The 72,089-nt window shown below is 35.4% G+C and overlaps 2 protein-coding genes across 2 annotated transcripts; both read left to right on the top strand.

The window, feature by feature from the left end:
- The first annotated feature begins 55,858 nt into the window (after positions 1–55,858).
- Positions 55,859–57,197, top strand: LOC116413319 (uncharacterized). The gene has a single exon (XM_031911753.2). The coding sequence runs from the start codon at positions 56,166–56,168 to the stop codon at positions 57,195–57,197; it is 1,032 nt and encodes a 343-aa protein (XP_031767613.2). The 5' UTR covers positions 55,859–56,165.
- Positions 57,198–57,309: 112 nt separating this feature from the next.
- On the top strand, positions 57,310–65,855 carry LOC128200839 (uncharacterized). Its single transcript, XM_052895545.1, has 3 exons — positions 57,310–58,744; positions 59,198–59,397; positions 65,739–65,855. Exons 1-3 carry the CDS (start codon positions 57,310–57,312, stop codon positions 65,853–65,855), a joined length of 1,752 nt encoding a protein of 583 aa, XP_052751505.1.
- The last annotated feature ends 6,234 nt before the right edge of the window (positions 65,856–72,089 follow it).

The following is a 72,089-nucleotide window of genomic DNA, read 5'->3' as shown; positions in this document are numbered from 1 at the left end:
GCTTGTAGCTACAAATGAACAGAATTCTATATTTATTATTCACAATTTTCCATACGGATCTTCTTCAGACAAGAATAGGCATGTTATATAAATAGTCTCTAAAACTGTTCCTATCAATATTCGCTTGCTGCTAGTAAACACTTCTATAATAAAGTGTACTTCTTTTATATTCCAAAGGGGGAAAAAATCAAGCATACAGCCCGTTTGATGGTAAGCGGTCACTGTAGTCTATGGATGCCTGCAATAATTTAATGCCACATTCTGATTGTGAAAAACTTTTGTCTATTTCGTTTTGCTTATTTTGGACAAACGAAGTCCTACCACTCTTCTAATTTCATTAGGTCATTTTCTATACCATCTGTGGTATAGTATGGTGGAGTATGTTTGTGTAAAGAAAAACCTTTAATCGAACTTTTTGAAAAAACTCATACATATAGTTTAGAAAGGGAAAACCAATTTGGAGTAAATTCTATTAATTTTAAAAACAATTATCGAATTCTGTTTAAAAATGGGATGTAATTAAGTGACATGCAGAAAATACAATAGAGAAATCTTACCTTTTGTAAATAATTTTATTTGTCTCTTTACGATGGACAGAAATAGATTAATGAATATACACAAAACAAAAATTGAAAAGAAACAAGCAAGGTCAAAAAATTTCAAAGCACAACCACGCTTTCAAATCAACCTCCAGCAGCAGTATTTCCGAACCGATACGACATCGTAACCTTCAAGAGAAGAGCATATTCCTTTATAAAAGGCTGGCAGCACACTTGCAATGTTTCTGGTGTTGCAGGTGATTATGAGCGGCGGTAGTTACTTACCATCAGGCGAGCTGCATGCTTATTTGCCCCCTGTGTTATAAAAAAACTCCTATAATTTCAATTTTTTTTTTAAGTAATATATATAATATATAATAAAATTCGTCAAAAGGAATACATAAATTTTATGTCTATAGTAAAAGTATACAGTAGTTACGGAACGCAAACATACAGACGACTCTCAGCGTGCTCCACGTACACGCATAATAATAAATCTGAATTGCAGTCATACATCACTGCCTCATACGAATTGTATGGGGGCGAACAACTCGTTTACACCATAAAAACACGTTCAAACTTATCCCATGTCATGGATGGTGAAGGTTATATTTGTTATTTATACATGTATATATATATATATATATATATATATATATATATATATATATATATATATATATATATATATATATATATATATATATATATATATATACAAAGTAAAAAGTTATGCACACACCTGACATCTATGTACTATAAATATCAAAAACAAGACCTTATAAAATTACGTAAACATCGACATCACGTAAAAACTTTTTTATTATTTATTTTTTTATACAACTTAGAATGGCAAACAAGCTAACAGCCCACCTGATGGAAAGTGGTAACCAACGCCTGTAGACATGAGCAGTACCATTGACATAACAGAGTATACTGTTTTGCCCATGACACCCCCCAAGCGTTGCCATTCCTGAGGACTCAGGTGTTATTCCTCTGTACCCTGTAAATTCACGCCATATCCTACCCTTCAAACTGAAACACTGCCATGTAAACACAGCTGTTTCACGGTAGAAACACGAATGGGACAGAGGTGCCCAAGCAAACATAGTAGTGATAGTAAAATTACTATGTTACATAGTAGTGATTACCTTGTCCCTTTTACACTTTTTAATTTAATTTATTATTAAATTTAATTAAATTTCTATTTTATTTATATGTCTTTATCTACTTACAATAAAAGTTAATCTTCTTCTTAAAAAAATGTATTAGCAGTTGTAAGTTTGGGAATTATTGTAATAATTTTGTTGAAAATTTGGCGCGAGAAGACTATAAAACTGTTTCTTCTTGATTTATTTTTGTTGCAGTGAAATATATCGCCCAGTTTTCCCGCTTTTTACGTGTACCTTATCGCAATGGATTAAAGTCGAAAATTGTATATTATATATGTTACAATGATGTCGTCCGACCCAGTTTAAAAGGTAACGACCAGAAGATATCCATATGAGGACTCTCAACTTAAAAGCTCATGAAATAAATTATTTTATGACCACATTTTGCTCCGGAAAAAAGAAACAAATCTGACTTCAATTGTAGCAAAAGACACTCATGAATTATATGATATTTCATAGAAAAATATATTTACAAATGTTAGAATTTAGAATGTGAAATTGTATTTACAAGATTTCGCAAAAAGTAGCTTTCTGTTCTGTAAAAACGACAGCTTTAATACACACATACGCACGCTCACAGACACACACACACACACACACACACGCGCGCGCGCATACGCACGCACGCACGCACGCACGCACGCACTCACTCACACACACAAAGACACACACACACGCACGCACCCATACACACATACAAAAATAAAATGAAACTAATATGGGAGTATAGTCTATCGTTTTAAAAAATATTTATAAAAATCTGTTCAGAATTGGTTATGTAATCGCGTAATACAGACGCGAGAAAGAAAATTATTAAATACCTCCTTATTTAGAAAGTCGTTTAAAAATGGCTATGTACTTTATTAGATGTTATTCCGATATAAACTATCATCGATAAAAATACATTATCACAGCCGTTCGCAACATCGCCTGCAAAACATCTTATTTCCGAGCAAAACAATGTAAGTCAACGCTGACATTTAATTTCAGTGCGCAAACAATCCTCGTGTTCCGCTATGAATCACTCCGTCGCACCAATCACTACTGTTATAAAATTCTCTCGGCTTTATGATTTCCTAGTAACAGGAAATTTGTACTAAAATTTATCTATTTAATCATTCTTATTAATTTCAATATGGAATCATCGTCATTAACATACCAGTCATTAACAGTCCACTGTCGAACATGGCCTATGTTCTCTTCATTATAATATTGATTGCCACTCATGATTATAATGATTATAAATAATAATAATATATGAATGTACAAATTACCAGAGGGAGACTTTGTACAAAAGTCGATTGCTTGGGTACCTCTGTCCCATTTGTGTTTCAACCGTGAAGCAGTTGTGTTTGCATGGTTGTGTTTCGGTTTGAAGGGTGGGATATGGCGTGAATTTACTGGGTACAGAATATAACATCTGAGTCCTCAGAAATGGCAACGAATGGAGGATATCATGTGCGAAACAGTATACTCTGTTATGTCCATGGTACTGCTCATGTCTATAGGCGACGGTTACCACTTTCTATCAGATGGGCCGTCAGATTGTTTACCATTCTAAGTTGAATAAAAAAGAAGTACAATGACATTGATCGTAAATCGGATATTGACATATTCTATCAGAAATGTTCATCGTATCGAAGCACTTTACATACATTGATAACCTAATAGTTTATAAGCATAGTTTGGTAGTTTTGTTTTTGATCCTTATTTTGTATGTAGTTTTTATCATTCATTTTTTTTTTTGTATTAAAAATCAACCTATTCTGTTTCACCTCTGTGAATGTTGAGTACAACTATAATTGGACTGCAAACTTATAATGCTATTGTTGTATTCTATTGTTAAAAGTTTTATTTGTAACCTGTTGTTGTAACACAAAAATAAATAAATTAATTAATTAAAAAAATACTTATTATTATAATTTTTTATCACTTTTCCTCCTTCCATTATCGTATTTGTGTAAATAAAAAAATACAAAACTCAGCGGTTACACATAATGACTTCGTCTCTTCGTATAAAACTCAGCTCAGTTAAATAGGTCAGGAGGTTGACAAATTGCAGTGTCGCGCCGCCGTTACGCAGTAATGGCTGTTGGCGGCCTTTATACGACACTACTTGTATGATTTTTTATTAATATTTATTTTGCCACACTGTTTCTTAACGTATATAGATAATTTAATTTATTTTTTTCTCTTAAAATATGACTATATTAATGTTAGATCAATTTTTTTTTATACAACTTATTGAATGGCAAAGTTTAACAACTTGTTAATGGCCCATCTCTGAAAAAGTCTCTTCCAACCGTCGCCTATAGAGAGAGAAAATAATGGACATAACAGAGTAAAAATAATGTTTCGCCCATGAAACCCAATGCGAATAAATTAAATAAGGACGCAGGTGTTAATATATATATATATATATATATATATATATATATATATATATATATATATATATATATATATATATATATATATATATATATATATATATATATATGTATAATGGGACGGAATTATCATGTACAACACCAACACAAGAGTTTTGTACAAAGTCTCCCTCTGGTTTTGGTTCTTTTCTTGAGTAATGGAAGTAATCCCGTATGTCAGCAGGTAGTGAATATGGAAGTAGACACTATTGATTTATAGCAAAAGCAATTGACGGGTAGATTTTAAGAAGTAATTTTCATCTTCGTCATTTCTCATCGTTTTAGAATAAACATACCATGTAATATAATAAAAATACAAAATATATTACCGTGTGGTCCGAGCATAGAATCTCTTCCTTTCCTGCATGTGTCGTAAGAGGCGACTAAACGAGGGCAAGAGATAGGCAGCAGTTTCCCTCTTAGAATATCTCCAAAGCCTACATTGGTAACTACGGCAAAACCCCCCAAGAGAGAGGCTTGTTCAGCAGTATACAGTTAAAGGCTGATATTATGAATTTAAAAAAAGAAATTATAAAAAAAATGTCTTATAGTTTTACGACTGGCTGCCGGACTAACGTCAAACCACTTTGAGAATCTAAAGAATTTTGGTTTGACAATCAGTAAAACCAAAACTATACACATGTTCTGCTATTTCGGCGATCTCTCTAGTTCTACAGTTATAAAGTTTGACGGTACTACTATACCAGTCTGCTCCAATTTTCGGTACTTCGGTTCACTCCAAAAAAGCGATGGTGAATTAGACCGAACAGTAAAGCACCGTATTAATTCAGTATGGATGAAATAGCGGCTGGTTACTACAATCAGCCATGACTCGCGAAGTCCTCTTAAACTGAAGGGGAAAATTTACAAGTGTATAATGCAGTCTGCTGTTTTGTACGGATTGGAGTTTTGCCCAGAAAAAGTAATGGATGAAAGGCCACAGTATGTAGCTGAGATGCGAATGTTGGATATTGATGTACTAGTATGGTGAGTGACAAAATTAAGAATGAGTATATTCGAGGAAATATGAAAGCAACGTCAATGATAGAAAAGTTGAGGAGTAATCGTCCGTCTTGGTATGGGCATGTGATGCGAAGGGATGAGAAGCATGTTTTAAGAAATATATTAAATATAAATGTGGATGGATATAAGGGCAGAGGAAAATCTAAAAAGACTGGGTGAAAGATGATCTGGTCAGAATGGAAGTGATTACGGAAATGACTGCGAATAGAGAAGAATGGAAAAGAAAAATATGTTACGCCGTTCTGAAAGAAATAAGGGTAGAAAGACAATTAATTTTAAAAAGTAAGTGACCTTCAAACTTCTTAAGGTGTGTGCTCCATCAAAAATAAATACAGGATATATATCATCAATTTTTTTTCAAATCCAGTCCGTGTCCTCACTAGTCTAGCTGAAGATAAAATAGTCGCGATATGATGTTACACGAGTTGGAAATAACTTGTTGGAGGATTCTAATTAACCAGATTTAATCATTAAAGGAGATCTGGTGCTCATTTTAAATAAGTTTCTAAGGTTTTTATAAACCTTAAGTTAGATCATTGGCTAGCCGATCCAGATAGCGATGAAATGGATTGGATTTCAATAACTTTTGATGATTTAAGTCCTAAATAAACTAATGGGTTGAAACTAGTAACAGGTGCAGCAAAAAAAATAAATTACCATAATACAGGAACAAAAAAGAATAAGCAAATAAATAAGTACATAGAAAAATACTGTTATAAATTAAACGGTACTCCTACACGAAGTAAATTAATAGAGCAGAAATACTGGTTACACTTAAGATACTATTATTATCTATTCAAATGAACATTTAATGAATTTAACCGGTATGAATTGCTCACAGTCCAATTATACTATCCATTCATGGCGCTCATTCAGTTCACTTATAAAATATAAAACAGAAATATTATTTAAAGGAAACGATGACACAAATCTCATTCGTGCCTTGTGCAAGTACTTACTATTAATTACAGGAACGAGCCGCGTCCCGGCCCATGAGTATGTATCCGTACAGAATGTTAACTACACACAAGTAGTTTCTTCTACTCGCTTTTTTTTGTATATGTATGTTGTAATTTGTGTGCTGTAAGTAGTGAAAATAAATTATCTATCTATCTATCTAAGTAAGTGAGCTCCCTGCTGAGGTTTTCCAAAGAGACTACAGCATGGGGTTCCTCAAAAGGGGGGTGAAGAGGTTTCTTCAGGGTCGGCAACGCGCATAATACCCCTATTATTGCAGATGTTCATAGGCTACGGTGACTGCTTGCCTTCAGGTGGGCTGTTTGCCGTTTACCACCTCAGCGGTATAAAAAAAAAGGAAAAATAAATATTCTAATAATAAGACTGCAAATAAAATAAGCCAAAAATGGCCGCATCTTCTATTCTATACCATAGTTAGTGCTCTTGTCAGTTGTATGACTGCCTATTTTTATTTTTAAAATAACTCAATTTACATGAAAAGGTTTTGCTGGAAGAAATCTCTTATTAGAGATAAGCTCGTTTTTGTACATTATGTTTATAATGAATTGTGATTAACAGTATGTTTTGTGTACATTAAAGAATAAATAAAAAAATAAAATAAAATACAATACGAGTAATTATTACAATATTATTATCATATTTTGATAGTATTTATGTAACAAATGTAATTAGGAAATTGACAGATGTCCAGTTTTAAATAAAATCATCGTTTGTAAAAAGAAAGCACCATCATAGAACAAGTTTTTTGTTATTTAAAAAGTATATATATGATCATTTTAATAATGTAAAGTACATTGTAGTTGTCCAATATGTCATCGGCCTGTGTGTGACTTGCACAAAATAACAGCGTAGTGGTCACATTTTTATGTAAATGCATTTGCTTAAGCTCTAAGAACCCTTCATGCATTGCCATTTTTATATCTAGTCCATATCCTCTTATCTGCCATCCTTGATCTTGAACTGTAGTGTAAACTAATGAAAACTAATAACTACTTAATGTCAGATAATACAGAAAGAGAGAGAAATTTAGAATCTACACAGATGACTTTTGCAATATTTTTCTAATAGGCAAATCTGTAATTTATTACTCAATACGTACCTTAGGTTCTGTAGGCACACTTACTCATGTAACTCTGTACTCGTGAAATGTAACGAATTGGAGCGAGTTTTTTTAATTAATGCGCCGAGCTTGTCTCTATGCAGTTTTTATGAATTGCAATTTATTACTATTATTCCATATTTAATATAAATACCGTGGCCTTATACTCGACTCTTGAGAGCTGATAGTCTTTGAAGTAATCGCAGTTCATCATCAATCATAATAGAAAAATGACGCAGGAAAAAGTATCCGAGTAAAAATTACAAGGCATTTCAAAAGACGTTCTTTAAAGAACCTCGCATTAGGAAAACTAAAAAGTCTTTTTTTCAAACTTTGTATTGTTATTAAACAAGTTTAAAGGCTAATCCTTACTTATATCATAAATGTGAAAGTGAGTTTGTTTATTTGTTACCTTGTAGCGCCTTAACGGCTTAGCTATTATCATCATCATTATTATTTCAGCCATTATCCGTCCACTGCTGGACATGAGCCTCTTCTATAGACTGCCATAAAGAACGGTCCTGAGCTACCTGCATCCACTAGCTCCCTGCAATTTATTTCAGATCGTCACTCCATCTAGTGGAGGGGGGGAGGGGTCGTCCTACATTGCGTTTGCCCATACACGGTAGCTACTCAAGAACCTTTCTTCCCCATCGGTTGTTGGTTCTTTGAGCTATGTGACCAGCCCATTAACGGCTTAACCAATCACTGTAAAATTTGGTATACTCGTACTGTATGAAATGGCGGACGAGTCGTGGATAAAAGCTAGTTATTCAGCTATTTATAATTATATAAAGTATTAACTTGAACGATCAGGCAACAAGAACGACGAATAATTCATGCTCTAGAGATGTGGTGCTGGCGACGGCTGCTGAAAATACCTTGGACTGCCTTCCAAAATAATGTTTCCATTCTGAACAAACTGAAAATCTGAAAGAGATTATCGTCGACTATTCGTATAGGAATTCTCAAGTACTTCGGCCATATCATCCGTAATGAAAACTGTATGGAACGTCTAATTGTCCAAGGAGGGGTACAAGGTAAACGTTCTTGCGGCAGATCACCAACGCGATGGACTGACCTCATCAAAACGGCCACGCAGCAGTCTATTGCGGAATGATCTCGCTCGGCTGTGAGCAGAAGTAGATGGAGACGCATTGCGAGGACCTCAGTCGCGAAAAAGTGGCTCATCGACGGTCCACTATCATTACAAAAATCACGACCACTCTGTCAAGAGTGTACGACTGAAGAGAGAGATAATATTATTAAATATTATATAATTAATAACTAGCTACTTATTAGTTCTATAATTTCAATTTTAATATTATATTAACCAAAATAGATGAAAATTAATTTATAACTTGATACATGGCCTAATTAGTTTGTACCGGCATTCGCCCTAAGGTTACCTCGAAAATGTTGCCGTCAGCAATAAGGCTGTTTTAGTGTATATATACAAATTTATCTATGGGTTACTTTATATTCTACTGGGTTTTTGCTCGCTCCTTCGTGTATATAGATTTCAGAAGTAGGAAAATTAATAGAAAGTACTATTTTTAGATGACGTATCAAAATGGATTTAAGTTAAATCAGATTTTGAATTAAACCTTTAGAAATAAAAATCGTATTTAATTTCGAGCAGTAGTTTTTGCGTGATGCAGGAACAAACATACAGATAGATAGACAAATAAATAGAGAACTTATTTAGATTTACCAGAGGGAGACTTTGTACAAAAGTCGTTTGTTTTAGCACCTCTGTCCAATTCGTGTTTCTACCGTGAAGCAGCTGTGTTTGCATGGCTGTGTTTCGATTTGAAGGATGGGATATGGCAGTGAATTTACAAAGTACAGAGGAATAGCAAATGAGTCCTCAGGAATGGCAACGCATGGGGGGTATCATGGGCGAAACAGTATACTCTGTTATGTCCATGGTACTGCTCATGTCTACAGGCGACGATTACTACTTTCTATCAAGTGGGCCGTCAGTTTGTATGCCATTCTGAGTTGTATAAAAAAAGACAAATTAAAAAAAAATAATTATATTTTATTATTTTTTTTTGATGGAAGCGTACAGCTATAATAACTTAATAATTAAATATAAATAACAATACTAACCCTATGTTTTAGCTTTAGTTCTAGGAACCACATGTTTCAGTTTCTATTGCCCTTATTATTATTTATTCTCAAATATTTCCCATGCACAGTCATCGTCCAGTTTTAATTTAATGATGTTTATTTATTTATCTTTTTTTTTTTTTGATGGGTGAAAATGGTATGGTAACCCCGCCTGCGCTAACGGGATACGCTGGCGGAGCACCAGTGAAGGGTGATAGGTGAGAATGAAAACAGGCCAGTTAGCCCATCATGATGAATTCATCAGGAATTAATCATGATAGTTTCCAGGGAGAACCGCGAGGAGGTCGACCTGGCTGGGTATATTGCTAGCAATGGGATTCTCAGTTTTCATTACTAACAATCCCTTTCCCCCCGATATCACAATCTTAGATTCACACTTGTGATCACCAAAATTATTTGTGTAGTATTTCTAAGTGACTTTCAGAAGGTCGAAGCTTCGTTTGAATTTTTTTTTGTGTAAAACATTTGACAAACAATTTCACATTCCATGAAACAAAGTTTCGAAGTTCTGGATCCAAATTTCATGTGTCATATAGGTTTATACAGAAATCGACTTCAAAAAATGGAGAGTGACGGTTCGTTCGTCATAAAATCTGCAGTTTTTGAAAATGAAATTACAATTATTTTGAGTATATTTCTATCCAAATACATAGTTTATTTAGCTCTGAAATCTCAAACTTCGTGGTAGGTAATCAGCTCGGAATATAAAAAGGAAAAATCGACGTGCCCATGTGAATGAATTTGTAAAATATCTTACTCTAATGTAATGACAATTATTGCAATGAGTGTGGTAAGTTGAGATAGTATTATATATTTTTGGATATCGGTATATTAAATTCAGGCAGTTTGACATGCAACATTTTACATGTATTATTATTGCTAAATATGAATTATAACTTATATTCATGCATCTTCTACCGAATTTATCATGAGGAGTGTTCTGAGGAATTATTCCGATTCATACCTGCTGCTGATTTTCACCACCGTACAATCCGCCACAAACTAAAGTTTCATCCCAATCATCTGGACGAGTGGCGGTCTTCCACTGTGCGTTTTTCAAAGCACTATCTTCCACGCACAACCATTCTTTGGAATTAACTTCCAGCAGCAGTATTTCCGAACCGATACGACATCATAACCTTTAAGAAAAGAGCATATTCCTTTTTAAAAGGCTGGCAGGACACCTGCAATGCCGCTGGTATTGTGGGTGATCATGGGCGGCGGTAGTCACTTACCATCAGGTGAGCCGCATGCTCGTTTGCCCCCTGTGTTGTAAAAAAAAAAACTAAAGTAACATTGATATTAAAATTGTTATTGTAAATTTACAAATGCATTTTGTTATTTTTCAGTCAGATGAAAAATATTATTTGATAAATAAATCTGGAAATCCTTGGTGACCAGAAATAATGGTACCTAATAATAAAACTTTAACACAGATTTCCCTTTTAAAATAACACAGAAAAGTTGACAAGAAATGGTGGATAAGTTAATAATCATAAACTATTAAAAGTCGTAAGAGCTATTCAAATGAATATCATCTTTTATTCATCCCTTTGTAGCAAAACTTGGTAAGAAGAATCTCTGTTGCGAAGTGTTTCAACGGTAAGTCTTAAACCTCCACTTCCCTCGTTGCGTTGCTCCACTGCGAATGCATCCTATAATCTTAGAACTTCAGTTTAAGACGAGAATCTCTTAAATATTTACCCAAGTCTACATTGCCGAGTGTAATATTAACATATTAATATATTTTAATGGTATTTCAGAATGTTCGTTTAGCTGTTTTTTTTTTAATATTAAGAAGTTATGGGGGGTATCATGGGCGAAACAGTATACTCTGTTATATCCATGGTACTGCTGACGGTTACCACTTTCCATCAGGTGGGCCGTCAGCTTGTTAGCCATTCTAAGTTGTATAAATAAAAATAGTTAGATTGTTTGGATGTTTTGTATTCAAAAGGGTATTTACCGATATTTGTTGTTCTACCTAAGACCGTAAAGCAGAAACAAGTCTGATGATTAGCAATACATAGTATTATAAACTCACTCCCTTCCGTAAAAGTTAAAATGTATTTTAATGATTCGCATATTGTCACTTTTTTATATATTGTAATTGAATAAACAATGTAAACGTATTTATAGCTATAAGTAAATTATATCAAATATTTGAAATCTTGCTCCATCTATAAATATATATTTCTTTTTTTTATGAAACATAGAATGTTATTACACCACCACCCTTCGAACCGAAACACTGCCATGCAATCACAACTGCTTCTCGGTAGAAACACGAATAAGATAGAGATGCCCAAACAAACGATTTTTGTACAAAGTTTCATAATTGTCGTCTATAGATATGAGCAGTACCATGGATATCATAGAATATACTGTTTCACCCATGATACCTCCTATGCATTGTCATTCCTGAGGACTGAGGTGTTATGTTTCTGTACTCTGTAAAATCATGGCCATATTCCACCCTTCAAATCGAAACACAGCCATGCAAACACAACTGCTTCACGGTGGAAACACAAATAGGACAGAGGTGCCCAAGCAAACGACTTTTGTAAAAAGTCTCTCTCTGGTAAATCTTTATTCTATGTTGAAAACACAGGCGGTTTTATTACACTACAACGCTTACAAATTACAATAAGGGAGCTTGGACACAAAAATAATCCTCGCTTCCTGCTTACATTTCGAGTGCTGTATCGTCGATCTGCTCTGGCGTGTGGTGACAAAAACTGTCGGTGTGTATCCCATTTGTCTTCCCAATCATAACTTGCACTAACGTTGCTCAGGTCTGGTAGACTCTTGGATTATAGACTTAGAAGTAAAGAAAATGAAAGAGCTAAATATCTCACATTAAACATCTCGTTAGAATTTGTTACCTGAATTATTTAAACGTATAAAGTTAAATTTAGAACAAGTTTATACTCGTATTCTGTGAATGCTTACAATCTAGAAGGTATTTATTCGCGTTTGCAGTCTCGTGACATGACAATTTTAAGTTATAAAAATAGTACTTGGAAATTTCATTGCCAACTTTAATTTGGAAGGGTTTTTTAATAAGTGATAACGAAATGCTAACCCAGCGCTATTGGTATATACCGGCGAGGCACCAATGAGGGACGATACGTTACGAAATTCATAAGAACTAACCACGATGGTTTCCAAGGTGAACAGCGTGGAGGTCAACCTGATAGGGTATACTGCTAGCAGTGGAGATGTCAAATCCTCAATCTTGACAATCTCTTTCCTCCTAAATTTGGAAAAGTTAGATATAGTTGTGAAATTACAGGGTACAGAGGGAGAAGACCATAATCCTCCGGATTGACAATGCATGAGTGGTATCATGGGCATCACCATGCAATCTTTGATGGCGGTGTCCATATTTATAAGCGACAGTTACCACTTTTCAACAGGTGGACCGTTGTTTTATTTGCTATTCCATTCTAATAAAACAAATACAGACGACATTTTGCCAAGTCTTCTCTTTATGATGCTGTATTAAATTAATCTTGATGCAAATCAACTTAATTGTCTTAAATTTAGTTAAAAAACGTATTTAGAAATCTCTTTCAATCAGTGTATGCATATGGTAACCTCATCATCAAAACGACCATGCAGCAGTCTATTGTGGAATGCTCCCGCTCGGCTGTGAGCAGAAATAGATGGAGACGCATTGCGAGGACCTCAGTCGCGAAGGAGGGCCTCATCGACGATCCACTGTCATTGTAAAATCCACGACCACTCTGTCAAGAGTGTACGACTGAAGAGAGACATGGTTAACTGGTGTGTATTCCGAAATTTCATTGGATAATATAATGACGGTAGTTGAAGAAAATAGTGACTACGAATTTACCAATAATTTTATTTAATACGCGCTAAACAATGAGTTGAAAGGGCTTTTTAATTTACCATTTTCCAGCTCTTTGTCTTTCTATGTGTATTAGCTATTCCACCTATTTTATTTCTGGAACACATCGCGGCACCATCGCGCCCTCTATCAAAGTTACGTTTTGTCACTGTCAGCCGTGAACGGGAGCCGGCGCAAAAACTGTAAGTTCGGAGGAGTGTGGCCGACGACCGTCATTTCATAAATCTCACGCAGATGCGTAGGTAACCGCTATAAATTCGGTAAGAGCCGCCCTGGGTGTTACCAGCGTGTGGTATATGAGATAGGCGATGGCGATTTTAGTTATTATTGTCTTTTTTTTATGCAATTTGTGTCTATTGTCTATTGTCTTTGTGTGTATTGTCTTTTTTTATGCAAGTTGTATAAAAAAAAAAAAAAACTTAGAATGGCAAACAAACTGACAGCCCACCTGACGGAAAGTGGTAACCGTCGCCTATAGATATGAGCAGTACTATGGAGATAACAGAGTATACTGCTTCGCTCGTGATACCCCCCATGCGTTGCCATTCCTGAGGACTCAGGTGTTATTCCTGTATACCCTGTAAATTTACTGCTATATTCCACCCTTCAAACCGAAACACAGCCATGCGAACACAACTGCTTTACGGTTGAAACATGAATAGGACAGAGGTATACAAGCAATCGACTTTTATACAGTCTCCCTCTGGTAGCTACGGGCAAAATCTCTTTTATAGAGGAGGCCTATGCATTGTAGATAATTAACGGCTGATACGATGATGCTGATAAAAATTTTAGCAAAATTACAGCCAGTTTTCAATATAAATAAGAATGATTATTTTTTCGCATAGTTGTTAATTTGAGTTTTTGTAAATATTTCTATTATGCTAAAGTATCGCGGAGGTAGCATATTTAATTTTTGTTATGATATTTAAAATGATCAATAAGTTAACGTCCCGCCCGATGGTAAGTGGTAGCCGCCGCCGATAAACATGTACATATAAATCAATCAACGGTATTTTTCAAGTGGGAGCCTAGAGGTGGACCAATTTACCCTAATATCAACTCCGGAGTCAACTACGCCCAGGTCACTAAGTCTAGCTCTCTCCATATAGTGAAGCGTGGTCTTCTTTCTTGAATGTGTAGTGTATAGATCCCTATGTCTTCTCTTGCTAATTTTTTTTAATAAATAATTATCTATGCTGGGCTACTATATTGTGAAAGTGGATATATATATACTACTTGATTCACCAATCGCTTAAGACTTACACCAGAGGGCGCTCGCCGCGTGGGCCCGGCGCCGAATAAAAGATAACGATTGAAAGATTCGCAGCGAAACTCCGATAGGCCGTTTCCAGGACATGTGTTTTTGATAGCCAAACCTTTAGCTTCAGTTTGCATTGGGCACGAAAATGTATTCAAGGGAGACCATTATGTATAATATCGGAGTTAAATCATAGAATCTGACGTGACTTGTTTTGTTTGATACTATAAATATTATAAACTATATTTCGTCCGTGAGTTCTATGCATGGATTTTATATATTATATATTTAATATATCTTGAGTGGCGACCACGTATGGGTAAACGCAGTGTAGGACGACCCCCCACTAGATGGAGTGCAACCTGAAATGCGTTGCAGAAAGTCAGTGGATGCAGGTGGCTCAGGACCGTTCTTTATGCAGTCTATGGGGGAGGTTTATCTCCAGCAGTGGACGGATAATGGCTGAAATGATGAAATGGTGCATCAAGGTACACCATACAACAGAATTCAAGTTTGACCTTTAGGAATACATTGAGGATATATGATATAGGGTATTTGTTTTTTATTACATAGGATGATTGTATTCAATTTAGTGCGGTAGTTTTTATGATATGTTGGAACAAACAGATTGACAGAGATTAATTCTTTATAATTCATCTAAAAAAAGTTATTCAAAATTTTAATCTTTAAATTACAAGTCCAAAAATTGTTTTTTTTTATATAGAATAAGTTACTATATTTACTCTCTCTGTTTAACGTAACGGTTGACTGTTTTTTTTATTTATGGGTGAAAATGGCATGGTTACCCCGCCTGCGCTATCGTTATACACTAACGGGGCACCAGTGAGAAGTGATAGGTGAGGAGAAGCAGGTTAATTAGCCTATTGTGACGAATTCAACAATTAATTAGTCACGATAGTTTCCAGGGGGAACCGCGTGGAGGTCGACCTGATAGAGTATATTGATAGCAATGGGGACTAACCTACCTATTACTAATAATCCCTTTCCCCACGATTGACTGTTAGAAAATGCCATCAGGTATTAAGTTCGCCCTGTAGACATATTTTTTATTGTGCAAAAAAAAGTATAAATAAATAAAGAAAATAAAGTTTGTATATAAGAAACATTTAAAATATAAACAAAAATTTACAATACGTTAACAAACAACAGTAGGAATTTATTGCGCTATAAAAAATCGTATTATGCACATTTTCAATAAATAACCCAATACATTTATCAATCACTGCCCCCCATCAATCGTTTAATAAAAAATCACCCTTTGAAACCCAGATCAATTCTAAATGTCCTATAAACTGCAAAAAGCAAAGAGTCTGATAAATAGAGATTGATACTTACACTAATAAATAGGGTATCGTCACCTGTGTCAATCATAGAGCGAACTACATTTGTAACACTCAAAAATAGACCTTCTGCACTCCACTTACAATACATATGAAGTGGGGATTTGTCAGCGGTTAGGGGAGGGACACACCTGCAGCCAGCAACTATCAGTCACCTGATAAAGTGACTGTCTACCGACGTCACTGTCGAAATAGATCTGTGAAGTGTTTGGTATATTTTATCACATCTTTGTAAATAATAGCAATGTAGTATTGGATATTAATTTCAAGAGAAAACTATAGTATTGAACGACTTAAAAGAGAAGGTTTCTGCTCGTAATTTGGCTGTATTAATCTTTTATGTAGTGATTTTTTTATTGTTTTTAATCGATTTTCTCAGAAACAAGGAACATCATATTCTACGAGTAAATTATATAAAAATATACATTTTGTTTGACTAAATGACGTTAATTAACTGCCATTATGACCACACGAATAATTTAATATTTTTTGTCAAAATTATGATTGTACGATCATGATTTTAAAAATTTTTTATTTAGGTATGTTTTTTATTGTTAAGGAGAATCAAGCAGACAGTCCGCTTGATGGAAAGCGATTATCGTCACCCATGAATATTTGCAACACAAAAAGAGTTGCTTATGCGTTGTCGGCCTTTTAAATGTTTGTGTAATTAATTATTAGTAACTAGGATCCTAATTCTCGTTGTTATCAATATGGATTTATTGAGCATATCAGGTTGATCTTCATGCGGATTCTTCGGAAACTATCGTAAGGTCATTCTTGCTGAATTAGCAAACATGGGCCAAATAAACTGACTTCATTGCCTTTGTATTGTTTGTATCTAATGGCGAAATTATCCCAAACAGGTACTTTTACAGTCAATCTTTGAGAAACTAAAAGAAAAATACAGAATGTTCAAGGATAAAATTGCACAACAAATACAGATAAATCTTAATAAAATCTAGTTAAAATTAAACGTATTTTTCCATATAACTCCGTAGAGAGGAATAACTCCTGGGGACTCAGGTGTTATTCCTCTATATCTTGTAAATTCACTGCCATACCCCACCCTTCAAATGAAACACAGCCATGCAAACACAACTGCTTCAGGGTAGAAACACGAATGGGATAGAGAGGCCCAAGCAAACGACTTTTGTACAAAATCTCTCTCTGGTAGTTTCTGTTCTTTTGCGGATATCCTGATTTTAGATTCTATCACGCAAGGAAACTCCGAGCATATCCCTCTCCGTAGCCCTATATTATCGAGTACATTGCGTGATATATACGTACAAAACATATATTGTACACAGAAAAAAAGGATCCCAAATTCATAATCTTCTTGGTCGTTTCTGTAACAGGAAATCAGTTAAAACATACTATTCACCTGTTCAATATCCACGAAAACAAACGTCTATTGGAAGGTAGTTAGTGAACAATGTCACAACTCTGTGTCAACCTATTAAATCGACACTACTCGCGATTCCCCTATAATTGGACGACAAACTGTTTGATCGACGAGTGGAGCTGTGTATACTCAGGTTTATAGTCATTACTTTAGCCGCTGCTTTAATCTGATTTGAGCTTTATTCCGTTTAAGTAAGTATTAAGTTTGAATAGAATGCGTTGATTTTAATCGTGTTTGTAATTTCTAATGTGTTTGTTTATCAGATTGATATGAAAAACAAATAGTTCGGGTTGCATTTGTTAATTTGCATTATCAATTAAATATTTTAATGATACAAAGCTGAAGTTATAGTTTGTGTTATGTTTTGGGAAACAAAGGTTGCTATCAAATTTCGCAATAAAAAATTAGTAGTAGTTTTACAGTGGCGTGTGGTCCCGGCATAGAATGAGTCACCCGTTCCTTTCCCATGGGTGTCGTAAGAAGCAACTAAGGGAATTTAATGGTCCCACGACCATCCATCTCTTTTTGGGTCTTCCTCTTTTATAATCATTCACGTAGCGTCCCTTTTAAAACATGCAAGCTGGCAAACCCCATTACTAACAATCTCTTCCTCCCCCCTACACCGGGTTTTTTTATGGGTGAAAATGGTATGGTAACCCTACCTGCGCTAACGGGATACGCTGGCGGAGCATCAGTGAAGGGAGATAGATGAGAATGAAAGCAGACCAGTTAGCCCATCATGATGAATTAATCAGGAATGAACCATGATAGTTTCCAGGGAGAACCACGAGGAGGTCGACCTGGTTGGGTATATTGCTAGCAATGGGATTCTCAGTCTCCATTACTAACAATCCCCCCCCCCAACTGGGTTTGCCCTTACGGGGTCGCCACTCAAGAACCTTTTTTCCTCCCCACTGGTAAGAAGTTGTTCGTCCCGGGCAAAATATTTCTCGTATAAAGTGGGTTGTTCTCTCGTCGGTGCAAGCTTTAAAGGGAGATGTTATTAGACGCCAATTATCAAGTGTTTTCATAGGAGCTGCTAAATAGAATTCGATTTACACCGCAATATGGCAGTCTCTACTGGAAGAGACTATAATCCTATGTTATATTAAAAGTAATATAAATAACTAGTTTGTGCTCGCGACTTTGCATACCAGAGGGAGACTTTGTACAAAACTCGATTGCTTGGGTACCTCTGTCCCATTCGTGTTTCAACTGTGAAGCAGTTGTGTTTGCATGGCTGTGTTTCGGTTTGAAGGGTGGGATATGGCGTGAACTTACAGGGTACAGAGGAATAACATCTGAGTCCTCAGGAATGACAACGCATGGGCTGTATCATGGGCGAAACAGTATACTCTGTTATGTCCATGGTACTGCTCATGTGTATAGGCGACGGTTACCACTTTCCATCAGGTGGGCCGTCAGCTTGTTTGCCATTCTAAGTTGTATAAAAAAAAAGTTAGTGAAACAAGTAGCTCACCATATTTTATAACAGTTTATAAAGAAGATTTATATTCAGCAGCAAACAATAATGAGGACGCCATTAAAACTGTGGCACCCTCTTTAATCGGGCAATAAATGAAAAACCATTTGCTTAAAAATATGTTTACCAGTTTTGGCAGCAGCGATCGGCTGGCGAGAGGCCGCAGGGATTTACCCTCTTATACCAGCTATAATGTTGAACTACAAAGACGTGCAGTTGCCAAATATCCAAGAAAGCGTAATATCAATTGTAGTTAACATCTCCTCTGTATGGTTTGGGTTTTGGCGCGAATACTATGTTGCCTATGGGAATATATTCATCTTTATTGTAGTTACTTACAATAAAATCTTAACACGACAGAAAAGTTTATTACTCCTTTTATATACATTTCGAAGACTGAATTTAATACTTTTGTTTTTTCTTCTGTTATATCCCTTTCAGACCTGAACGATACGGGCATAAGTTGTAACTTTAAAAAAATCTAAAACCGCGCGCAATTCATTTTTACGCACGAAGCTGAAATAAGATGATAGTGAGATTCTAAACCAGCCAATAAGAAATCATTTTAGCGGTTAGGTGGTACAGTAGTCTCGTGCGTGCCGGCAAGATGGCTTGGCTCCAAAACACGAAAATATATTTTATCTGAAAGAAAAAAAATCTTGGGTCTGAAAGTGATATTTGTCTTCTTGCATATTAGTGCATTAAATTAATTCTACGCTACAGAAATTGGTGCATTGACTTTGAAAGAGTTTAGTATATTTACACTTGCAAAAGTGTGACTTAATAAGGTAAGTGGTAGTGTTTAGGCCTTTATTAATAAAGGATGAAGATTTAATGATAAAACAGAGGACTGTAAAACTATTATAAGTCAAGTTGTAACTGATTGAAAATTAAACAATGTAAAATAAAGTGATGCCGTTGGATGAAGCTGGAACTCTTGTCTATCTGCCTGATTAATTTCTATTTACCTGCATACTTGCTTATTTGATCAGTACATTTGTGCATAAACCTTTCTTAGTATGTAAAAATGTGAAAGTGAATTAATTTGTTTACGTCATGGTTTCTTAGCAGCATAACTATCATGAAATTAACTACACACGTAGTGTATTTTGGATGGAGAAAAATATGGTCTCACCAGAGGCAGACTTTGTACAAAAGTCGTTTGATTGGGCACCTCTGTCCTATTCGTTTTTCTACCGTGAAGTAGTTGTGTTTGCATGGCTGTGTTTCGGTTTGAAGGACGGCATATGGCAGTGAATTTACAGGGTACAGAGGAATAACACCTGAGTCCTCAAGAATGGCAACGCATGGGGGGTGGTATCATGGGCGAAACAGTATATCCTGTTGTGTCCATGATACTGTTCATATCTATAGGCGACGGTTACCATTTTTCATCAGGTGGGTCGTCAGCTTGTTTGCCATTCTAAGTGTATAAAAGAAAACAATTTTTTATCCTGGTCAGCTAACACATCCGGGTCGTGCAGACAAAGTCTTGCGTAAAGACTAGTTTCATTCATCATCATATCAGTTTTTAACTGTCCACTACTAAACACAAGCCTCCCCTTGGGGGGTTTTGCCAGTATTTATCACGCTTGGCAGGCGGATTGGTAACCGCAGTTAGGCTTTGGAGATGTTTTAAGAGAGACGCTGCTGCCTGTCCCTCGCCCTCCTTAGTCGCCTCTTATGACACCCACGGGAAAGGAAGAGGTGGCCTATTCTATGCCGGGACCACACAAATGTTTCACTATAAATAAATAGATAAATAAAGAATATCTCTTTATTGTTTCCTCCAAAAGATTACAATAGTACATTGTTATAAATATAAACAATAAGTTTAATTTTAGATGGAATTTATAAGTATGTCGGGTATAAAGTATTAATAATTAAAAAAAAAACTCTACCTCATCCAGTCTATTTCTATATCTTGTTGTTCGTGAACTAATAACATCGTGCAATGAAAGCACGCAGCGAGGTTATTGTGGGTCCAACTTCGCCCGCTATTGCTCCAGGGTAATGCATAGATAAAGGCAGCAAAATATTTATAGTGGATACATTGTTTTAAAGCTCAAAAGAAGAATATTAGAACGTTGAAATTGGATAATTTTAAAGGGAATTTCAAGAGCTATTGAAAGCAATTTTGTAGCAAGCATAGTGGTTGGAATTAAGGTGTAGCTAGCGAACAAGGTCCTTCTAATTGGATTGCTCCATTGCCTGGATTATATCGTGTCATCTAAGATAATTCCATTAATAAGAACAAGTAGATTTTGGTCTACATTTTTACAATATTTCAGTCGTGACAAAATTTATTTATTTATTATTATTATAATGCATTCATATATATAATAGAGTTGTTACAATGTTCTTATGTAGAGTAAGTACATGAACCCTGTTTAGGGTGTAGCAAAAATTAATCGATATATAGCTAATATATATGCATTAATGTATTAAATTTATTATTTACATTTAATGGTAATTTAGATGTTAGATTATTTTTTACAACACAGAGGGCAAACGAACATGCGGCTCACCTGATGGTAAATGACTACCGCCGCCCATGATCACCCACAACACCTAACATTCAACAAATTATTGGAAATAATAACGCTATTCCATGAAGAATCGACAATTTATTTACATGAACAGGCTTTTCACTAGAGATTTTTTTCGCTCTTCACATATTTTATTTATGAATTTATTCAGCATGGTATCGAAAGGAACTTGTTCATAACGAAATTTCATACTGCTATTCAAGGAAGCATTTAAATTGCTAAAGTTTACAGCTTACTTTAAATAAATGTCTGAAACTGGTAAAAACTAGTGGAAAAGTGTTGAGATTTTAATTAATAACTCGGTCTTATCTCGACGGTCGGCCGTCGGCGTCGGCACTTAGCGCGGGCTCGTCGCTCGGCGTCGCCGCCACTCGGCCTCCATCCGTCACAGGGACGAGGCGATTTTAATTCAGGAAATCCATTTGTATGATAAACGTAGTACGGTATTTAGTGTCGTGTTGCCAGGGCCGGTGATAACGCTACTCGTTAAGGGTTTAATTAATAAAGTTTTTAATTTATTAACAGGATTCAAACTGAAACATAATTTACGATTAACTCAGTAAAAAGCAACGACTTCAATCCTGACAAAAATTTTATAGGATCATGTTGTAAGTAAACTGAGATTGTATAGCTCGCCATCGACAGAGAGTTTACCCTCATAACTTTGAGTTTAAATGGTTGCATATAGCGCCGTTTCAGAGCTTTTTTCCTCAAGAACGCTTTAGTTATGGAATAAGCTCCATGTTGAGATTTTTTAGAGAGAAAAAGAATTAAAAAAATTTAAAGATCGGCAACGTGCGCCTAATTCCTTTGGTATTGCAGGCATTCAAAGGCTACGATAACCGCTTACCATCAGATGGACCGTATGTCTGTTGACCATCTCAGTGATATAAAAGAACTCTACAGATTAAAAAAATAACGAATTATACATGAATATAGGCACACCAGTTTAAAACATCTAAATATAATTATTTCGTTACATTCATGTAAACAAATAATATTAAGGCCAAAAAATTATCTACCAAATTAAGATTTTTGGACATTTGATATTCGTCAAAGTTTTTTATTTTTATATTTTTATATACTCATGTACTGGTATTATTAAATATTAAAAATATAGTTATTTCTAATATACGTTAACATATAGGTAAATCCTCGAGACATGGAAAATGATAGTAGTTAACCAAGGAATTAAACAATAAACAGCCAGTTAAAGTACAGTACAACCGTGCCATCCTTCCCGCCTGCACTGTAACACTGTAGTGCAGCGAAGACGTAGATAAATTTTAATGTGGCAGCTACGCATTCAGCGCTAATGGCTCCTTGAGGGCTGGCACACAGACGGACGAGTGCCACCGCTTTGTGACTGTAAGACGACACAGGAATACTTCGCAATATAATAAGAATATGCATACGTACCCGTGATTTACGTGACTTGCTCTTTAGAATTTAAGTTATTTTTTTAATGGGTGATAATGGTAACCCCGCCCTCGCTATCGGTATACTCTGGCGGGGCACCAGTGAGGGATGATAGATGACGATGAAAGCTGTTCAGTCGGCCCATTGTGACGAATTCGTATAGTATTAATGAAGATGGTTTTAGGAACCGCGTGGAGGTCGATCTGGTATGGTATATTGTTGGCAATGGAGCTGTTAGATCTCCACTACTACCAATCCCCTGTTTGTTAAATGTTTTTTAGCGATTTTCAAAATGAGGAATGTTTCAACTCGTATTTTTTTTTTATGCAATTTAGAATGGCAGACATGCTGACGGCCCATCTGATGGAATGGAAAGTAGTATCCGTTTTATATACGCTTATATAAAAAAGAATATTTAAAAAACAATTGAAATAGAACAAAAATACATAATATACTTCAAGTCAACAGACGGTGATTTTATTTTACCAATATAATAAATAATATAAATAATATAATTAAATACTAAGGACATGACAGAATATACTGTTTCGCCCATGATACTTTCCATACGTTGCCATTACTGAGGACTCGGGTGTTATTCCTCTGTACCCTGTAAATTCACGCCATATCCCACCCTTCAAACCGAAACACAGCCATGCAAACATAACTGCTTTATGATTGAAACACGAATGGGACAGAGGTACCTAAGCAAACGACTTTTGTACAAAGTCTCCTTCTGGTCTTTATTTCGTTGCGGTAATGTTACGGTAATACCGTGTGGTCCCGGCATAGAATAGGCCACCCCTTCCTATCCCGTGGGTGTCGTAAGAGGCGACTAATAGAGAGCAAGAGATGGGCAGCAGCGTCCCTCTTAAAACATCTCTAATACCTGACTGCGGTTGCCAACCCGCCTGCCAAGCGTGGCAACTACTGGCAAATCCCCCCAAGAGAAGGCTTATGTTTAGCAGTGGACAGTTAAAGGCTGATATGATGATGTATCTCCCGCTGCTGAATTTTACCATCACATAACCCGTCACAAACTATAGTTCTATTCCAACCACCTGGATGAGTGACAGTCTTCCACCGTACGTTTTTCAAAGCAATTTCTCCAAACCCCGTTTTGGGATCAACTCTTAACAACTGTATTCCTGAATAGAAACGACATCGTAGCTTTCAAGAAGAGAGCATGTTCCTTTTTAAAAGGTCGGCAGCACACCTGCAATTTTTCCGCATGCTCGTTTGCCTTAATTGTTATAGAAAAAATACACTGTGACGCCCATAGTACCTTTCGTGCTATTTCCCATTCTTAAGAGCTGAATTGCTATACTCAGTATCCTGTAATTTAAATACCATATCTTACCATTCCCCCGAAGGATCAGCAAGCTGAAATGGCAATGAGTTGATCACATAGCTCGAATAACCAACACCCAATGGGGAAGAAAGGTTCTTGAGTGGCGATCTCGTATGAGCACACAAAGTATAGGACGACTCCCCACTACATGGAGTGATGATTTGAAATGCACTGGTGTAAATACAGGTGGCTCAGGACCAGCAATGACTTCAGCAGTGGACGGATAATGGCTGAGATGATGATAATGAAGATCCATTTAAATCAAAACACAACGATATAAGTACAGCTATTTATCAGTAGAAACGTAAGAATGATGACATTATATCGTCATAGTCGTAGAATACTGACGGATCTGACAAATTTTATACATGTAGATTCGTCAGTATTCTACGACTATGACGATACATCTGTTACTGGATAGCATCGTTTGTGAAACGATTGTAACACCATTGTAGATACATTGTGAACTATTACCGCGAACAGTAATGGTTGTAACCGCGCACTAAATTAATTTCACAGCAGTAAAGCAAACTATTAATGCCGTTATCTCGGATTACAGGATACAACAACGGTTACGAACGGTTTGTTGAACGAGCCGTAATCTGTAAAGGTTCGGACGAACTGTCGCGTGTCCCAGCTCGCGGCACTTGGGACGAGTTTGTCCCGCGTACAATTAATTCGGAGTAGTTTTATTTATTCATTACTATTTTTCGTATATTCATTTATTTATTTATTAAAAACAAACCAATAAGATACATAATGATAATATGTTATAATTAATACAAATAAAAGGCAAAACAAGAATGTACTTATTAAAACAAAGAAATAATAAAAAAATATTACACTTAAATCCTTGATTTCGTCCGCGTGATCAGGTTAAAAAGTAGCCTATCTTTCTTTATCACAAAATATTTGTATATCGAATTTCATAATGATTAGTTGGGCCATGAAGACGCCAAAATGTAGAAAACAAACGAATTTAAATTTTTTTACAATTAGCTTTTTGCCTGTTACTTCGTATGCATGAATTTCAAAAGTAAAAAAACTAATGAAAGATACTTCTAGTGTATCAAGATAAAATATACCTATACCAATTATTAAGTCAGACATTCAGCAATATAACAGTAAATATCGCTTCTAATTTAGTTTAGTAGTTTTCGCGTGATGTCAAAATAAAAATACAGACATATAAATAGACAGACAATATATTAAAAATATTGTTTTGGTTACTTTTGCTCTTATTAAGACCCCTAATATATTTTTTTCTTAAATATCTCCCATGTAAAGATATTAGTTCCTTTAATAATGATCAATGATTCTTAATTAAGAAATCTTCCTACTTGACTTTCGTTTAGATACTGATAGATATAAAATATATTAATATTGTCCTTCTTTGTCTTTTCATTTAAAAGTTTTTTCTTGTCGATGCAACTAATTAATGCATTTTCTTCCAGCTAGCTCTATCTAAGGCTATATCTTTGACCTCCCTGCGATGACACCTAGTTAATATATTAATATCAGAAAGCAATAAACGAATGAATTAACGAATGAATGGTTTATTTTTCTCTTCACAAAACATAGTAAAAAGTAATAGTTTGAGGTATAATTAAATATGTGAAACCGGTTTTGCAAGAGACTGGTGGCTACAGTAGTTTTGTTAATGTATGAATATATTCTGCAGCGGTTTGGTCGAAGCTTATTGTGTGAACCATTTTATTAGTACAAATCTAGAGTAATTATGATCGATATTCATTTAAATAAAAAGCAGGACTTAGTCGTTTGATTACATTGAATGGATGGTATTTGGATTTTGTATTTAATCGAATTCTTAATAAGATCTAATTTTGATTAATTTTTTTATCACTTAGAGGTCAAACTAGTATGTGGCTCCCCTGATAGTAAGTGATTACCACTAAATATAGACACCCGCGGTATTAAAGAAATTGCAGGTATATTGTCGGCCTTTTAAAAAGAGATATGCTTGTTTTAAGGTTTCAATGTCATATGTATTTAGAAATAAACCATCATTATTTTCATCATACCAGCCTTTAACTGTCTACTGCTGAACATGAGCCTCCCGATTGCCAGTAGTTGCCACTCTTACCAAGTGGATTGGTCACTGTATATTGCATTACGTCTTGGAAATGTTTTAAGAGAGACGCTGCTGCCCATCCCTCGTCCTCCCTTAGTCGCGTCTTACGACACCCACGAGAAGGGAAGGAGTGGCTTAATTTATTCCAAAACCACCGGGAACTACAATATAAATAAAAAATATTATTAGTTATATGGGGTAAATTTACTGGGCACAGAGGTATAACACCTGAGTCCTCAGGAATAGCTACGCATGGGGGGTATCTCATGGGCGAAACAGTATATTCTGTTATGTCTATGTTACTGCTCATGTCTATAGGCGACGGTTACCACTTTCCATCAGGTGGGCCGTCAGCTTATTTGCCATTCTAAGTTGTATTATATATATATATATATATATATATATATATATATATATACTTTGAGATGCTGAAATAGTAAATATCGTTTCGACTCTATAATTACCAATTGAATCTATTTTTTTATCACGATAAAAAATATCTTTTACACTTTTACACAAAAAATCATTAAAAACATTTGAACGATTTCGGAGATCAGCGTGAACGATCACCATGACGCGGGATTTTTTATACATTGAGACGTTTGTAAGCAAATAAATTATCCAATAAATATATTATTATATTCTTATGATCATTAATAATACGTAAACACACATAACCTTCGTTTCACTACACTCATTTATCAATTTCACGTTAGTATATAATGTGCCTTTACAAATTCCAATGGGGGAAAAGCTTAGTAACTCATCGTTATATAAATACTGGGACTTATAAATTATGTATTACTAGCTATTTACTAGTTATTTTCGACAGGTTATCTACCGTACCGTTTACAAAAGGTATTTAAGTTTAAAATTTCAAATCTTTGACCGCTGGTAGTTCCCAATAACTGTTTACCATCTGGCTAGTATAAAATTTCAATCAGAAAGTCCTTTCATGTGTATGAATTTGATTGACTGTGTAATGTAATAGATAGATAGATGAATAGATACTCTTTGTTGTTTCCTGCATAAGACAATAATAGTAAACTTATTATAAATACAAACAATTGGAAGAAGACACTAAGAAGACAATGGGCTAAAAGCGATCTCTTCCAGGTAATCTTTGGATGGAAACGAGTAATTATAAACAGTTTGACTGGAGATACGAAACTCTGTTCGTTTCTTAATTTTACGACATCCACCCCATGCTGGGACACACGCGGTGACACCTTAGTCCTCAGGAGTGGCAATGCATGAAGCGTATCATATGCGACACAGTAATCTGTTATGTCCATGGTACTGCTCATGTCTATAGGCGACGGTTACCACTTTCCATCAGGTGGGCCGTCAGCTTGTTTGCCATTCTAAGTTGTATAAAAAAAATGACCGAGGAATGAGCAGCAACGTCCCTCTTAAAATATCTCTTGAAAGCCTAATTGCGATTGCCAACCCGCCTGCCAAGTGGAGCAATTACTGACAACACTCCTCTTGTAAGGAAGGCTCTATATATCCTATAATTTCATTCCCATACTCTTCCCTTCAAACCGAAACACAGCCATGCAAACACAACTGCTTCACGGCAAAAAGAGGAATGGGATAGAGGTATCCAAGAAGACGACTTTTTTACAAAGCTTCTCTCTGATATAGAAGCGTGTTTAACGTTAATACCCAAGAATCTATTAATATATAAAATTTTGCTATGAAACAACGAACAAAGTGCGCCCGAGGCTCGAGCATCTCAACACCGTACCGTACTAGCGAGACACTGCGAAATATTTAATCAAGCCAATTAATTAGAGCACGGATCAAAGATAACCACGCGTAATTAATATTTGAACTCGCTTCCGTCTTAGCGGTTACTGTGTTTATAATAATTAGATTCATCCTTACTTCCAATTTAAACTTTGTAAATCTTAACATTCTTGGTAAAGACTGGTAGGCCAGACGAGTTTGCTAGTCGGTTGGAATTTATTAATTAGGCGACTGACCGCTGCTCAATATTTATTTATTTAAGGAACACCAACAGCATATTGCATAGGTACTCGTATAACAAACATTAAATATAATACAATATTAATGCACATGCCTATAATAGGCTATAATAGGCTATAATAGGGTATTCACAGCATTTACTTTAATATAATTATACATTAATATAATAATAATTCTTTATTTGGAACAAAAACATTGGCTACAATATTATTGAAAAACGATGATCTCCGCAGAAGTATAAAACTGTGTCGCGAATATCAACGCCCCTTTATATCACTGAGGTGGCAAACAAGCATACGGTCCACCTGATGGTAAGCGGTTACCGTAGCCTATGAACACCTGCAATACCAGAGGTATTACGCGTGCGTTGCCGACCCTGAAGAAACCTCTTTACCCCCCTTTTGAAGAAACCCATGCAGTAGTCTCTTGGGAAAACCTCGGCCATGTGACGTCCATGATAATATGGCAGTACCATATTCTACCATTCAAACCTAAACATAACCATATAAACAGAACTACATACTTAATAGCAGACACGCGAGCGGAACAGAAATTCCTCTGATGTTTCTTCTAGGTTCAAAAATCGATCTTATTTTTTATTATCTTCTTTAACTTATAATTCCGTCAGTTGTAAAGCTATTTGGAAAAATTTTTTTTAATTGAAAGGATATACTTTACGTTGGTGTCATAGAAATTTTATTAAAATCGGTCTAATAGTTTAGTTTTAAAGCCACAATAACTGATGTTGCTTTAACTGAAGACTGTTTTTTTTTTATAAAACACATCTTAATTATTATAACTTCATCTCAACCGATTTCAATTGCTTTTTTATTTATATAGTTATTGGTTTTTTATACTTTACTTCATTTATTCATTCATTCACTTATTATTTTGTTTATTTACATATCTATTAACTTCTATACGTTTAGACGGTGTAGAAGGCAGACATAACACCATAGGTATGACGTTATCTACCAGTCAAGAAGAATAGCAAAAAATATAAATAAATAAATGAATAAATAATAATAATATAATTGGATAATTTAATATTATTCAATTATAATCTTTACTGATATGGAGAAGTTTTTCCAAGAGACAACAGCATGAGGTTCTTCAAAAAAGAAATAAAGAGCTTTCTTCAGGGTTGGCAACCCTGTAATACCCCTGGTATTGCAGGTGTTCATAAGCTACGGTAACCGCTTACCATCAGGTGGACTATACGCTTAAGTATTTGCCAAATCAGTGGTATAAAAAAAAGAAGATACTGAGGTGTACGCTCCGAACAAAAAATTGTTTTAGAACAAGTTCAGTTGTTAAAAAATACATTGGCTGACTTAAAAAATTGAGTTTGGGACGAATAAAGGATATCATAACCAGAGCAGGACGAATACGGAACAACCCGACGTTTCTAGTCGCTGAAACGTTGCGCGACGCGACATAAATCAAGCGGTGCGCTTTTGTTGCTACCATTACCGTCTCTTTGTCGCGGATATTATTTCTAATGTATACATCCGCGGAAGATATTGTTACAGATCGCCCGGTGATTTTTCTTTCGCATTCGTGCCGCGGTGCGACATTAAAAACGTTTCTCGGTTACGTCGTGGCGGCTTTCTCCTTTTTGTTTCCTCTATCTGTGTAACGTCTCATTTTTGTAATGCTTATGCAATTTGAGTATCTCGCGTTCGTAACGTCTTTTGAAGCGGATTTCCTTTTACGAAAATTTATTCCATAATTTTTTCAATATTCTTGTTTAGATACACGCTTCATTACGTGGATTTCTTAAATTAGGCAACAAATGTAAATTACGATTTCGTGTCTTTTTTTTTTAGTTACGTTTTTGTTTTCGTCTCGGAGACATAAAATTTTGATGTTCTTCAAATTCACGATTATTTAATGTGACGCGATTACAGGTAAATACTACCTAAACATCCGATTGGAGGGGGAAAGGGATTGTTAGTAATGGAGACTGAGAATCCCATTGCTAGCAATATATCCAACCAGGTCGACCTCCTCGCGGTTCTCCCTGGAAACTATCATGGTTAATTCCTGATGAATTCATCACGATGGGCTAACTGGCCTGTTTTCATCCTCATCTATCACCCTTCACTGGTGCTCCACCAGCGTATCCCGTTAGCGCAGGTGGGGTTACCATACCACTTTCACCCATAAAAAAAAACACAGACAGAACAATGTCTCTCAGATCATCTAGTCTATAATATATTAAAATAATCCCTATATACGTTTTACACAATTGTAGTTTAAAATGTTGTCTTGTAATTATTTATGATACTGCCAATTACCTAATGGATTTATTAGTATCTCGCTTAGTCAACATAAATTCGGAACACATTCCAAATTATAGTGCAAACTTAGCTAATTTAGACGTTCATCGGTTTATTGGCACACTGGATCAGAGTTGTTAGCACTCCATCTGTAATTAATAACTGTTAACTTGCTAATACAGTTCTCATTCAACTAACTCGAGCATTTGTCATCCGAGCAAATATTGTAGTCCTACAAATTATGTTCTAGTTATTGGCGTACGTTGGTTATATTGTATAGTCGACGATAAATAAGACTCGATTGAGTTTATTGAAAATGTAAATGGACTAATCCATCTATATCTAATTTGTGGTACTAAAAGAATGAGTTGTTATGCTTTTAATAGAATGAAATTTTTTTTAAGAGAAAAGTCTACGAATATCTTTTGAAAAAACTGTGAAAGCAGTTCATCATCTTCATCATCATCACTTTTGATCTCTATCATTATTTGTGTTATCGCATATAATCTATAAGTATGTAGGTATATTTATATATGTATATTTATATTTGTATGTAGGTATTTATATTACATATTCATAAGAATTACGAAAGAGATTTATCGAGCAAGAATGAATGGAGATGTCGGTAGGGGACGCCCTAGACGGACGTATGTCGACCAAATAGGCGACGTGCTGGAGAAGGGACAAATTAAAAGTACCCGTAACCGGCGAGCGTGTATGACAAGATTGATGAATGTGGAAGAAGCGAAAGAGGTTTGTTTGAGTCGATGCATTTGGTGTTCCATTGTTTCTGCCTACCCTAATGGGAGACAGGCGTGACAGATATGTATGTATGTATGTATATATATTTGTATTTTTATGTAATACTTGTTTAATGTATTCATGTATGTATTAATGTATGTATTCATTCATGTATTTATATAATCATAATGTGCAGTAGTTCTCTATTGTATGTGTTGCAATTTTCACTGAGAGAATGCTATATAGTATTAAGTCCGCCTTTTGTACCAGACATTTTTTGTAATTTGGTCAATAAAGAATAAATAATAAAAAAAATAAAAAGAAATACTTTACATTGTAAGTGAGCTTTAAATTGGAATGAATTAGCTATGGAAACGTAAGAAACAGCGAGAAATAACTAGCAGTTGTTAATTTTAAACTTTCGCGTTGTTTACACATATTTTAAAAACACAATCGGAACTTAATGCGATGTACAAGTCCTTACAGGTAAATAGTACCTACACAACTGCTTCTTTATTGCCGACGTTTCGACGTGTATTGTACCACGTCGCGGTCACGACAAGACTGAAGAAGTGAGGGGCGTCTTCGTTTGGCAGCTCGCGCACTCTCTTCGGCTACTCTCACATTGTCATTATTATAATGTAGAGCCAACCTACATACCGTACTTATGGTATCAACACTGCGTTTAAACAAATAACCGAGATAAAAAGAAATCTGTATCTTTCTCCATACACATACTGTGTATTAAATTTCACAGTGATGGTCAAGCCGCTATGGCGTTATAAGGTAACAAACAAACAAACCCTCTTTTACATTTAAAATATTATTAAGGATATAGATAGATAGATAGATAGTCTTTATTGTTTCCTTCAAAAGATTACAATAGTAAACTTATACTAGATACGAGTATAAACAATTACAAGAAATAATGACAATGAGAAAACAATGAGCGACCTTATCGCTAAAAGCCATCTCTTCCAGGCAACCTTTGGATGGAGAGGAGTAATTATCAACAATTTGGTGGGAGGCACGGTGAAAAATCCTGTTAATTAATAATAGCGTAATCTGAATAAACTATTTCCGTCTGTAATTTTCAAAGCCAAGTTCTCATTTGCTTACTCAGTAGACGCGTGTACAGTTCGTCCTTTATACTCGTACCTTTACCAAAAGCAAATCTCTGCTATTACGCCACCGTGCCAAAACTTTGCTCGCAATAACAAAACCTTTCAAAATCTCACACTAGATATCTCTGACTCGTTGCCAAGTTACAGGAGATGTCTGAGGGGGAGGCACAAGTAATGTTCTTCTTACGCTGTATGTAAGTACATAATATGTTATGTTACTAAATACGTAAGCTTTATTAAGTTTTGTTTAAAATGTATTTAACCAAAGGCTGTCAACGTTTAATTAAAATCAATAGCGTAGATTTAATTAAGTTTTCGTTTAATAATTTATAGCATAGATTGGCATTTAAACGATTTTCTTAAGGTGGTGGTTATAATGTATATATGTACTGTACTCGATTTTAATAAATAATTTTAAAATTGATTTTATTAATCACTCAATCACTTACCACAGGGAGAAACAAAAGTCTATTGCTTGGGTACCTCTGTCTCATTCGTGTTTCAACCGTAAAACAGTTGTGTTTGCATGGCTGTGTTTCGGTTTGAAGGGTGGGATATGGCGTGAATTTACTGGGTACGAAGGAATAACATCTGAGTCCTCAGGAATGGCAACGCATGGGGGATATCATGGGCGAAACAGTGTACTCTGTTATGTCCATGGTATTGCTCATGTCTTCAGGCGACGGTTACCACTTTTCATCAGGTGGACCGTCAGCTTGTTTGCTATACTAAGTTGTATAAAAAACTAAATAAAAAAAAAATATATATTTTTATAACACGTTTATTTTTAGAGGAAAATAGTGATTTACGCATACACAGAGCACAATTCACTTAAATTAATATTTAAATTATAAAATTATATAAAACCTAATCCGTGGTTTTCGTGGTTCCCCCTGGAAACCATCGTGAACAATTGTTGTTGAATTCGTCACAATGGGCTAACTGACCTGCTTCATGCTCACCTATTATCCTTTACTGGTGACCCGCCGGTGTATACCGACAGCGCAGGTAGGGTTACCATTCCATTATCACCCATTAAAAGAAATCCGTGGTTTTTGTAGTCGTGGTCAAAAAGGTAATTTACCTTTTTACTATTTTAAAAGCCTGAAATATGATAAATCTACAATTTTATATATTTACGTCAGAGATATGTTAAAAAAGACATATGTTTTGTACGGACATAATGTTTGTACTCGTTGTCAGATAGGTAGGTTTTTTGCATGGATGATAATGGAATGGTAACCCCGCCTGCGCTAAAAGTGTACGCTGGCGGAGCACTAGTGAGGGATGATAGGTGAGAATGGAAAGGCAGGTCAGTTAGCCCACCGTGTTGAATACACTTAGAATTTAGCACGATCGTTTCCAATGGGGGCCACCGGGAGATTGACCTGATAGGGTAAATTGCTAGCAATGGTGATGCGGACTGCATTACTAACAATTCCTTCCCCCCTCAGAAAGGTAGGTTAGATTTGGTGAAAGCATTAAAAATGATCTTTTTTAAACGGTTTTATTTAGCTCGACCTGTACGGTATTTATTTATTTGGGTCAAAATTAGAAATTGGAATTTAAGCACCTTCCCGTTGTCAGATTGATCTGAAATTTGGTACACACATTTAATTTAGATGACAATACAATATAATAAAATCAATAACATTATAAATCTAAGATGGCCGCCGATACAAAATGGCGGATTACATATTTTTCCTTAACCCCGCAATATGGGTATCAAATGAAAGGGCTACACTAGTAAAACACGATGATTATGTCAAAATTTAAAAATTAAGATGGACGCCGTTCCAATATGGCGGAATAGGTACATATTTTTCCACAACCACCACAATATGGGTATCAAATAATAGGACTACACTGAGACACCCAGACACTAGACACTCGGACACTAGACACTCAGACGCTAGACCCTCAGACACTCAGACCCTAGACACACAGACACTAGACACTCGGATACAAGACACTCAGACACTAGACACTCGGACACTAGACACTCAGACACTAGACACTCGACACTCGACACTCGACACTCAGACACTAAACACCAGACACAAGACACTCAGACACTCGACACTCAGACACTAGACACTAGACACTCGTCACTAGATACTCGACACTCGACACTCGACACTCGACACTCAGACACTAAACACTAGACACTAGACACTAGACACTCAGACACTCGACACTCAGACACTAGACACTAGACACTCGACACTCGACACTCGATACTCAGATACTAAACACTAGACACTAGACACTCAGACATCCAGACACTAGACACTCAGACACTGGACAATCGGATACAAGACACTCAGACACTAAACACCAGACACTAGACACTCAGACACTCGACACTCGACGTCACTCGACACTCGACACTCAACACTCGACACTCGACACTCGACATCCGACACTCGACACTCAGACACTAAACACTAGATACTAGACACTCAGACACTCGACACTCAGACACTAGACACTCGACACTCGACACTCGACACTCAAATACTAAACACTAGACACTAGACACTCCGACACTCGGATATAAGACACTCAGACACTAGACTCTCAGACACTTGACACTCAGACACCTAGACACTAGACACTCAGACACTAGACACTCGAAACTCGACACTCGACACTTGACACTCGACACTCGACACTAGACACTCAGACGCTAGACCCTCAGACACTAGACACTCGGACACTAGACACTCAGACACTAGACACTCGACACTCGACACTCAGACACTAAACACCAGACACAAGACACTCAGACACTCGACACTCAGACACTAGACACTAGACACTAGACACTCGTCACTAGATACTCGACACTCGACACTCGACACTCAGACACTAAACACTAGACACTAGACACTAGACACTCAGACACTCGACACTCAGACACTAGACACTCGACACTCGACACTCGACACTCAGATACTAAACACTAGACACTAGACACTCAGACATCCAGACACTAGACACTCAGACACTGGACACTCGGATACAAGACACTCAGACACTAGACTCTCAGACACTTGACACTCAGACATCCAGACACTAGACACTCTGACACTCGACACTCGACACTCAGACACTAAACACCAGACACTAGACACTCAGACACTCGACACTCGACGTCACTCGACACTCGACACTCAACACTCGACACTCGACACTCGACACTCGACATCCGACACTCGACACTCAGACACTAAACACTAGACACTAGACACTCAGACACTCGACACTCAGACACTAGACACTCGACACTCGACACTCGACACTCAAATACTAAACACTAGACACTAGACACTCCGACACTCGGATATAAGACACTCAGACACTAGACTCTCAGACACTTGACACTCAGACACCTAGACACTAGACACTCAGACACTAGACACTCGAAACTCGACGTCACTCGACACTCGACACTCGACATCCGACACTCGACACTCAGACACTAAACACTAGACACTAGACACTCAGACACTCGACACTCAGACACTAGACACTCGACACTCGACACTCGACACTCAAATACTAAACACTAGACACTAGACACTCCGACACTCGGATATAAGACACTCAGACACTAGACTCTCAGACACTTGACACTCAGACACCTAGACACTAGACACTCAGACACTAGACACTCGAAACTCGACACTCGACACTTGACACTCGACACTCGACACTAGACACTCAGACGCTAGACCCTCAGACACTAGACACTCGGACACTAGACACTCAGACACTAGACACTCGACACTCGACACTCGACACTCAGACACTAAACACCAGACACAAGACACTCAGACACTCGACACTCGACGTCACTCGACACTCGGATATAAGACACTCAGACACTAGACTCTCAGACACTTGACACTCAGACACCTAGACACTAGACACTCAGACACTAGAGACTCAGACACTAGACAGTCGAGACTCGACACTCGACACTTGACACTTGACACTCGACACTCGACACTCGACACTCGACACTCGACACTCGACACTTAGACACAAGACACTCAGACACTCGACACTCAGACACTAGACACTAGACACTCGTCACTAGACACTAGACACTCGACACTCGACACTCGACACTCGACACTCGACACTCAGACACTAAACACTAGACACTCAGACACTCGACACTCAGACACTAGACACTCGACACTCGACACTCAGATACTAAACACTAGGCACTAGACACTCAGACATCCAGACACTAGACACTCAGACACTCGACACTCGACGTCACTCGACACTCGACACTCGACACTAAACACCAGACACTAGACACTCAGACACTCGACACTCGATGTCACTCGACACTCGACACTCGACACTCGACACTCGACACTCGACACCCGACACTCGACACTCGACACTCGACACTAAACACTAGACACTAGACACTCGACACTCAGACACTAGACACTCGACACTCGACACTCGACACTCAAATACTAAACACTAGACACTAGACACTCCGACACTCGGATATAAGACACTCAGACACTAGACTCTCAGACACTAGACTCTCAGACACTTGACACTCAGACACCCAGACACTAGACACTCAGACACTAGACACTCAGACACTAGACACTCGAAACTCGACAATCGACACTTGACATTCGACACTCGACACTCGATACTCGACACTCGACACTCGACACTCGACACTTGACACTCGACACTCGACACTCGACACTCAAATACTAAACACTAGACACTAGACACTCCGACTCTCGGATATAAGACACTCAGACACTAGACTCTCAGACACTTGACACTCAGACACCCAGACACTAGACACTCAGACACTAAACACTCGAAACTCGACACTCGACACTTGACACTCGACACTCGACACTCGACACTCGACACTCGACACTCGACACTCGACACTCGACACTCGACACTCGACACTTAGACACTAGACACTCAGACACCCAGACACTAGACACTCAGACACTAGACACTCGGATACAAGACACTCAGACACTAGACTCTCAGACACTTGACACTCAGACACCCAGACGTTAGACACTCAGACACTAGACACACGACACTCAACACTCGACACTTGACACTCGACACTCGACACTCGACACTCGACACTTAGACACTAGACACTCAGACACCCAGACACTAGACACTCAGACACTCGACACTCGACACTTAGACACTAGACACTCAGACACCCAGACACTAGACACTCAGACACTAGACCCTCGGATACAAGACACTCAGACACTAGACTCTCAGACACTTGACACTCAGACACCTTTTTGGCCTCAGTTCCGTCGAACCCAAATGTACGAAACAGATATATCATCAGTTTTAATTGACTTTGGCACAGACGGCATACACGTTATTTACCCTAAAGCCATACAGTTTCCAGCAAAATTCAATTATGGTACGGCTGAAAAAAGGATGTTGCCCTTAGTTTTGTCATGAGCATTCACCGTCCATAAAATGCAGGGCAGCACCGTCGACCATGCAGTAGTATATTTGGGCTCAAAATGGTTTGAGGAAGGACAAGCATACGTGGCTCTAAGTCGAGTCAAGTCTCTGGAAGGGCTATGTATTGAGGAATTAGATTATACTAAATTATCAGGTAAGAAACCATGTAATAATGATGCACTGAATGAATTAAATAAAAAAAGGAATATTCGGTAAACAATTTCACTAAATACTAAAAACAAGAAAATAAAAATCGGTAAAAAAACTTTTAAGTTAAACGGTTTTATTTTATGTGCACTGAAAACTACAAAATAAATAAATAGTTACTTACCTATCAACCTACGTAGGTGATCTCGGTCATTAATATCTCTGATGGTAGTGGTTGTCATAACATGAACCATGTCAGCGGCCGAAAGGCAGTTCATGAGAGAACACTAACACCAGGGTTTGCTTGGTAGGTAAACTAAGCAGCCCGCACTATAACAAGTAGGTATTTTGACCTTCTAGTTCAGAAATATTTTAGTACTAGGCAGAATAGCTTTTAGGCATATTAGACTAAAATAAAAACGTGGGGCCCATTAACTATTTCTGTATTACTTTCTACTATACTAAGTGTGGATTGCATCGACTTATTATAATCGTCATCATCATCCTAGCGGTTTATCCCGGTCGCATCCGAAACCTCATAGCTCCGGAGTCCAGGGTCCGCTGAATCGACTTACTATAATCGTAACTGGAGGTTTTGACCATCAATAACCAGCCGTTACGGCTTCACCAGCGAACGCCGAGCTCATGATCTACCAAAGTATAAGATATGCTCTGCTATAGGTATGATTTCAGAGGGGCCCCACGTTTTTATTTTAGTCTAATATGCCTAAAAGCTATTCTGCCTAGTACTAAAATATTTCTGAACTAGAAGGTCAAAATACCTACTTGTTATAGTGCGGGCTGCTTAGTTTACCTACCAAGCAAACCCTGGTGTTAGTGTTCTCTCATGAACTGCCTTTCGGCCGCTGACATGGTTCATGTTATGACAACCACTACCATCAGAGATATTAATGACCGAGATCACCTACGTAGGTTGATAGGTAAGTAACTATTTATTTATTTTGTAGTTTTCAGTGCACATAAAATAAAACCGTTTAACTTAAAAGTTTTTTTACCGATTTTTATTTATATATACCAACTAATATTGGTGAATCCTGAGATTTATTTTTAAATCTAATATTAATAATACACAGGCTTTTACAGTAAAATATTAAAACAATGTAAAAAATGGATACCCCATTTCATATTCGAAATTCAAACATTTCAAAATAATGTAATACGTATACGAAATATCTCGTTGTTCATATGTGTTTCTTAATTATTTTGAAAAAAGAATCAGTGTTATTACTGGCCAGTATTAATTTTTCGTTTAAGTCTTTATTTTTTTTATAGCAAAGTGTTGGGAATTTTGAAAGAAATCAAAAACTAGTCTGATTAACAGCCGATATTGTCTGTACATGTGTCAATGACTTCGCTAATGGGCAATTTGCATTGTTTAGTTAGGTGGTGAATTGAACGGGGATCGTGTTGATGCCAGCGGGATTATTGCGATATGCTTGAGTATTTGTATGTTTATCTGATAATATATATCGAGTATATGACGATTTGAAAATAATTAAAAGTAATAATAGTTTATAAGCTAAATATGACCTACCTATAGATATGTCTAGTGTCAAACGATTGTGCAACAAATCAGAGTAATATTTTGTGCAAAAACGTTTTTTTTGGACAATTTGGTATTTTTAAATAATTACTATATTATAATTATTTATATTGGCAGTATGGTCCCGGCATAAAATAGGTCACGCTTTCCTTTCTCGTGGCTGTCATAAGAGGCGACTAAGGGAATTTTCATTCAGCAGCGTCCCTCTTTAAACATCGCCAAAGCGTAACTGCTGTTGCCAACCCGTCTGCCCAGGGGGGAAAGGGATTGTTAGTAGTGGAGACTGAGAATCCCATAGCAATATACCCAACCAGGTCGATCTCCTCGTGGTTTTCTCTGGAAACTATCATGGTTAATTCCTGATGAATTCATCATGATGGGCTAACTGGCCTGTTTTCATTCTCATCTATCACCCTTCACTGGTGCTCCGCCAGCGTATCCCGTTAGCGCAGGCGGGGTTACCATACCATTTTCACCCAACAAAAGAAACCCGTCTGCCCAGTGTAGCAATTACTGACATCTTAACATAGGCCTCTCTCCATTACGAAGAAGGTCTATGCTCAGCAGTGGACAGTTGATGACTGATATGATGATGATGATGAATTATTTATATCACCTCATCATTGGATACTAGATACAATCACAAGAAATTATCACAATGAGAACACAACACGCGACCTTATTGTTAAAAGCGATCTCTTCCAGGCAACTTTTGGATGGGGAATAGTGAGTATAAACAGTTTGATCGGAGGCATGAAATCCTGTTCATTTTTAAATACGTATAGCCATATAATAGACATATCAAAGGGACACTTTGTACAAAAGTCGTTTGCTTAGGCACCTCTGTCCCATTTGTATTTCGATTGTGAAGCAGTTGTGTTTGCATGGCTGTGTTTCGGTTTGAATGGTGGGATATGGCAGTGAATTTACATGGTACAGAGGAATAACAGTTGAGTCCTCAGGAATGGCAACGCATGGGCGTTGGGCATATCGTGGGCGAAACAGTATACTCTGTTATATCCATGGTACTGCTCATGTCTATGGGCGACGGTTACCACTTTCCTGCAGGTGGGCCGTCAGCTTGTTTGCCATTCTAAGTTGCATAAAAAATTACCTAAAAAAATGGATGGACTGTATGAAAGATATAATCTTTGCCGGAATGGGAGTGAATGCGGAAATGACTGCGAACAGAGTTAAATAGAAGAGAAAGATATAAAGACGCTGATCCCAAATAATAATTGGAATAAGTGTAAGGAGATAATAGTAGAGAAATAATATATCCAATAGCAATAGTACACATACGATTGCTACTTTTAAATTAAATTTAAATTCCGTCAACCGTCTTTAAAAAAAATGTTCACGCTCACTTTTTTACTTTATCCGAGCAGTAAGTGCTTTATGTTATTCTCTATTTCGTGTATAATATAGTATATGTCATATATGTGTAAGTATATTTGTTATTTATATATATCCATTCGTTTATATATGTAATTTTAGTATGTATGTATATCAATAATTACTAGTACCGCATTCTAGTATTCTGACACATCCCTATGGTTGACTGGGAGAGAATGCTTTTAGCATTAAGTCCGCCATGTACACATATTTGTACTAATGAATAAATAAATAAATAAATAAACAAACTTCATTGTAAATGAATTTAAAAATGACTGTGATACTGTATCACAAAACAGAATGACTGCCCCAGATATGAACGCACGACAGCCATTTATAGCCATTTTCATTCTATCCTCGCATCACTCAATCACTGTCTCGTGCGAGATATTTTACGATACTTAAACAACGTTCCATCAAATTGAGTAAAGCTAACACACTGTCGAATCCGAAAACAATGTATCAAATGAGATTTTTGCCTGTTATATTCCATATTCAATATCAGGTAATATTCATATTAAACAGACTAATAGAAAAGGCAAAGATTCGACTAGAATTATGGAATACAGTTGTAATTATATGGGAATTATAAGCAGGAAAAGTTTGATTTTTCTTTACAACTACTAGCAACACCTTCTAATGGGAGGTCGATGTCCAGCAGTGGACTGTTAACAGCTGATGAATGGACAAACTCAAAGAAATACTTGACCGATTTTAAAAATTCTTTCACCTAAAGAAAGCAAGGTTATCTGCGAGTAATATGGGCTTTAAAATATTACAGATCTATCTATCTACTCGTACGAAGCAGGAACGAGTCATTAGTCTTTATATCTGTACCTTTATTTATAAAACAATTTCCATTTTTTTTTTTCTATTTTTTACTATGTGTATATGTGATTGAGAAGCGATTTTGAGAATACATTTTGTAATCTGTAGACTTTCTTGTCCATGAGAGTTCTATATTAATTACTTGTAAATTTAAAGTCAGATTTTCAGAAATACAATGGTAAAAACTCTTTCAATTCGATGCAGTAGTTTTTGTGTTATATCCCAACAAAATACCAGGCCATATCTTTGACCTCCCTATACGACACGACACCTAGTGCTTCCTTTATCTGTCCCATGTAGTTCCTCAGTTTTCCCCATTCTCTTTTGCCCTATATTTTTCCTTCTAGTATGCTACGTTACGTTTATATCTGTGATTATAATATGTCTAAAAATATAACGTATTTCATTGCTATATTATGTCATTATTTAAATAAGTTAATATATAAGTATATTCGGAGTAAAAGGGCTTTTATATATATATATATATATATATATATATATATATATATATATATATATATATATATATATATATATATATATATATATATATATAAGTATACTATTGCTAACTGCAGCATTGCTGTGTGGTCCCAGAATAGTCCACCCCTTCTTTTTCGTGGGATTCGTAAAAGGCGACTAAGAAAAGGCGATGGATAAGCAGCAAAGTCTCTCTTAAAACATCTCTAAAGGCTAACTGCAATTGCCAATCCGCCTGCCAATTGTGGCAACTACTAGAAAAACCCTCCAAGGTAGGGGATTATATTTAGCAATGGGTAGTTAAAAGTTTAAGTATACTATAAAAAAATGAAATAAAGGTCCAGATATAAATGTCATAATGTTTTTTATTTTATTGTTTTATTTTTTTTTATTTTATTTTATTTGATAAAAAAACACAAAGTTACAAAAACAAGATACAATGGGCCCCACACTAGGCGAGCCTGTATCGTGGACACCCGACAAAGATTAACAAATCACAAATGTGTTGTAATAAAAAGTACATAGTGGGCGGGTATTAATATAAAAAGGAATATAAAACAGACTGTCTGTGAAAGACGAATAAATATGTTGGATATAATGTTTTTTTTTACATTTTTTTAAGTACACAAACAGAGAGCCAATTACCCTCTGACCTTTATGCTCCTACGATATAGACTACACAGTTATATAAAATTATATAAAGCTATATCCGAAAAACCAAAAAATTTTCTTTTTTTTATATTAATTTCTTTATTTACTTAAACCTTACAATATTAATACATTTAGATCTCAAATTACTTTATCCTAAAAAATTAAAAACTTTTTCGATTTTAATTAATTTACAATCTTCTACCCGTGATTTCGTTTGTTTGACCGCAATTTGTTCACTGACCGGAAAAATATGTAGCCTATGACCTTTCCCATTTCATACAGTATATGTATACCAAATATTAAACTGATTCGTTGAGCCATTAAGGTGTTATAAGGTAATTTAAACTCACTTTCACATTTATAATATTAATAAGGATTTAAAAGATGAATACGATAAAAAATCATTTAATAAATTAGCATCAATCAGTAATATTTGTGACTCCAATCGATTTATCATAAATTTTACCAGAGGGAAACTTTGTATAAAAGTCGTTTGCTTGGGTGCCTCTATCCCATTCGTGGTTCAACCGTGAAGCAGTTATGTTTGCATGGCTGTATTTCAGTTTAAAGTGTGGTATATTGCGTAAATTTACGGGGTATAGAGGAATAACACCCGAGTCCTCAGGAATGGCAACGTATGAGGAGTATTATGGACGAAACAGTATACTCTGTTATTTCCATGGTACTGCTCATGTCTATAAGCGACGGTTACCACTTTCCATCAGGTGGGCCGTCAGCTTGTTTGCCATTCTAAGTTGTATAAAATAAATAAAAATATTCCAAATGGTTATTACGTAAAAGGCGACTAAGAGAGGACGAGGGATGGGCTGCAGCGTCCTTCTTATAACATCTCCAAAGCCTAACTGTGGTTGCTAATTCGCCTGCCAAGCGTGGCAACTACTGGTAAAATCCACTAAGGGGTAGGCTTACCACTAGGTAGGTTCACCAGTGGACAGTTAAAGCCTAATATGATGATAATTATATGTAAAATTGAATAAATTGAGCTCAAAAAAAAAAAAACACGAAAGACTATAAAAGGCGTAAATGTGTCTACTGACACAATTTTAACATGCGCCTTTCCACAAATGATCCAATAAAACATAATACAATGTTTCCGTGTGTAAAGATAATTTTTAAGGCACTTATAAAGAGAGTAACAACAATGCTTGGTATTTGTCGCTGGTTATTCTTTATGACAAATACGTGCAGTCACGCTACTGTCCCCGTAATAAATGTGTACTCTGATTTTTACAATTCTTTTGTGTGGTTTCAAGAATTGAGATTTTTTTTATACAACTTAGAATGGCAATCAAGCTGAAGGCCCACCTGATGGAAAGTGGTAACCGTCGCCTATACACATGAGCAGTATTGTGGACATAACAGAGTATACTGTTTCGCCCATGAAACCCCCCTACGTTGCCACTCCTGAGGACTCAGGTGTTATTCCTCTGTACCCTGTAAATTCACTGCCATACTTTACCTTTGAAATTGAAACATAGCCATGCAAACACAACTGCTTCACGGTTTAAACACGAATGAGGCAGAGGCAAACGACTTTTGTACAAAGCCTCCCTCTGGTACTCAATTCATATTTATTTTAGTGTGTGTTATGTAATATCATGGACAGTTTTAAACCGATTTTGATATAATTAGTGATCCTCTTTTTTTTTTATTTTTATGTTAGTTACCTCATAACTCCATCTTTAATAAATCCATTTGGATCTAGTTTTTTTTATCTAAAAGAATATACGTTTAAATTATTATTTCAGCCGTTAACTGTCCACTGCTGAACATAAGCCTTTCCCATAAGGGGAGTTGTGCCAGTAGTTGCCACGCTTGGTAGGTGGGTTGGTAATCGCAATTAGGCTTTTACAGATGTATTAAGATGGACACTGTTGCTTATCTCTCCACCATAAGCTCCCTTAGTCGCCTCTTACGACACCCACGGGAAAGGAAGGATCCGTTCTATGCTGGGACCGGCACGGCGAACGATTCCATAGGAATTTTATCAAATAACTGATTTAGCTATGATTGATTTAATTTTTTTTTTAAGGAATTAAATCTTAAACTATTTTCATACATATAAACTCAGTTACGATTGAAAAAGCTGGGTTTCTTGTGGAGTAAACTTTTAATAATAAATAAACGAATAGTTTCTGATTTGGCTACAAGCAATTTCATTATTTCAAATACTTGCCTCTTTGAAGTGAAATTGCTTTCTTTGATAAATACGTTATCATCAAACTTGATAATAAATTCAATTTACATTTACATCAATTTAATAGTACTTAGAACTAACATTATTTAGACTCAACTGGTTTATTAAATTAGTAATATCTCCAACACAATACAGAGTCACGTCTCAAAGGCTGTACTAAAATATTCAATTTATCAAGTAATTGAAATGAAGCATTTCATCTATTTTTATAAAAAAAAATTGTATTGTCTTTCGTCTGTTTTATTTATAAAAAAAAAATTGTATTGTTTAAAAAATACTATTCCGAAACGCCTTTGTAATAACAATGGAAGATGAATCGAGGATTTCTATATAAAATTTCCTATTTGTGTATGTATTCATAGGGATTAAAACTCTATGCATTAAAATCCTTCACAACCGACTCTAAAAATAACGTTCTTGATTCGGTTACATTTATTTATTTATACTTTATTGTTTTTTTTTTATACAACTTAGAAGTGGCAAACAAGCTGACGGCCCACCTGATAGAAAGTGGCAACCGTCGCCTCTAGACATGAGCAGTACCATGGACAACAGAGTATACTTTATCGCCTATAATATCCTCCATGTGTTGCCATAAATATATGTATTCTTATGATATGGGAAATTTAAAATTGTTTGTCTCGTGAACTATACTGAAATAACATGCGACTTTTAGTTACAAATAAGAAATAAAAAGGGAGGTAGACACGATAGTAACAATCGACTGCAACCATAATAAAATTAGTCGAAAATGTCAATTATAAAAAAGAATAAAACAAAATCTATAAAGATGTTGTTAAACATACTTAATACAGTTTCTAACTAATTGTCTTCCTTTTAGAAGTAATTTAACAATAGCTTGTAGATAAAAAAACTTGTTTTACAAAAAAAAAAAAGAATTTATATTGAACGTATTTTATAGAATCACCAAAAAATAAACGTGACAGTATTCTTATCTGAGCCCATTGCCAGTGGTATGAATACAAACAATTTAAAACCACGTTATCCGCGTAACAAATAGAGAGCGGCGAACGTTATCATTAATCAGGGCCCAGGTGGTGGAGCGCACGTAAGTGGGGTCGTACGGGACCCTTGAAACGCAACTGTATAGTTGACAGCCGAAGAAAACCATAAATTAATAATGTTAGTAATCTTATTTCTAAGCAACTTAGAATAGCAAACAAGCTGACGGCCCACCTGATGCTTGCTTGGACACCTCTATCCCATTCGTGTTTCTACCGTGAAGCAGTTGTGTTTGCATGAGTGTGTTTCGGTTTGAAGGGTAGGATATGGCGTGAATTTACTGGGTACAGAGGAATAACATCTGAGTCCTCAGGAATGGCAACGCATGGGGGGTATCGTGAGCGAAACAGTATACTCTGTTATGTCCATGGTACTGCTCATGTCTATAGGCGACGGTTAGCACTTTCCATCAGGCGCGCCGTCAGCTTATTTGCCATTCTAAGTTGTATAAAAAAAATATTTAATTTATAATTCCTAAAATTAATTTATATTATACTAGCTTTTACTCGCGACTTCGTTCGCATGAACGGGATATATACTGAGTGAGATAAAAAACAACCTATACACTTCTTTATTCTATATATTACGTGTAAACCCTATTTTGAGAGGGCACGTCACGGTAAACATTAGCTCCGTACATTTTATTAAAAAAAAAAATATAAAAGTATATTACATATAAATAAAAACGTATACAATAACTTCATTACATAGAATTCAATAAGTGGTATTATTTTTGTGACAATTTTTTTGCTATTGTTATGATTTTATAGTAAAAAACAAATCAAGAAATTTTAAATTGCCCTATAGAATCATCATAAGAATATTATTGAAAACAACAACTAAGTGAGCATTATACAGCAAAAAGTGATATACGAAACTTCGTATTTAAACATCATAAGTGATTAATCAGTGAAATAGTGGAAAATTATAATATCTGAAAACAAAAACCGTTTAAATACGAATACCCTCACATTAATCAAAAAACAAATAATTGACCTTTGGACCCAAATAAGATTACCGTTTATTCAATCAGATATAATTGTGAAGAAATACTAGGAACGCATAAACTTGACACAACTGCCTGTTCTTATTTGAGATGACGCATACATAAATGGATGACACCTGTTGAAGTAACTGTGAGTGTATTCTAACTATAGTTTGCTACTTGAGGGTCTACTTATAATTGAGGGAGGGCAAGTTTGTACCAAATACTTGTTTGCGTCCATACTACCAATATGCCACCAAGACATTCGCCTCCACCGTCCACATCTACACGCTCGTCTCGGTCGCATGCATTATCGCAACCTCAGTTAGAGGTTCTGCAAAAATTGCATCGTAGTTCGTCGGAACATGATTTACATGTGTCTTCTGACACAAATACTGACACGAATAATATGGCATTGCGACGTCCAAAACGTAAACGGTCTGATACAGTTGACACCCAATTATCCACCTTTATGTCAGACATGAAAAAAATATTTGATGATTTCCGTGAACAACAAGAACAAAAATATGAAAGAATTTATGAAGCAATCAAAGAAATTAAAGATCAAAATTGTGAAATTCAAAATACTATAGAGTTTTTGTCACAACAAAATATCTCATTACTGGCTCAAATAGATACACTTAAATCTGAAAATATAGAGAAACAAAAATATATTAAAAGTTTAGAGGACAAAATAGAGAAATTGGAAAGCGGCTCTCGCTCTACTTGCCTGGAAATAAGGAATATTCCTGTTGCGAACTCTGAATCAAAGACGAGTTTACTCAAAATTTTTACTGATATTGGAAATATCTTAGATATGGACATAAAACCCCAAGATGTAAAGGATGTTTTTCGCATTGGCAAGAAAAACTTGGAAAACAAAACCATTATAGTCGAATTAACTAGCGTTCTCATGAAAGAGAAGGTCATGGTAATGTATAAAAAATTTAATAAAGAACGCAACAGACTCACTACTGAAAATCTAAGACTAAGCTGTCCCACAAGGCCTGTTTTTATTCCAGAAAATCTTACAGCCAAGAAAAAAAGATTGTTTTACCTCGCACGTGTATTCGCAAGTAGTAATGGTTACAAATATTGTTGGTCATCAAAAGGAAAGATATTTATTCGGGAAACGGATGGGGCTGCTTTTCACATAATAAATGATGAAGTTGATCTACAAAAGTTGGATAAAAAACAATGACTAATTTGTTATGGTTATCGGAATTTGTTGCATACATTTATGTTTTTCCTCTTTTATATAGTCTTTAGTTTGTTTATCATCCTAACCACTCATTGTAATACTAAGAAAATACACAGTTTTACAACAAATAATACGTCTTCCATACTTACACATTCACACACAAAGCATACATTCACTGTTCCAAAGTCTTGGAGTATGACTTATAATAATACTACACATTACACTAACATACACCATCGTATATCAATACAGACATCTACAAAAACAATCACTTGCAAAAACGATGCACTATGTCAAATAGTAAAAATACCCGTGTGGAATTCTCTCGTTTCTTGTACAATCGTAATTATATTAAATTCAAATTATGGATGATCTATCACGCATAAATTCGGATATAGAATTGATTGCAGTTTCTAATGCATATGTTTGTTCCCCTGAAAACTGTGCAAAATATTTAATTAATGCAAATAGATTCTTAAAAGTGTTACATGTTAATATAAGGAGTATCGGCAATACTAATAATTTTGAAAACCTTACAATTTTAATGCACAGACTATCTTTTGATCTTGACATACTTATTCTATCTGAGTGTTGGTTAAGTAAATGTCCTAATATTCCGTAGATGAGAGGATTTAGGTCTTTCTCTACAAACTGTAATAATCAAAACGATGGCGTCGTTGTGTATATACGGATCAATATTGAAGCTACTGTTGAAAAACCAAACTTAATAGACGCTAATTGCTTGGTTATTAAAATTCCCAAGAGTATAGTAATCTTAGCAGTTTACAGATCGCATGCATATAAAAAAATTGAGAACTTTATCAACTCTCTTGATGCACTGCTACTGTCACTACGATCACATACTACGGTGGCTCTAATTGGCGATTTAAACATTAATATTATACCCAATAACTTGGACCCTCATTCAGATATTTACCAAAATCTAACTTTATCCCACGGTATGTTGCCTGCGCATCTTTTTCCCACTAGAATCCAAAGCTGCTTGGATCATGTCGTACTTAAATCCAATAAAAAATCAACTACACTGGTTTTAGACTCTCTTGTTACTGATCATGCACCCGTAATTTATTGCTGCGAATTAGGTCATGACATTTTGAATGTTACTTATGCTCATACAGATAGAAAATTTAATATAATGGCTTGTGTTAATGAACTAGAACATTTCGACTTCTCTAATATACTATATTGCTCTGATCCTGAGACTGCATCTAACTTATTAGTCAATATTGTATCTTCTGCCGTTAAAAAACATACTCTCTACAAAAAAGTTTCTAATAAATACAAGAATCTCAAGCCATGGATTACTCCAGGTTTATTGAGATGTATTAGACACAGGGATAACTTGTATCGTAAAACTAAAAATCAACCGAATAATGAAACTTTAATTGTTATATACAAACGGTATAAACAATATTGTAACTCTTTGCTAAAAAAGGTTAAACGTAGTTACGAACGAGTCGAATTTCAAAAACATAAAAAGAATCCGAAGGAGACTTGGAATCTTATTAAAAGACTTGCTAATATAAACAATAAAATTTTGTCGTGTCATAAAGAACTTCTATCGCTTCATAAAGACCCTATTGATGCTGTGAACTCAGTTAATAAATACTTTGTACAAATTGGTGAGAATCTAGCAACAAAAATACAATGTAACAATAGTTTAAACAGTGTGTGCCAAAGCCACAAGCCTGAATTAACTGAGCCAAACTCGATGGTTTTGTTAAATACTGATAAGGAAGAAATTGAAGGAGTAATAATAGGATTAAAAGATAATGTTGCTACAGGTTGGGATGATATTCCCTCGTCTTTAATAAAAGCTGCTAAGCATGTATTAATCCCTGTTCTTAATTATGTTCTCAATTTATGTATTTCTAGTGGTATCTTCCCAAAAGTTTTCAAAAAAGCAATCGTACACCCAATCTTCAAGGGTGGAGATAAAGATAGCATTAATAATTATAGACCCATTTCAGTTTTGTCTGCCCTTTCAAAAATCTTTGAAAAGATACTAAATAAACGTTTGCTTCAATATCTTGATGTTAAAAACATACTTGCTCCTAATCAGTTTGGTTTTAGATCTGGAAGATCAACAGAGGACGCGGTTCTTGAGCTAACTAGTTTAATTGCCGATGATTTTAACAATAAACTTAAGTCTCTTTGTATCTTCCTTGATCTATCTAAAGCATTCGACACTGTCTCAGTCCCTATCCTTCTTTCCAAACTTCAATACTTGGGTGTTCGAGGTATAGCCATAAAATTGTTTCAAAGTTACCTTAGTGATAGACATCAAAGTGTTATTATTGATAATATCCTGAGTCATGAGGAATCTGTCAGTTACGGCGTACCACAGGGTAGTGTTCTTGGGCCTACCTTGTTTTTGATATATATCAATGATTTATGCAAAATGTCCCTTCCAAATTGTAACATAATAACATATGCCGATGACACAGCTTTGATAATTCATGGGCATGATTGGGCGGAGGCCCGATCTCATGCTGAATCTGCTTTGTTTATTGTTTCAAACTGGTTGGCACAAAACCTTCTAACGCTAAACTTAAATAAAACCAAATTAGTAACATTTTCTCCCAACAAGATCTCCCAACCAGACACATCTTTTAAAATACTAGCACACAAATGTAATACCATAGGTAATTCTGATTGTGATTGCCTCTCTATATCACGAACAGACAATTTCAAATACCTTGGTGTAATTGTAGATAGTATGCTGTCTTGGAATAGACATATTGAATCTGTAATCACACGTGTTAGAAAGCTAATTTACGTTTTTAAAAAATTGAGAAATGGTGCTGATTTCAAAATTTTGAAAACTGCCTATTTTGCACTTGCACAATCCATTATTGGTTATTGTATAACTGCATGGGGAGCTTTTAATAAAACGCAAATGCTAAGATTGGAAAGAGCTCAGCGAGCAGTATTAAAAGTTATGGCTTTTAAACCCATCAGGTATCCAACAAAAGATCTGTTCGCACTATGGAAAGTAAATAGTGTAAGAAAGTTATTTGTACTGATGTCCATACTGCGTAAACATAAGTCCCTTCCATATGATTCCTTATTACTTATAGACAAAAGAATTACTTATAAAGTTTGTAAAATTGATAAATGTCGTTTAGATGTAGTGAACCGTCAATATAAGTACATGAGTAACAAGTTATATAATAAAATAAATATGTTATTAACAATATATCCACTTTCTTTACGTGATTGCAAAATAAAATTGATTAATTGGCTAATGACTCTTGAATATGATGATGTCGAATCATTGATCAAGGTTTAATTATTAAAATTAAACATGCACATACACACACACACACACACACATGCTCGCACACGCACGCACGCACGCACGCGCACAAACACACACACACACACACACACACACACACACACTCGTACAAAATCCATTGATTAGTTTTATTTTTAGTAATTTTATTAATTTTCTCCTGTGTTATTGTTATTTAAATTTTGTACCGCATGTTATGGAGCGGGCGTTAATAGCTGCGACACAGTCTCTTTGTGACTAATGCAGTTATTATCGAACCTACAAAAAACTGTAAATTAAGCTAAGGATCCCAAATAAACATTTTTATTTTATTTTATTTATTTAAACCAAATTTCATAGATACATAGATACCCTTTATTGTTTCTTCCAAAAGATTACAATAGTAAACTTATTATAGATACAAACAATTATAAGAAATTATCACAGTGAGAAAACAATGGGCGAGCTTATCGCTTAAAGCGATCTCTTTCAGGCAACCTTCGCATAGAGAGGAGTAAATATAAACAGTTTAATCGGAGACACGATGAAAATTCTGTTTTCAAACGCTTTTATAATGATTGGTTAAGCCGTTAAGGTGGCATGCAAACAAAAAATTCGGTCTATTGCGGTCTACAGTACAATTTTGTCTAAAAATAACACACACACACACACACATATACGTCTTACATATTCGCGTGTCGAAATCATATATTGGACGTATTCAGTTAAGAATGACACATATCTGTCTCACATTTTCGTGTGTCGAACTCAAATAGCACTAATTATTCGATATTAAATATTGTATGTCGACTATATAGACTGGTGTACATATATTAAATATATTCAGAAGTGGGGTCTTGCACCTTGTACATGTATGAGTAAATAGTGTAAAGTTTCCGGCGTGTGTTTACACAGCACGTCTCATATTCGCAACCCTGCGGGTTGTCATTATGTCGAACGGCGCTTTGATATGGCTGTAATATCTAGTTTAATATACGTCTTACATATTCGCGTGTCGAAATCATATATTGAACGTATTCAGTTAAGAATGACACATATCTGTCTCATATTTTCGTGTGTCGAATTCAAATAGCACTAATTATTCGATATTAAATATTGTATGTTGATATAGACTGATATACATATCTGGAATATATTCAGAAGTGGGGTCTTGCACCTTGTACATGCATGGGTAAATAGTGTAAAGTTTCCGGCGTGTGTTTACACAGCACGTCTCATATTCGCAACCCTGCGGGTTGTCATTACGTCGAACGGCGCTTTGATACGGCTGTAATATCTCGTTTAATCGCCACCTGCCGAGCGGGTTAATTTAATTAAGTTATACGCCTGCGTTGAACACGTTAATATGTTTGTGTTTTGAATTCACGCTATTCTATAATATAATCAAGTGGCAGTAATATAATATCTGTACGATAGAGTATTGATGTGTTCAAGAGGTTCTAAAATTGTATCTATTAATTATTATTGATTTTGATGATTCTTTTTTTGATATTAATAAATTTTATATATAATTACTTCAGTTGTGTTTATATATAATTAGTTCGTCTTATATTAATTAATGTTGTAACGAAAGAAGCTGCAGTACTAGCGTTTGTTCTAAATTCAAATAATTTAAATTTAGTACATCAATGATTACTTCTCGTCGTTCATAGATGCATCTTATTTGGTCTATATTAAAAATGGTGGAAATAATTAGTAGATATTAAATTTGTCACGTTTAAAGCATGATTGAATAAAGGGCATCTAAATATCCAATCATCTGAATACTTAAACATACTACATATTTATAATATTAGTAGGATTATCAATGAAATGAATTATACAATTATACAATGAAGTAACTATGAACATATAATTAAATTATCATTAAATTTTTATATATTCATATATAACAAAAAAAAATATTTATATATATTCTTTATTGCACTTGTAAATTACATAGTTGAATATCGTGAGCAAGGGTGGACTTATTTCTGACAGAGATCTCTTCCAGTCAACTCGATACAGTTGGAAAGCATGTCATTAGCGAGCAGCTGAAGTGCACGGGTGCTGTAAGAACAACTACTAACACTAACTAAAATAAAATAAAATAAAAATAAATACGAATAACTATTAATACTAATCAATATATAAATAAACACTTAAATGAAATATATATATATATATATATATATATATATATATTAGAATATTACATAAATACATATACTACAAACAAATATACATATAATATTAATAATGTTTATTTATTTTTCACACAATTTTTTGAGTACAATAAAACATTTAAATTAATACCATAGATATATCAAAGTTGTGGAGAACTGGTGGCTGAACTGAATATCCGAAGAACCTGTATCATAAGCCACCAGGTCTCTTCCCTGGCATGAAACAGTTTATGGTAATACATACAATAGAGAACTCAAAAGTTGTTAGGCGTAGTAGAAACAAATACAATACGTACACATGAAATGAAAACACGTATATACATATAGTTATATGATATTTAAATATTTAAATAACAATCAGGCATAACTGGATATACATTAGTAAGTAAAGGCAAGGTTATTATGGACGCTAAGGCAGAATGAAAAGAAAAATAAAATTATATACTGGGAATTAACCGATAAGTAAATACCCGATAAGAGTACAATGCTTACGGGAATGCCCCGTAAGCATTGTACTCATACTGATACACACAGCGAGAGACACGCATGCACCTTCAAACACACACATACACGCACACATACATACACACAATTGCACACACACACACACACACATACACACGCGCGCGCGCGCGCACAGACACACACACACACACACACACACACACACACGCACGCACGCACGCATACACACTACATAAGCATGTCTCATTGTATTTCACTGTGATGAATTGTGAAGAGAAATAAATCTATTTACTATTATTATTATTATTGGAGAAGACTTATGGATGATGAAATGATTGAATGATTGATTTCCGATGACGAAACAATGGTCGGTAACAAGTAACGTAGTAAGTGTATTAAATTTCTGTATTTTTATATTATTATAAATAAACAATCATAAAATTCGATACTCTGCAAATAAAAACTTTAATAAAAAAAAGTCATTTTCATTTTTTAAATTTGGAAGCTTCCGATAACCGAAGCATTGAAATAAAAATGTGGAAAACGTGTAACCGAATTGGCAATATTTATTTAATTTACTGTCAACCTCTCGTGGGTTCGCGAGCTCTGACAAATTCAATTGTTAGAGATTTTTTTAATCAACGTGATAGTCTGTCGCCACACAACGTAAATGTTTGGATTGTTTGTTGCACCACTTACATTTATACAGGTACATATTATAAGCAATTTATTCTTTATTCTTTATTGTACACAAAAGGTTATTGAAATGTAAAAACAAACATAATAGTGCACAAGGGCGAGCTTATCTCCAATAGAGATTTCTTCCAGTAAACCCAATATGAGAAAACTGACAGTTCATTAGTAGTTACAGTCATACATGTGTACCAATCGACTTAAATGTTATAGTTAAAAATAAATAAATAAAATATCTTTACTTTAATTTAATTTAGATATTGTTTAAATACAACATTTAATGCACTAAATAGTTTTGTTGCCATTCTATCTCTCGTTCTAAGAACAATCTCTTAACACGTCTTTTTTTCTCATGAATAGGCCTTGCTTGTAAAATAGGACGGTTACCCTGCCTGCACTATTGGTTTACGCTGGCGAGATGTTCGAAGTTTTTTTATTATATTATATCGCATAAAAGTTTAATATTAAAGACAGTGTGTTGTAGCATTTAAGGTTCAAAAATGTTTTTGCTTGATCTGTTTTAGAAATTCAAAGGTCACGTCTTCTTACAACATTGTTTTATTGTGAACTGAAGTAACAATCCCTTTTTACAAATTTTTATATTATAAAACATTAGGTAACGGAGTGTAGTGTGTTTGTATGTGTTAAGTATGGGTGTATGATATATTTGAATGAATGGTAAGGTTACTTAATTATATTAGTGTTTAGCAACCAGTTGTGCGGTTCTTTGTTATCTCTATTGATTCTGACAATATTTACACTGACTCGTGCAATGTTTATTTAAAGTGTCCATTGAAGTTAGAGATAGGCTGTGTTTCATTGAATATTTAAACTGCAGCTTTTGGTTATAATTTCTACCTATTTCAATTTTAAAGCCCATATGTTACTAATACATTGAAAATTATGTCACCTACACAAGTTCACATTCTGTGCTCATCATAATATGGTCATATATTTTCAAAAAACATGTGTTTTGTGTTTACTGCATTATCAAAGTGAAGTTGAATATTAGAATACAAATTGGTAGTGTTTTTGCATCTCGTAATACTATAAAGCAGCAATAATTTAGCAAGATTAAATTGGAACTGACACCCAAGTCTTTACAAATTTTTTAATCTACCCACAATATTTTTGTTTTTTTTGCGTGCCATAATAATACTTTTGTTAGTTGTCAAAATCAGTGTTGCCTGTATAATAGTATAATTTTTTTACCATAATGGCAAAGTGTGGTGGATGCGGAAAATTTTTATCGTCTTTAACATCCGACTCAGTGGTATGCTGCCGTTGTAAATCATGTTATCACCGGGACTGCGTTCGTCTGAATCGCAATTCTAAGATTATTCAGGACTGGACATGCCCCTCATGTAATTCCAAATTGCCACGCCAGGATAATACTGATACGCCTGTGAAGGGTCTAGAAGCTTCTGTGGTTGAACCTCCTGCCTCTACGGAAACTACACCCAAAAAAAATATTGTAGATGCTGCACTGTTGGAAATGATTCGTCTTGAGGTGCAATCAGCAATTTCATCACAAATACCGGTATCAGTTAGCTCATCTTTTGAGAAGGAATTCGCTGACTTGAAAAAAGATATTTCTCTTATACGTGAATTAAAGGAATCCGTGGAATTTATGAGTAAAGAATTTGAGCTTATCAAATCAGAGTTTCACAATAATAGGGAGAAAATTAAAACATTGACTGAAGACAATAACATTCTAAAGTCTAATGTAAGCGACTTATCAGTCAGGCTTGCGCTTCTGGAACAGTATACACGACAGCAGAATATTGAAATTACGGGCATACCAGAAAACAAATCCGAAAACTTGGTTAAGACTGTCCTTCAGTTGGGCACAGTGATATCGAGTGGCATTACCGATAAGGATGTAATATCCGTCTCTCGTATTAGAAAAGTCAATAATAGCAGTAATAGACCGCGATCGGTTGTTGTAAAGCTAAGTGATATTAGAGTCAGAGATGAAATATTGGCAAAAGTTGTTAAATATAACAAAACACATGCTGATAACAAATTAAACTCGCACCATTTAGGATACAGTGGTGCCAAAAGTTCTGTTTATATTTCCGAGCACCTTTCACCTTTAAACAAAGCTATACATGCTGAGACTAGACGGATTGCCCGAGAAAAAGGATATAAATATGTATGGGTTCGTGATGGCAGAATCTTGATTCGTAAAAATGATGAATGCCCTGCCAAACAAATCAAAAACATGGAAATGGTACGACTTTTGTAGTTTATGTAAAACTATATAACCTTATACCCTATAGTATTACTTAAAATTCACTATCTATTATCAAAATTTTCGAGGTATGAGAACAAAACTAAAAAATATTTCTATGTCTAGTATGATTAACAAATATGATGTCATTGTGGCTACTGAAACATGGCTTAACGACAATATAAATAATTCTGAAATATTGAACTCTGATTATGTCGTGTATCGTAGAGATAGGTGTTCGGTTTCAGCTGGCAGAGAGGGCGGTGGAGTACTTGTCGCAGTTTCAAAGTCAATCGAATCTACATGTATAGATGCATGGCAAAGTAATGTTGAGGATATCTGGATACGCTTGAAAATACGGAATGGTAATACCGCAAAGTATCTATTGATATGCGCGGTGTATTTACCGCCACCTGTTACTTTGGCAACTTTAGAGCACTTTGTTGGTAACACTTCAAAGATATTGGACAATGTAGATGATGATGTTATGATTCTCGGAGATTTTAACATTGGATTCATTGAATGGGAGAAAGTAAACATGCAATATGGTTTATCTCCAACCAATTATGGTAATAGTATGGGTTGCACCTTGGTCGATTTTTTATCTCAGTACAATCTGTCTCAGATTAATTATATTAAAAATTGTAACAATAGAATTTTAGATTTAGTTTTAAGTAATGTTCAGCATTGTATAATTGACAGCCCTCTAATACCTATTTCCATTGTGGATCGGTATCATCCACCACTCGAAGTTCAGTTGGATTTTAGATTTACGAAACCTTTAAAAAAGAAACAAGATATTAGATTTAATTTTGCAAGAGCTGATTATGACTTTGTTAACGCTAAACTGGAATTAATTGATTGGAGCTGTCTTCGCAATTCCTCGGATGTCGATGCCTTGGTCAACACTTTTTATATGCACATAAATACAGTTATAAATGAAACAGTACCTGTAGTTAAACCTAGATCGTTAAGGTATCCCATTTGGTTTTCTAGATCCTTAATAAAAATTTTGAAAGAGAAAGAGAAACTTAGGAAACGTTTTAAGATTTACAAAAATGAAAGAGATGAGATTGAAATAAGGTTACTCAATAAGAGAGCACAAGTGTTGATGCGAAAATGTTATGGTTTGTATATTCGAAAGATGGAGGATAACATAGCATCTAACCCTAAACAATTTTGGTCATTTGTACATTCAAAGCGAAGCAATGCATCGTCTTTGCCTTCTGAAATGAGATTAGATGACATATGTATGTCTTCGGGTAATGATATTTGTGATCTTTTTGCGTCATATTTTTCATCTGTTTTCTCATCATATGATTCTTCCACTCATATAAATAATTCCTTTAATCCAACAAACAATTCAGAATCACTATGTACGTTTCCTCAGAGCATCCTAAGCACTCTTACATTCACAGAAAGAGACGTTATGAATGTTATTAGAAAAATTAATAGCAACAAGGGCTGTGGTCCGGATGGTATTCCTCCACTTTTCATTAAAAAATGTGCCTTGAATCTGGTGAAGCCTCTTGCTGTTATATTTAATATCTCAATTAAAACAGGTAGGTATCCAAAACAGTGGAAGGTTGCAAACGTAATTCCAATCCTTAAAAAAGGCAATCCCTCTGATATAAAAAATTATCGTCCAATCTCAATTCTGTCTGCATTTTCTAAAGTTTTTGAATCTTTAATTTATCCTGCTTTAACACGTCATCTACAAGTAATAATTTCGTTTAATCAGCATGGTTTTTGTAATAAAAAATCAACAATAAGCAATTTAGTAACCTATATGAATGATATATGCAAAGAAATAGATTCTAAAAAGCAAGTAGATGCACTATATACCGATTTTAGTAAGGCATTTGATATGGTTAATCATGTTATTTTGGTACGTAAACTATCAATGTGTGGTGTGCATGGATTTTTACTTCGTTGGTTTGAGTCCTACTTAGACAGTAGAGAGTTGAGAGTCGTAGTCAAAGGTTTTACATCTCTTCCTTACAAATCCGTATCAGGAGTACCCCAAGGATCACATTTGGGTCCGATTTTGTTCCTGGTATTTGTAAATGACATCGTCGAGGTTATAAAATATAGTAAATTCTCCCTTTTCGCCGATGATCTTAAATTATATAAGTCCATATCAGTGTCAGAGGACTCTGATCTTTTACAACAAGACCTTCAATCGGTACAAGAGTGGTGTGATGCTAATAGGATGGTTCTAAATTTTTCTAAATGTTACCATATAAAATTTACTCGAAATGTTAATATAATACCCACAAAATATAAATTATTGAATGAGTGCATTGAGGAGGTGGCTAATGTAAGAGACTTGGGAGTGATACTGGATTCAAAACTATCACTTAATGGACATATTGATAATATAGTTAAGAAAGCCAATAAAATGCTCGGATTTCTTAAACGAACTTGTAAAGAATTTAGAGGTGTTAGGCCATTAAAAATACTCTATAACGCATACGTCCGAAGTACACTTGAATATGCTTCTCTGATATGGAATCCCCAATATCAATGTCATATCGATCGTATTGAGAGAGTGCAAAGAAGTTTCACACGTTACTTGGCTTACAAAGATAAATTATGTCCAATAACTGCATCTTATACTGATCGTCTGGAATTCTTCGGGATGAAGTCACTGAGTCAGCGTAGAAAGATTATAGATCTTATAATGTTGTTCAAGATTTTAAATGGCCTTATTTTGATACCTGACGTTGTTAAGGATATACGCTTTATAGTACCACGTAATTTCAATATTAGAACTGCTAAAATAGTTAACACATTTTCAACATACGCTTGTCGTACTAACTTAGGATCCAATTCTCCCCTCAACAGAATGTTATCATCGTATAATAAAGCCGTAAACGTTGACCATGATATCGACATCTTTGGTAATTCTTTAGTGCAGTATACTAGGCTTATTAATAATATGGATTGGTAGTTAGGTCTTTTCTAGTTGTATAATTGTTAGTTAGTATACATTGACGCTTATCTGTGAGAGCTGTATACGCCTTTAATTGATATGTTCATATGGCCTTAAGCTTGGTAGTGAGGAGTAAGATTTTTTTGTTCAAACTTAGATTTAAGCATTTTTAATAGTAGTTTTTCTCTTTTAATTACTAATAATATTGTACATTGTCTGCTTAATTATTGTGAGCATATTGTTGGTGTGTCTTTTATAAATAAATAAATAAATAAATAAATAAATTACCAGAGGGAGACTTTGTACAAAAGTCGATTGCTTAGGTACCTCTGTCCCATTCGTGTTTCTACCGTGAAGCAGTTGTGTTTGCATGGCTGTGTTTCGGTTAAAGGGGATATGGCGTGAATTTACAGGGTACAGAGGAATAACACCTGAGTCCTCAGGAATAGCAACGTATGGGGGGTATCATGGGCGAAACAGTATAGTAAATAGTGTAGGTGACTGTTACCACTTTCCATCAGGTGGACCGTCAGCTTGTTTGCCATTCTAAGTTGTATAAAAAAAAAAAAACTCTGTTATATCCATGGTACTGCTCATGTCTATAGGCAACGGTTACCACTTTTCATCAGGTGGGCCGTCAGCTTGTTTGCCATTCTAAGTTGTATAAAAAAAAAACTCTGTTATGTCCATGGTACTGCTCATGTCTATAGGCGACGGTTACCACTTTTCATCATGTGGGCCGTCAGCTTGTTTGCCATTCTAAGTTGTATAAAAAAAATCCTTTATCTATCTTTATGAACAATATACCGCAAATAGCTACAACAGTGTATATTACCCAAAACAGAGTACGTCTGAGTTGCCTAATCAGTCGCCTCATCTGTGTGCCAGTTAACCAGCTGCATACGCTCGTACCAGTTTAGCGTACTCGGCGTGAAGTTGTGATCGCTTTAGTTATGCCCAACTCGTGTCAAAGGCTTTGACAAACTTGTTTTTGCAGTATAAATATGAAATTTTAAAGCATAACAAGAGTAGGTACTAATTGTTTGATTTTATTTGATAATTCATAGAATTAATTAAATAATAAGTCCATCTAATTATATATTATGAGCTTTGAGAAATATGTGTGGTATTACATTAAAAGATAGAGTAAGAAACAGTGTGATTAGAGAGAAGTGTGGACTGAAAGACGATGTAGTGACAAAAATCGAAAAAGGAATGTTGCGTTGGTTTGGTCATATGGAGAGGATGGATGAAAGAAGAATTACGAAAGAGATTTATCAAGCTAGAATGAATGGAGGTGTCGGTAGGGGCCGCCCTAAACGGACGTATGTTGGCCAAATAGGCGACCATGTATGAAAAGATTGATGAATGTGGAAGAAGCGAAAGAGGTTTGTTTGAGTCGAAGCATTTGGCGTTCCATTGTTTCTGCCTACCCTAATGGGAGACAGGCGTGACAGATATGTATGTATGTATGTATGTATGTCTAAAGAGCAGTAAATGGTATTGTAAATTAGTAAATGAACTGGAATTATACTAAAACATTTATTAATTTATTAAAATAATTAATATTTGGTTATTCCACTTATAAAACCAATTGTTTACGAAAGAGTTTTCTAAGAAAATCAAATAATTCGATCAAAATCTTTAAAACGTAGTTTTGATTTTGGAAAACTTGAGATAACAAATCATAATTTAATGTATGACTTTAGAAAATAAAATATTTTGCAGATACATTTTTTTTATTTTTTTTTTTATTTCACTAAGTGACTATCCTATTAATTGTAAATATAATTATCATCATCCGTTATTATTTGAGAAGTTATAATGCAACATACACATAAATACGTAACTTTTAAAAAAGAACTTCATCCATTTTAAAAGGCCGGCAGTATACCTGCAATACCTCTGGTGTTACGGGTGCTCATAAGCGGCGGTAGATAATTACCATCAGGTGAGCCAGATACCCGGTTACCCCCTGTGTTTATAAAATATATAAAATATAGTCGAATTAAAAATGTGTTCCTTTCAAAAGTGTGTAATGCTTTCCAGCCAGTTTTGGAATAAACCTTTCAACTAGCTTGCTCCTATCGCCGTTTTGAAAGAAAGATTTCGATGGCCAGATGAAAGACAAGAACGTGATTATGTCTTTAGGCCTTTTGAAATATAGAACTCTAAAAGTATCTAACCTACGCCCGTATCTGCAAGTTCAAAGAGTTCTTGCCTTTCAAATAGCTTTAATCCCTTCGACAGTCGGCGGCGACATTTGCCTAATGGCGAGATAAGATAAGCGGCAACCACGCCACGACATCGACGCGACATCCTGAGCCGTTGCTAAATAATTAGTTTAAGTAAGGCTTTGCTTACTTTACTTTGTGAAGGTACGGTTTTTGCCTGTTTAACATTTGGAGAAATGAAAATTTTAGAGTTTGGTCTCAAAACGTTTTCCATTTACCTCTCCTTTGAGCATACGTTTCTCTCTATAAGAGAAGGATGCACTCTACTTTTACGAACCTGTCCGAACTCGGTATCTAGTTATATATCAAGTTTTCCTTTTCTTGTATCGTTGTTTTGGATTTTGTTTCCTTATTTATTTATCTTAAACATTATTGCACCAATTACAAAAGTTATAAATACTTCAGGATCGGCAACGCGCGCGTATTACCTTTGGTCTTGCAGACGTTCATAGGCTACGGTAATCGCTTACCATCGGGTGGACTATATGCTTGTTTGCCACCTCAGTGGTATATAAAAGAAAATTAACAAATTAAATCATAAGATTAAAAGATATAATTAGAGAAATAGTTTAATACATATATTGAAAAAAATAATTTTAAAGTCACTTCAAAATTATTAATGACACATGTGTAACAGACAAGAATTGATGAAAAGAGAAAACTATTTTTTTTTTATTTAAACTTTAATGCATAGTAAAATTCTATGAACATTTGGCGGACTTAACACCGGACGGTGTTCTCCGCCAGGCAACCATTTGGCAAACCGAGAAATTAGTAGGCGGTGCATTATTGAATAGAGGGAAAATAAAGTAATACTTGATATAAACATATAAAGATTAAACTAATATATACAAACACATAATATATTAAATAAAAATATAATAAATACATAAAATATTACTATATTAAACAATTAACTGTAATAGAAGAGCAAATAACAATCTTGACTCAAACCGAGTAACCAGCAAGATTAAAGGAAAAGTGATTTTTCTAAGAAACGGGTGCTCGCAATTTATGTTTAAAAGCTAGTTCGTTCAAATTCCTTTTGTTTCAAATTACACAGCGCAAACCAAACACAGTTTTGCAGCATTAACCTTGATTTTTCCAAGAAATTAACTGAAACGTTATGAATATCAACAAACGTTAACGGAAGTAATTATTTATATCGGCTTTACTGACGTATTTATCTTTGAAATTGATGGACTAGTTTCCACAAGTATTGTATTTTCGCAAACGTATCCAGAACCAAAACCAAACGTAACTATCGGAACTATATCCAATATAATAATTTGTAATCCAAGTTAAACTGAAATAATGTTGTTGTAAAACTTTAAAATAATTGGATCCATTTCCATTTCAGATAGTAAACGAGAATAAATATAGAATAAGTAACTTTTTCGAAATAATATTTCATTCATAAAATTTCGACTCCCAATTATGTCTTTTATTATACAAAACAAGAATCGTTCAAGACAACCAGTCAAAGTTATCACAATGGTATAAAATTTACGGGTGATTTAACGTTGTAAATTTGTTCTTTAAAATGGTTGATTTGGTAATTCAAACTAACTTTTAACTATGGAACAACTGCCAGGATGCAGTTTCTTCGAACAGATACAACATAGGAACCTTCAAAAAAGAGTATACCTATTCCTTCCTAAATGGCCGGCAACATACCTGTAATATCTTTTAATCATAAAATTTCGCCATCAGGTGAACCGCATGATGCTCCGAGAGAAATAATTTTGCAGTCTGAGTGTATTTTGTGTGTATTGTTTAATATTATTGGAGGTTTTGCCTGCTGCCATGCAAGCCTGCCAAGCATGGCAACTGCTGTTGCCATGCTTGGCAGGCGGATTGACAACCGCAGTCATGCTTTAGATGGGCAGCAGCCCCCGCCCACCCTTAGTTGTCTCTTATGACATCCATGGAAAAGGAAGGGGTGGCCTATTCTATGCCGGGACTATACGGCCAAGGGCTAAGGGTTACGGGAGGGCTTATGTTTAGCAGTGAACAGTTAAAGGCTGATATGACGATGATGATGATGATACAATATTATTATTACATAATTGCGTAACAAAATTTTGATATTTCCTTCGTTTGAAATGAAATGAACTTTTATTTAGAACATGGCATCTAAATATTAACCACAAATCACCATAATTTGTAATGCAAAATACATAATTTTAATCGAAACAATATTCCACTTTATTATCATATCTATTAGTTTTAAAAGATAGCTTTTAATCTTAAATTTGCTCTAATACCAAGCAATAATTTTTTTTTATACAACTTAGAATGGCAAGCAATCCGACGGCCCATCTGATGGAAAGTGGTAACCGTCGCCTATAGATATGAGCAGCACCATGGACATGATATAGTTTACTGTTTCGCCCATGATACCCCCCATGCGTTGCCATTCCTGAGGACTCAGGTGTTATTCCTCTGTACCCAGTAAATTCACGCCATATCCCACCCTTCGAACCGAAACACAGCCATGCAAACACAGCTGCTTCACGGTTGAAACACGAATGGGACAGAGGTACCCAAGCAATAGACTTTTATACAAAGTCTCCCTCTGGTAATAATAAGTAAACAAATCTACTCCCATATTTATAGAAGCCCTTTACATATCAATTTTGCCTTACCATCAAAGAGTAACAAACAAACCCACTTCCAAATAATAATAGAAAGGATTTGTATTGATTTGTATGCATAACTTATTACACCTCAATTGACGAATTAAATAATTCTTGCAAGCAACGCTACGACAGGTTATTGGTTAAAGTTGAAATTGAACTATTGACTCTCTAAATCATATTATTGAAAACCGTCCCTTGTAATAGCTTCTCTTCATTCAGAACTCAATCACTTAATGGAAAAGCAATCGATGGAATCGTTTCAATAAATCTACTATAGTTTCAATGGAGTGTTCATCCACTCAAATGCTCTTTGAAGAAGTTCAGTTCGAGACGTCTCTTTATGTGCAGACACGATTTCGAATATTCGTACTTGCATGTTATTAATTAAACATCAAAATGTATCAAATAATATGGCGAATATAAATAAAGTGGAAATAAATAAAGCCAGCCTGAGATAACTACGTTATTTTAGAATACCAAAATTCTAAAGTTGAATCACTATCGCCATTATTCTTGTTATTCAGAATTCTTTTTTATACCACTGAGATGGCAAACAAGCATACGGCCCACCTAATGGTAAACGGTTATCGTAGCTTACATATGCACGCTTGCAATACCAAGGGTATTACGCGTTCGTTGTTTATGCTGTAATCTCTTGGTAAAACCTCGGCAGAGAGCTCATTCCATAACCTGAGTGTTTGTGAGAGAAAATATCTCTGAAACCGCGTTGTACGCGACCATTTAGGTTGTAGAGGATGAGGGTGAAGTCCCCGACGATAGCGAGCCGTACAGTGGTAAAAAGTGGCCGTGGGTAATCATATTGAACAAATCCTCTGAGCACTATCCGTTGTACAAGCGGTAGAACACGCAGAGTGAGGCAAAATCTCTTCTAAGACTTAAGGGTTCGATACCGGTATATTGTATGTTCGATATATTGTAAGCTTGGTACAGTTGACAATTCTCATAGCTCGTCGTTCGCTTGACGCACTGAGTCGAAGAGTTTTGGGTAGTACGTAGATGCTCCCGCCCATAAGTAAAAAAGATATGTTAAATTTAAATATACAAAATTCCGGAGGTAATAATGTATGTTTTATCTCCAAAAAGGGACTTCGACGATGACAAAATCAATGTCGGGCCAATATGGCGTAATATGTTCAAATCGATTTCAAAAAGAAATTTTCAAGATATCGCGCAATACAAACAAAATATATTGGCATTCTCTATCTTTTTGAAACTTGCTCAAGGAGTTTTTGATTACGCGGCTTTTTTTTTTTGTTACTATTAAAGTAATTTTCACTGTAAGACTTTAATTATGTCTTCATTTAATATACATTTTAACTAGATCAGTTCAAGATAATCTTGAAATTTTAATCAAAGAAAGATTTTACAGCACCAGCAAAGGAAGCAAAAGCTTGAAATTATTAAATGGCATTGCACGACAGTTCCTTGAAAATGGTTTTCGGGTAAAAAAATAATTAAGTCAATTTATTAAGTATCATAAAGATAATTGTAAAAAGAAACAAAAATGTATCAAACATTTACCAAAGAATGAACTGCCCGGAGTCTCCTTTCTCTTCGCACGCCACAGAGATGGCCGTGATTTATTGAACCACAGTTGCTGCATTTGCATATTTTATTTAATCAGTTAACGTGCATGGTGTTCTTGAATAAATACGCTTACCAGAGGGAGACTTTGTACAAAAGTCGTTTGCTTGGGCACCTCTGTTTTATTCGTGTTTCTACCATGAAGCAGTTGCATTTACATGGCTGTGTTTTGGTTTAAAAGATTGTGAAAGTGAATTTAAAATGTACAGAGGAGCAACACCTGAGTCCTCTGGAATGGCAACGCATGGGGGTATTATGAGCGAAACAGTATACTCTATTATATCCATGGTACTGCTTATATCTATGGTCGACGGTTATCATATTTTATCAGGTGGGCCATCATTCTAAGTTGCCTAAAAAAAGTATATACAGTCGACGTATATATTGCGGTAACGGGTATCAATATGCGAATTTACCATAACGTGGCTTTCTCAAGCGCAAACAGTAAACATCCAGAAAACACAAACTTCTAATGTGGCCGCAAACTCTGCTCCGATACAATAAGCGTCTTAATTCCATTATCCGTTTTGAATATTTCACTGAACAAGAAATCCATTCCATTTGCAACTTTACCTTTGCACAATAAAGTTAAAATTTCATCGGTAAAGTGTGAAGCTGTAAAAGCTAGCAACGTGTCAGTAATTGCGAATTGAATTCGAGTAAATTCGAGGAGTGAGTGTTAATACTACAAAACAAATGTTCGAGTAATTAAAATTATTGTTGTATCCATAAGCGTGATCATTAAGCGGCATAATAATGGCGCGAGACGGGAGCAATGCATGCTCGTTATTGGCCACCTACTGTGAAATGGCCATTGAATGTATTATCAATGGGAGTCATTAATTTTAGAAAGCATTTGCGCAATATTTTTCAATTTTCTCTATTCAAATTGTTTCTCTCATTAATTACTTAGTATTAGTTACTATCTTTCACTTCGTCTGCTTGACCGTGATGTGTTTAACCGGGATTGAAAGTACCCTATATTTCTCTCCATTCCAATATATTATGTTTTTTTTTTATACAACTTAGAATGGCAAACAAGCTGACAGTCCACCTGATGGAAAGTAGCAAACGTCGCCTATAGACATAAGCAGTATCATGGACATAATAGAGTATACTGTTTCGCCCATGATACCCCCCATGCGTTGCCATTCCTGAGAACTCAGGTGTTATTCCTCTGTACCCAGTAAATTCACGCCATATCCCACCCTTCCAACCGAAACACAGCCATGCAAACACAACTGCTTCAAGGTTGAAACACGAATGGGACAGAGGTGCCCAAGCAATCGACTTTTGTACAAATGTGTACACCGAAATTCATAGTGATTGGTTAAGACGCTATAAGGTAACAAACAAACAAGCCTTCTTTGACATTTATATTATTAGTAAGGATTGGTAGCAGTAAGAGAATCTAATGGTCGAGAGGTAGATAGTAGCGTCTTTTTTAAAACGTCATTAAAGTTTAATTGTGGTTGCCAACCTGCCTGCTTAGCGTGGCATTTACTGACAGTATCCACCAATAAGGAAAGGTCTATGTTAGCAGTAGATAGTTTTTTTAGGAAAATAATGGAATGGTAACCCTGAATGCGCTGATGGTATACGCTGGCAAGGCACCAGTGAGGGATGATAGGTGCGAATGAAAAGGCAGATCAGTTAGCCCATCGTAATGGATATACCAGGAATTCAACACAATGGTTTCCAGAGGGGATCACGTGGAGGTTGATTTGACACGGTATATTGCTAGCGATGAGGCTGGTAGTCTGCATTATTAACAATTCTTTCCCCTCAATTGGCAGTTTTTTTTAAATGGATGAAAATGTCATGTTAACTCCGCCTGCGCTATCGGTTTACACTGGCCGGGTACCAGTGAGAGGTGACAGGTGAGATTGAAAAGGCAGGTCAGTTAGCCCCTCGTGACGAATTCAACGATAAATTAATCACGATAGTTTCCAGGGGGAACCATGTGGAGGTCGAGCTGATATTGATAGTAACGGGGACTAACCTCCCCATTACTAACAATCCCTTCTCCCCCCCCCAATTGGCAATTGCAGTTAGCAGCTGATATGATAAAATGATTATACTATATTCAGCAAATTTTCAAAAAAACAAGTCATTATGACAGAAAATAAAAAGGAGAAAGAGCCTAAATTTAAAAAGAGGATATAAATGTTTTAAATTGTTAAAAAAAAAGTAAACAAATATCAATGGAACACGGACGACACAAACTCGTTAGATACACGTTCCGCATTCACTTCGACTTTACAAAATTTGGCTCGGCTCCTTGTACGCTTTGACAATGTTACGCTCAAGTGTAGCCTTGAATTTCAAATTACAATCAAGGCAATAAGGAAAGTCCTCGGCATCTTGTTGTCCTCGCTGATTGTAAGCGTTTGAAGATAACCGAGTCACGGCTTTGGGACTTTCTATCTTATGGTATCCATTGACTATTATTTGAAAAGGATTTCCTTTACCTGGAAATGGTAAAAAACATGAACTCCCACGCGTATTCCGAATTCCCGATTCAATAATGAAATGTGAAACGGTATCGTTGTCGCATGGTTTTCAATCGTAAACTATTTTATTTAGTACTTAATTTCAATTTTCATTAATTTAATTATTATTATGTTTAATTATTGCTCTGTCTTTATTTTTTTTTTTAGTACGTTTGTTCCGTTGTGGAACAGGCTAAGGTCGGAGACCGTGCTGCCTAGTCTTCAATATGATAAATTGTTTGGAATTTAATAACATGATTGTCTTTTTTTTTCATGTCAAAACTAGATGTTCTCGTGCAATTAAAGTATACTGATTCTCGTATACATATTTTGACGTTTCAAAATTCATTAAAATGTAATTATTTGGTAATTTCTATACGATGCGCGTATAGATAAATGAGAGAATTTACATCAGCTTAAGTTAAGCCAGTATCCATTAGACCCAATAACTTATATATATATAATACACTAGCTTTTACCCGTGACTTCGTTCGCGTGACCAAGATATGTTTACTGACCGGGATAAAAGGTAGCCTAAATCTTTCTTCAAACCATAAGTTTCGTGTATATTAAATTTGATAGTGATCAGGTAAGTCGTAAAGGCGTTATAAAATAATAAATAATCAAACTCACTTTTGTAGGGGGAAGGGATTGTTAGTAAAGAGATTTCTCGCGGTTCCCCCTGGAAACCATAGTGGTTAATTATTGTTCAATTGGTCACTATGGGCCAACTGACCTGCCTTCATCCTTATCTTTTACCCTGCACTGGTGCCCCGCCAGCGTATGCCGACAGCGTAGGCGGAGTTACCATTTCATCTTCACTCATAAAAAAAAACTCATTTTTGCATTTATAATATTAGTAATATATATATATATATATATATATATATATATATATATATATATATATATATATATATATATATATATATATATATATATATATATATAGGATAATTGTAATTTTAAGTATTTTAAACGTATCCAACGCTTCAAATAAATACTCCAATAGGCATATCGCGTCCCGACGGATGCTATTGCCCGGGGATATCCATTCTGATCGCTTCTCGTTGTTCGAAGATATAATTATTAATTCGAACAATTATTTATTTAATTTGGAAGTAATTACTTGTTACTATTTATTATTTACAACAGCATGTTCATTGTTCGTTTTAATATTTGTAATTACTTCTTTGTTTTTACTAATTAAAGATTGTTTTATGACTTTCAAATATTAATATAACATTTTTTGGTAAGACGAATATTATGCACATCATTATTACACTATATCAGTCATTATATGGTACTGCTTATGTCTACAGGCGACGGTTACCGCTTTCCATCAGGTGGGCCGTCAGCTTGTTTGCCATTCTAAGTTGTATAAAAAAATTTTATTATTTTTTTCTGAATTGAAAATTTTTATCTGGGCGCACAGCATAATATTTTAATATAATAATTTGCCATTCTAAGTTGTATAAAAAAAGGCCACTGATATACATAACACTTCCCCTTGGGAGGTTTTGCCAGTAGATGCTATGCTTGGCAGGTGCGTTGGTCACCGCAGTTTGGCTTTGGTGGTATTTTGAGAGGTACGCTGGTATCCATCCCGTAAGAGGCGACTAAGAGAACTTAATGGTTGACAATTAAGTTCTCTTAGTCGCCTCGTACGACATCCACGCGAAATGAAGGAGAATTATATATGTATGGGGTATAAAAGCTTTAATATATGCTTCTTTATTGGGTGTGGATGGTTATATGAGCAGACAAAGACTTAAAAACAGACGGATGAACTGTGTGAAAGATGATATGCTCAGAAATGAAGTGACCAGTGAGATCACTGCGAAAAGAAATGAACGGAAGAAGAAAGCATTTTTTTTTACAACAGGGGCAAACGAGCATGCGGCTCACCTGATGGTAAGTGACTACCACCGCCCACGGTCACCCACAACACCTACGGCATTGCAGGTGTGCTGCCGGCCTTTTAAAAAGGAATATGCTCTTTTCTTGAAGGTTATGTTGTCGTATCGGTTCGGAAATACTGCTGCTGGAAATTGATTCCAAAGAGTAGTTGTGCGTGGAAGAAAGTGCCTCACGCTGCAAATAAATATGGGGAGAGAGCAGGAATTCTAATTCAAATTATTTGAGAAGTAGTTGATAAGCTGTTTTCATTAGGAACAGTTTTTTTACTGGAGGTTCCGTGATTCTTTTAGTTGACATCTAAGATATAATAATAATAGAATTAATACAATAAATACTAAAGTTTGTAATGATGCACGAATGGATTTTTATTACTGTTTCATTCTTTTGAGTAAAAATAACACATTAACAAGAGCTCTCACTGGACACAGCAAACTAAACAAGCATATGGCCCAACTAGGCTTATGCACAAAAAGTGTTTGCAGATTTTGTCACAATGAGGAAGAAACGCTGCAGCACTGAATGTGTGGCTGTAGCCCACTCGTACATGAACGATATATCTCCTTTGAAAAACACACTCTGTATCCTGAGGAGATAAAAAATATAGCTACAAAAAACATCTTAAAACTCCTATCATTGAGAGGAATTAGCAGCGAACTTTAAGAAAGGGTGAGTAAAAAAGATCATAGAAAGATCGCAGTGTCATAGATCTTTTTTTTTTTGCCTGGAAAAAGTCTATCTTTCAATAATAGTAATAGTAATAATACTGTTTTATGCATAAACTACGAAAACAGATTTAAATGATATATGGTATATATATGGGTAGGTTATATCCTAACATAGCACATAGGATACTTTATATACCAATTCACCCGGGTGAAGCTGCAGGATATGGTTAGTTATATTTATTTTGATCACGTCTAGCTGTCAGCCTGTTAGAAGTCTTCATAGATAACGAAGGTCACCTAGAAACTCTTGATTACAAAGGGCTTCATCCTTACACGAGTAACAATGTTTAATATATATAGATTACAAAATACTACATTATAGCCTATTTTTTTTATTTCCTCTAGCATTTTAAA

Source organism: Galleria mellonella, unplaced genomic scaffold (assembly GCF_026898425.1).
Source record: "Galleria mellonella isolate WM207_F2 unplaced genomic scaffold, CSIRO_AGI_GalMel_v1 utg284, whole genome shotgun sequence".
NCBI classification, from domain to species: domain Eukaryota; kingdom Metazoa; phylum Arthropoda; class Insecta; order Lepidoptera; family Pyralidae; genus Galleria; species Galleria mellonella.
Note: the sequence above shows the minus strand (reverse complement) of the source record. Positions and strands in the feature narration are given on the sequence as shown.

Excerpts from the sequence above, each read along its gene's own strand:
- LOC116413319 (XM_031911753.2), top strand. The coding sequence starts at position 56,166 with ATGGCAAAGTGTGGTGGATGCGGAAAATTTTTATCGTCTTTAACATCC.
- LOC128200839 (XM_052895545.1), top strand. The coding sequence starts at position 57,310 with ATGATTAACAAATATGATGTCATTGTGGCTACTGAAACATGGCTTAAC. Across the intron at positions 58,745-59,197 it reads TAATATCTCAATTAAAACAG|GAGTACCCCAAGGATCACAT; the intron begins GTAGGTATCCAA and ends AATCCGTATCAG. Across the intron at positions 59,398-65,738 it reads GGTGTGATGCTAATAGGATG|GTTGTAGAGGATGAGGGTGA; the intron begins GTTCTAAATTTT and ends GCGACCATTTAG.